At 34.1% G+C, this 71,107-nt stretch overlaps 7 protein-coding genes and 1 pseudogene across 10 annotated transcripts; 5 read left to right on the forward strand and 3 right to left on the reverse strand.

The window, feature by feature from the left end:
• The first annotated feature begins 3,925 nt into the window (after positions 1-3,925).
• LOC121244851 (mitochondrial carrier protein CoAc1-like) lies at positions 3,926-8,492 on the forward strand. The gene is made up of 7 exons (XM_041143074.1): positions 3,926-4,117; positions 4,547-4,632; positions 4,714-4,921; positions 6,032-6,164; positions 6,389-6,573; positions 7,814-7,942; positions 8,383-8,492. The coding sequence occupies exons 1-7, from the start codon at positions 3,926-3,928 to the stop codon at positions 8,482-8,484; spliced, it is 1,035 nt and encodes a 344-aa protein (XP_040999008.1). The 3' UTR covers positions 8,485-8,492.
• Positions 8,493-11,325: 2,833 nt separating this feature from the next.
• Positions 11,326-15,223, forward strand: LOC121244705 (IQ domain-containing protein IQM1-like). Its single transcript, XM_041142882.1, has 9 exons — positions 11,326-11,491; positions 11,877-12,407; positions 12,501-12,615; positions 12,701-12,766; positions 13,613-13,701; positions 13,800-13,887; positions 14,022-14,252; positions 14,341-14,442; positions 14,636-15,223. The coding sequence occupies exons 2-9, from the start codon at positions 11,929-11,931 to the stop codon at positions 15,044-15,046; spliced, it is 1,581 nt and encodes a 526-aa protein (XP_040998816.1). The 5' UTR covers positions 11,326-11,491; positions 11,877-11,928; the 3' UTR covers positions 15,047-15,223.
• A 1,911-nt stretch (positions 15,224-17,134) lies between these two features.
• On the forward strand, positions 17,135-19,944 carry LOC121243836 (annotated as a pseudogene).
• A 632-nt stretch (positions 19,945-20,576) lies between these two features.
• On the reverse strand, positions 20,577-24,020 carry LOC121244876 (cytochrome P450 711A1-like). Of its 2 annotated transcripts, none has more exons than XM_041143105.1 (5): positions 23,642-24,020; positions 22,565-22,717; positions 21,445-22,228; positions 21,150-21,245; positions 20,577-21,025 (listed from the first exon to the last, which is right to left on the reverse strand). In XM_041143105.1, the coding sequence occupies exons 1-5, from the start codon at positions 23,896-23,898 to the stop codon at positions 20,696-20,698; spliced, it is 1,620 nt and encodes a 539-aa protein (XP_040999039.1). In that variant the 5' UTR covers positions 23,899-24,020; the 3' UTR covers positions 20,577-20,695. The 2 variants fall into 2 exon arrangements, with proteins under 2 accessions (XP_040999039.1, XP_040999040.1); XM_041143106.1 differs by having other exon boundaries at positions 22,565-22,722; positions 23,642-23,779.
• An 8,978-nt stretch (positions 24,021-32,998) lies between these two features.
• Positions 32,999-33,780, forward strand: LOC121245129 (glutaredoxin-C6-like). The gene has a single exon (XM_041143445.1). The coding sequence runs from the start codon at positions 33,093-33,095 to the stop codon at positions 33,507-33,509; it is 417 nt and encodes a 138-aa protein (XP_040999379.1). The 5' UTR covers positions 32,999-33,092; the 3' UTR covers positions 33,510-33,780.
• Positions 33,781-47,434: 13,654 nt separating this feature from the next.
• On the reverse strand, positions 47,435-50,735 carry LOC121244729 (probable ADP,ATP carrier protein At5g56450). The gene is made up of 2 exons (XM_041142927.1): positions 50,035-50,735; positions 47,435-48,281 (listed from the first exon to the last, which is right to left on the reverse strand). Exons 1-2 carry the CDS (start codon positions 50,383-50,385, stop codon positions 47,649-47,651), a joined length of 984 nt encoding a protein of 327 aa, XP_040998861.1. The 5' UTR covers positions 50,386-50,735; the 3' UTR covers positions 47,435-47,648.
• A 3,997-nt stretch (positions 50,736-54,732) lies between these two features.
• LOC121245005 (probable carboxylesterase 15) lies at positions 54,733-56,233 on the reverse strand. The gene has a single exon (XM_041143272.1). The coding sequence runs from the start codon at positions 56,096-56,098 to the stop codon at positions 55,076-55,078; it is 1,023 nt and encodes a 340-aa protein (XP_040999206.1). The 5' UTR covers positions 56,099-56,233; the 3' UTR covers positions 54,733-55,075.
• A 3,235-nt stretch (positions 56,234-59,468) lies between these two features.
• LOC121244361 (ATP-dependent zinc metalloprotease FTSH 4, mitochondrial-like) lies at positions 59,469-67,034 on the forward strand. 3 transcript variants are annotated; one of them, XM_041142407.1, is made up of 8 exons: positions 59,556-59,701; positions 60,984-61,071; positions 61,634-61,897; positions 62,886-63,119; positions 63,206-63,330; positions 64,027-64,503; positions 65,790-66,624; positions 66,661-67,034. In XM_041142407.1, exons 1-8 carry the CDS (start codon positions 59,675-59,677, stop codon positions 66,726-66,728), a joined length of 2,118 nt encoding a protein of 705 aa, XP_040998341.1. In that variant the 5' UTR covers positions 59,556-59,674; the 3' UTR covers positions 66,729-67,034. The 3 variants fall into 3 exon arrangements, with proteins under 3 accessions (XP_040998340.1, XP_040998341.1, XP_040998342.1); XM_041142408.1 differs by having other exon boundaries at positions 66,664-67,034; XM_041142406.1 differs by having other exon boundaries at positions 59,469-59,701; positions 65,790-67,034.
• Positions 67,035-71,107: the final 4,073 nt, after the last annotated feature.

The raw sequence follows: 71,107 nt of genomic DNA on the forward strand, positions 1-71,107 counted from the left end.
ACTAGAGCAATCTCCGAATCACTATCATCATCATCACTTTTAAATTTGGTTAGATCAATATCAGAAAATTCACTAACAACAACAGAAAATGCTATAAATGAAGTTTCCTCCTCGGATGATGAACTAAAATTTTCAGAATCAGAATAGTCACTAAGTGTGACGTTAAGAGCTTTTCCATTGTTTCTTTTAAAGTTTGGACATTCAATATGTGACCATAACCTGAGCATTCATAGCACTTTACTTTGTCATTTTTCTCATTTTTTCTTTATTCTATTTTTTTTTTTATCAATTTTCTTTGCAGAAAATTCTTTACCTCGTTTTTGTTTTCCACTAGCTTTCTTGTTAAACAAGAATTTTCTGAATTTCCTTGCAACGAGATCTATATCCTCATTGTACAAATTTTCTTCATCAGAAAAATCATCTCGATCTTCTTTCACAGTTTTTAAAGCAATAGACTTACCTTTCCTTGTTTGAGAAAGTGATGACTTATATATTTGCAAAGAACCGACCATTTCTTCAACCTTGATAGCATCTGAATCATTGCTTTCCTCAATCGTTGTCACTTTTGGGCGAAATCTTTCAGGTAGAGATATTAGGATCTTCCTCACAATTTTTGAATTTTTCACCTTCTCGCCTAGATTGAATTTGGAATTCATAATATCGTTAAGTTTTGCATAAAAATCATTAAAGTTTTTATCTTCCAGCATTCTAATTTTCTCAAACTTTGAGGTTAGTAATTGCAATCTAGAATTTTTTACGATTTTGGTTCCCTCATGTGTGACTTCCAAGATATCCCAACCTTCTTTGGCCACCTCACACATGGAAATTCTCTTAAATTTTTCAGGAGAAACTATCATAAAGATAACATTAAGTCTCTTGCTTTTCCAATTACACTTGTTAATCTCATCTCTTGTCCATGCATCAATAACGGTATCAAGCTTAGTCCATCCTTGTTCTACTGCTTGCCAAATTCGTTCATCCAATGATTTGAGGAAAGCTCTCATATGAACTTTTTAATAAGCATAGTTTTTCCAATCAAAGTGTGGCGGGACATATAACGACGACATGATTTACAGGGAGACAAGGATCACACTCGAATGCGTGAACCACTCTCTAATGCCAATTGAAATTACCCAAGTACCCCTATATCGTAACGTAGCGAAAATATCTACCAATTCACTCATCAAATCAGTTAGTCGTTAATCGTACAATTATTTAATAATTAAGCAATAATGGAAAGTAAATAAATTGCATAACACTAAGATTGGTCTTGAAGAAAAACCCTTTAAAGAACTCTTTAAAAGTAAAACCCTAAGGGGCAACCAAATTCAGAAAAATCAATTTTATTATTTGAAAATCAATTACAAGTAAAGTTCAATTACAAAACCTTTGTCAATTGACACTCTTACTTGAGCAGACCCATTTGTTCTAGCAGCCAGAACCTCTGATGATCTTCAAACATTGGCTTTTCTCATAGAACTAGTGGCTGAATCACAATCACTCTATCTCAAACTTAGATCAATGATCACACTCTTTGAGAGAAACAATATGAGAATTTTTCAAGAAATTTTCTCACCAAAATATGCACTAGAAAGTGCTTTAGAAAATATTCATAACTGAATCTCTACCGATCCTAACCGATAGGATCATTTAAATAAACAATCTAAAAGAAGTTTTAGTTTCAATAGGAGTTTACTGATGGAGCGATTCTGTCATGAAGAATTCTCCTGACGGAATGCTGACACCCGCGACAAATTCTCTCTACAGAAACTGAACCCAGTTCAACTTCTTTTCTGGATAAGAGTTGATTCCTTGGGACTATATTTTTACATTTATGACTTATCTAAACAATCTCTAATACTACCTAGATAAACTCAATATTGTTATAGATAAAATCAATATAATTTACATTCATCCAAAATACAAAATCAATGATAGGATAAAACTTTATCATCTTAGTTACCTAGTTCTATCCAAACTTATCAACTTAGTCACCTAGTCCTAGCCAAACTCTTGCATCTACAAAAAGGATGAAGCAAATGGATCTGACGTTAGACAATATCTATTCTAACATTGAGACATGAGGCAAAGAGGACTACTCTACTTTTTCCACTACTGATATTGATTGTCACTAACCTGTTTAGAGGATAGGAGCAGGAGAAAAAAAAAATAGAGTTAGTTCTATTCGTTTGTGTATGCATCTCCTTCGGATCCTCGGTCGATTCGTCTACTCATTCAGCGAGATAGATACAACTTTGTTTTTTATTTTAGTTTCAGGAAAAAAAAAGGGTAGTATTGTTATTGCTCAGGGAAGCACGCGTATAGGCATGAGGCCTGAAAGGGAGTCCCCATTTGGGACTGTACATAGCGGATCTCTTTTAATAATATAGTTTTGTTAAACAGAAAACTCTACAAATTACACATCCATCCCGCTATGATGGAGCAATATTGCTCAACTTTTAAATTTATTTAAAAAAAGAAAAGATAATTCAAAAGTGATAAAAATATTATATTTTACATAATAGGATGAGAGTATAATTTATAACATTATTCTTTTTAAAATGTTCTATTTTTAAAAAATTATTTATTATTTGATAAACATAATTTCAAAAACTTTTAAAACTATTATAGTAGTTTTCAACAAAAACTTCGATTTAATATTAAAAGAACTAATTTTTTTATTTTTTTAACTATTTAAAACACGTTTTATAATTTTATGAAAGATATAATTTTTTAAGAAAGATTAAACGGATAAAAGTAAAAGTAATATTAGATATAGTTATATATTATGCAAGCATCGCATATTTATTTTGAAAGAATAGTGAGATTCATTATGAAAAAAATAATTTTTTTATATATGTCTCATATATATTTATTTTTTAAAGCAAGAATATGCGATATTTGTATATTTTACAACTGTAAATATTATTTTTTAAAAGTAATTTCTCAAACTCAAAATCAAATGGCACCTTAAATCCTACGTGGATGCTGACACGAACAGGGGGGTCCATTGTCCTTCGATCGCTCCTTATTTATGGGTGACTTCGTAACATTTCTTGTACTCGGTCAATTCTTCTCCGTAATAGGACACCAAAGTCGGCAAAGAGTGATGGTCCACCAAACTCGGGTGCACTAGAGTCGTATCATATCACGTTTCATATTCACAAGCGCCTTCAAATTCGAAGAAACCGAAAGCTCAACACAAAGAGACAGAGAGAGACAGAGCTCAAGGAAACCTCCTTCGGTCGGCGAAGGAGAACAGGTTCATTTTTTCTTTCCAAATTGCTATATATTATGTAAGGTATATACAGGCCTGTTCTCCTCCTACGCAAACGTTTACTGATCGCTCACGTCCTTTACCTATCCCATTCGGCGATATTGGGGATTGATCACTCGGTCTTTGATTCATTCAAGTGGGTTTCTTGAGATTGAAGGGTTATGCAGTATTTGATCAGACTCGTGGCATTTTAGATCGAAATTCGCAAATCAATCTTGTCTTTCTCAAATGATGAATTTGCTTTATGCTAACGGGACTGAAATGGGTTGCTAATATTTAGTCGAAGTTTTGTTTTTTCTTGTTGAAATTTTCGGTTTAATTGGTAAACTTTAAGTGGGCAGTGGTGTTTTTGGAGCGTTGTTACAATTAAAGGCAGGATTTTGGATATTTGATCTGCTTACGCCAGCTGCTCTGTGCAGCGTTGATGTATCTTGTTGTCATTGACGAGGAGGATCGGCTTGCGAACCTACCCACTAGGTTTCTGGGAGTTCTCAGGCCATTTTGCCTGACATTTGAACAAAAAGTCTTTTCGTTTCGTATTCCAAGAGATAGATGGGATAAGGAGTTGTTTAAGCTGCAGGGTGGCTAATTAAAAAATTCTTGAATTTAAAAGGTTGTGGTAGTGAACTTAGTTTTAAGGGATTGGAGATGGGTTCTTCAGAAGGATCTGTGTTGTCATCAAATGTTGCAAGGCTTATAGATGGTTCAGCAGCTCGCAAAGAGGTGTCATACCTTGATGCTATGCCTGTTTATGTTAAGGAGCTGATTGCTGGAGGTGCAGCTGGAGCATTCGCTAAAACTGCTGTTGCACCCCTGGAACGGATCAAAATACTCTTGCAGGTGGAGCATAAAAAAAAACCCTTTCTTATTAACTCTTTATTTTTTTTCATTATTTGTAATCTATATGGATATAATGAGTGCGAGATCCATTTCTTTACCTCAAAGATATGCTCACTTTGTGACAGCAGGCTGATATAATCTGATGGAATCAGGTTCTGTAGGACCATTGTGGAGAGATGGTGAAGAATGAAATTTTAATGGAAAGGAAAAAGATAAACTTGAGAGAACTAGAACAAATGGAAGTTATGCCATTAGTTGGGATCCCAAATGGATATATTTTTAAAATGGCTATGGAGGGGACTGAAGTATAGAGATCAATACAAATTTCTGAAGTTATTGAGATGTGGAATGATGTGTAAAAAATGAAGCATAGAGATCAATATAAAGTTCTTACTCTTTTGAATTGTGTCTGTGTATGGATTTTTACAGACAAGAACAAAAGGGTTTCATTCTCTTGGGGTGTTCCAATCTTTGAAGAAGTTACTGAAGCATGAGGGAGTCCAAGGATTCTACAAGTATGTTTACACGTTAAAATTCGAACATTTTTTATGTCTTTGCTCTACAATTTATTTTAACTTATGCTTTTTGTGATCTAGAGGAAATGGAGCTAGTGTTATTCGGATTGTTCCATATGCTGCCTTACATTTCATGGCGTATGAGCAGTATCGCTGTTTGATCTTGGACAACTATTCTGCCTTAGGATCAGGGCCCCTTATTGATCTTTTAGCTGGTGCAGCAGCTGGAGGAACAGCGGTTTTATGCACATATCCTTTAGATCTGGCTCGTACTAAACTTGCTTATCAGGTATGTATCTTGCATATATAATGAATCATTTGGTCTTTTTTGGGCAGGGAGGGGAGTTTTTATGGTGGCGGGTGACTTTGAAGTTATTGAATACTGGTACTTTTACGACTGAGGTTCGTTTGGGTAGTGAGGTGATCTCAGATATTCTGTGAATAGTAGTGAAAAAGTAATGATAGAATATTGAATAGTAGTGAAAAGTAGATAAAAAGTAATAATAAAATAATGAATAGTAGTGGAGTATTCTCACCCAATCTAGCCCTAAGGCCCCATTTGGTTGTTAAACTCATTTGAGTTCAACTCAGTTCAATATAACTTTAAGCTAAGTCTAACATTCAAACATCCAACTCGTAAATTATTAAACTCATCTCAACTCAAAACCTCTTTATACGTGGGGCCCACAACCTTTCTCAATTCAACACTTTTTTACACGTGAGACCCACAATCTTTTTCAATTTTCCATAAATACATCTAAACTCATCTTAATATGCAAACACATTTAAACTGATCTTAGGTGGATCCCACAAAACTCATTTTACCATCTCAACTCAGTACTATTCATAAAGAACTCAATTTAGCTCAACTCAACTCAACATCCAAACGCAACCTAAATCTTTCATGTTGCAGGATTTTTGTTAATTGGGAGGGAGCTACATATATGAAGCCCACCCCCCTTGGAACCTCATAATAATTTTTAGTTTTACCCTTAGTTTTGAGTGTAATTTCTAAGGAAGGATAAAGGTTCTTATTCGACACATGTTTCTCAATGCTTGAAATAAGTCGGTTCAAAGCTTTATTCATGATCCATTCACCAAATTTCCTCCCTTCTCCCTGCAAGGGAATGCTACAGTCACAAAGGGCCTTTTTTTGGAACAGGGGGTTGGGGAGGGGGGGGGGGGGGTGGGGTGGGTTAGGGACTTAAATTTCTAAGAAATTATCTTTTGTCTTCTAGTTATTCAGTACTTAGCAATGATTATTTAATTGTGTTAAGCTATCAATAACTTCATGGGGTGTTTACTGCTCCTTTTTCCCCTTTTGGCTGATTGTTCCCTATTTAACATTTTCATTAAATGGTACCTATTTACTTCTCTGTTGATGTTCAATGGTCTGTAGGTTGTTGAGTCTGGAGGAAGTATCAATTATTGTATGAAGAATAATCATGCTCAACCTGCATATAACGGCATAAGAGATGTACTTAGAAGTGTGTACAAGCAAGGAGGAATGCGTTCGCTTTATCGAGGTGTAGGTATGTTTGTTGTCATTGTTATGTTATTTACCTTGGTGTGTATAAATGGTTTCATGAGTATCAAAAGGATCTTATAATGAAGACTCATCTCTTTATTTTGTGGGTGGGGGGGCGGGGGGTGAGCAATTGTCCTGTCAAACTTGTTTCTCATTCTAAGTTTATTTTTTCTTATATGAAACCATATGGTGGGTGCATTTCATGACAAACTTTCTTTGTTTGAGCAGGGCCAACACTCATTGGTATCCTTCCTTATGCTGGGCTAAAGTTCTACATATATGAGGAACTCAAGAGGCATGTTCCTGAAGAGCATCAAAAGTCCATTGTGATGCGTCTTTCCTGTGGAGCTCTAGCTGGTTTATTTGGGCAGACCTTCACATACCCACTAGATGTTGTTAGGAGACAGATGCAGGTATGTGCCCCATTACACTCATTATACAACACACTTAGCAAAATGGAGCTATTTTTTTTTACAGTACATATACCAAGTATATTTTCTGGGGCAATCAAAAGTTGACACTGGAGGAATCAATAAGGATCATATGACTCTTTATGTCGCTATGAGTCCATGTGCATGGTAGCCTTAGGCCAGTGGGAAAGTTTAGGTTATCTGTCAGAGGGCTCAACTTTTTTTCAGCAAGCTAGACAGTGAAATCACCAAGGGTGCTGGTCTGGATTTGTATGATGGGATTGGCCACATTTAGGCCCTGTTTGGATACAAGAAGTGTTTCATCTCATCTCATCTTATCTCATCATTACAACTTTTCCAAATTCCCATACAAAATATAATAAACAACTATATTAAAAAATAATATTCTATCAATATTTTATTTAACTTTCATCTCAACTTATTATCTAAACGGCACCTTAGATAGATTGGGAGCAACTTATCAAAGCTGGGGTAAAACTTGGGATTGACCTGTTAAATTGACTGCTCTGAGTCATATTATGCAGCATACAGATTGTTTTTGTTGTGATTGACTACAGAGGATGATGTGCCAGATCTCTTAAAAGTTCACTGACGGAGAAGTAGTAAACCAATTAGTTTTCCAAATCATGTTATTGGTAGTGAACGTTGATATGAGGATTGAGAATTAAAGAGGTTAACTTCATGCCTCAAATATCAGAATTTTGAATTTTTTGTTATCAGTAGGTTTTGAAATTCTTTTTGGTAGATGAAGAAACTGAAATGCCGGACTAGGACTTTGTCACTTATATTAATTTAAGCCATAAGGTTGAGTGATGGTGAGATGAGCCCAAGCTTGTTTCAGCTTAAAAGAATGACATTAGTAAAAGAGTTTAGCATCATTTGCTTTAGAAGATACAATGCATGGGTAAATTGACCTGTAGTTGATCATCATTTGCTTAAAAGAGTTTCATCATTTGCTTTACATTTGTCAGTAAATTGATCTATCAGGATGTAGGATATATTGGATTAATAGTCATGCAGCTTAAGATTACTTACCATGCATGGGTAGGCTTGAACTCAAGAGAAGCAAGCAAAGAAGTAACTTGCATTAAAGCTGTTGTTGCCCATGGACTCGGAATTCACACAAACAACATTGATGTAGTTGTATTGCTAGATAAAGTTGAGACTCTTATACAAATTACTTGAATTGGCGTTTTACAATACCTGTGGGATGCTGTTGCAGGTCGAAAGCTTGCAACCTTCGGTACAAGGAAATGCCAGATACAGAAACACATTGGAAGGTCTCACTGTTATTGTTCGGAATCAAGGATGGAGACAGTTGTTTGCTGGTCTAAGCATTAACTATATGAAGGTAATTGTTCATAATTATTGAATCGGTTTACACTTGATGGGGCTGGTGCTTCTCAAGACATTTATGACTGAAGCATTTTCATATTTTCATTAATCCCCTAGAAGCAGTACAACACTGAGACCTTGGACACTTTAGTAAATACCAAAGCAGCACACGCACGCATGCAGACACATGTAGCTGTTTTCTTAAAGATCAATTTAACTAGTTTTCTTTGTCCTATCAATGATGACTATCCATCATCTTGAATGCTTCAAAGAAGCAGTTTAGACTTCGTTTGCTTATACTTTTTCTGGTGCAGGTTACTTGCACTAAAATACCACTTAGGCTGTTCTAAAAAGGATTTGAAGTTTATTTGGAGTTTAGGGTCACCTTTGTCTGTGTAATTAATCTCTTACATGAATCATAAGGTCTTGCTAACACAGATTATACGATGTTCCTAGATTGTTCCTTCCGTTGCGATTGGTTTCACTGCATACGACATGATGAAGTTTTGGCTCCAAATTCCACCTCGACAGAAGACTCGATCAATATCTGCTGCCTAAAAAATGGATCAGTCCCATGGCTACTTGTGGGTCAAATCTCAAGCAACTAAAGTGGGTGAGGGTCCAGATTAATAGCTTGGAGTCCAAGTCTGTTGAGATTCTAGTACTTTGCACTTACTTTCATCAAAGCTGTTTGCTTGATATATTGGATAAATGCAATTTGTGATTTGGATACCTTCAGTGTTTTCATATATTCTGTCTTGATTTTCATTCTTGAATCTTGAGACTTATTCTTACTCAAAATCTATACTGTTTTCGAGTAAAGTTAGGCATAATATATAATATTTGAACCTAGTCAATTTTGAGATGTACAATGCTACTGTTTATCCTAAATCTTATAATTCTCAATCACACTTATCCATGTGGCACATTTTAAATGGTTTGTCAACTATTTAAATGAAAACGGAAAACCATTTAAAATATGCCATATAACAAATGTGATCGATAATGACAAAATTTAAGATAAAGAATCGCATTTATTTATTTATTTAATTCAATGATCTTTTCTTGAAGATTACTATAGCAAAAAAGAGAAGAAACCAATCACCAAAGTTTAAGTGGGGTTGGTTCAAGCCAATGCATTTAATATTAATTTAAGAAAAGTAATATTTGCAGATGTGCATGTACCACGTAATTATTTTGAAAAAGTAAATAAATATCTGATTTGTATAATAAAAGATTAATATTTTGATAGTAAGATTAAGGTTGCGTTTGAATGTTGAGTTCAGTTCAGTTCTTTATGAATAGTTATGAGTTAAATACTGGAGAGAGTTATATGGAACCATCTAAATTGAATTTAAAATGTGTTTAAATGTTAAGATGAGTTTAATAATTTTTATTATAAATTGAAAAAAGTTATAGATTTCACCTAAAAAGATGTGTTAAGTTAAAAACAGTTGTGAGTCTCACGTATAAGAAGATTTTGAGTTAAGATGAATTTAATAATTTAAAAATTAAATATTTAAATATTAAATTCAATTTAAAATTAGACTAAACTTAACTTAATTTTATAACTAAACGTAATCTTACTTTTTTAAAACAAATTATATGACGATTATATATTTCAGTATTATATATAATATTGCCCTTAATTATCCTTAATTTGAGGATTTAGCACTCATTTCAGGACCACCACCATTCATAAATGCCGTGGAATCGTACAATTATTGACAAGACATGTATCCACAAAGTTAATAGCTTCAACTGCCGCTGTCCATTGCAATTGGGCTAAAATTAATGGTGGCCCATGTTTTTAGTTGTATGTCCTGGATTTGTGGTTCGGTCACCCGTCACGACTCGATAAAATGAGTCCTCTCATTGGTTTTATTTTAGTGGTTAATTTTAAGGCCTTAGAAATTGATAGAGTTTTTATTTTTGTTTATTTTTTACAATTATATCTTAAAATATAAATATTTTTAAAATGATAATGCTTTTATAAATCTTCATATATTTAAATTGTGGTTATAAAAATAATTTTTTTTATAATTTTTCTAAATTTAATGATTTCTTAATTTTGCTGCAAAGTCTTCTAATTTGACCTTTTTTTTTTCAAATTAAATCTATTGTACAATATTTTACATTCAAATAATTGAAATCAAACACAAGATATCATGTGACAACTTGTTTGCTAGTAAATTCAATGGTTTGGTTTTTCAAGTTTGTTTATACTTTGTATCTCCTTTTAATATCTAAGGGCCACACTCATTATTTTTAATCTCGTACAGTACCGGCCACTAGGTCGGTACATGTATTATATATATTTCGTATCGGCTCAAATACCAGTCGTACCAGCCTATATTTCGATATGTACTACTTGTATTTCAGCTTGTACCGATCGATATTACGACCTTTAATATTTTTTTTTCAAACTACAAGTTTATTTTTTAACTCTCAATTCAGACTAGGCTATTTATAATTTATATTTATATATATATATTTATATATAATTTATTCATATATAGACTATTATTTTAGAATCTAATTTATATATATAATTTATTTATATATCGACTATCCCGAAACGGTACCGGTATCGAAATATTTCGTTCTAGTGCCTTGACATGTACGACATACGGTACGGTATTCAAAACATTAGTCACACTTTCTCTATGTGGATAAGTGGGTCCCACTCTAATTTAAATTCTATTTTCATATCTCCAATATAATTCTCATTGATTCCTTATAAATCCCCTAATCATGTAAGATATCAATGAATTAAATTTTCTATGAAAATAAATTAATGAATAAATAATTGGGTATTCAAATGAAATAAATCCCATCCATTTTTTAAAACATTTACAGTCAAAGAGCTAACTCTTGAAAATATTTACTCTTATATTATTTGAATAAACAATAAATTATGTTTGATTCACTAAATTACATATATTCTTGGAAAGAAAATAATTTGTAAAAGATTGGTAAAATCCCGTATAAAAACTTTAAGAAAAAATGGCATCTACCAAAAAAAAAAAAGTTTTTGAAAATTTGTTGTATAGAACTTTCAAATTTATATTTAAAATTATTATTTTCTGTGGAAATAATATGAAAAGTGATATATATATATATAACTATTTTTACAATCTTTTAAATAAAATTAGTTTTAATAAAAAAATATTTTATAAAATATTTTATAAAAATAACGATATTTTATAAAAATATCTTTGATTATTTAAAACACAATTGTATAAAAAATCATAAAAAAAAAATGGTAAATGCATTTTTACACAAATAATATTTACTCTGTTCAAAACATTCGGCATCACGGATTCACGAGTCTTTCCCGTCAACTTCCTTGAACGTCCAATGAAACCCGCCTTTTTCTGTTGGTGACTTGACTACTGCTTAGTTTCGGACACGCCAACTTTGAATTTTCAAACTGCTACTTGTATAAATAAGTAAGGAGCTAGTCCGGGTGGGTAGGTGTGTTTAGTGGTTTCGGACTTCTAACATTTAGTTTTGAGAGAGACGGGGAAGGAAAGCTGCCGAACGCCTGATTTTGGATTTGCAGGTAATTAGCATTTCATTTAGCTAATTTCACTCTCTAATCAATTTGTGCTGCTTATTGATCCATTATCTTTCTTGGGCTCCATTTTTCTGGGTGTCTTGTTGATATGTTCTGTCTCAGTCTCGAGTCTTGTATGAAATGAACTGAGAGTTTGCTATGCCCTAATGCATTTTTTTCCCCTTTCCGGGTCTCATTTTGTGCTTGCCTGATTTCCGAAGTAAAAGTGTTGTTTTTTTTTTTTGTCTAATTATCTTGAATTTATTCAAAAAGTTAACTTTTGGGTTTTGGGTTTTGAGTTCTGAATTTGATAGAGAGAGAGACAGAGAGAAGGGTTACAAAGTTGAAGGCTCAATAAATAATAACATTGGTGCTTTACTTTGATGAGCAGGTTTGGTCATTGTTTAACTCACAATTTGAAATTTGCTACGGTTTGTTGGGCAATGGGTCTCTCTCTTTCTCTACTCTTATCTGCGTGGAATGAAATCCTGAGGCACAAGTTTTTTGGTTTAAACAAACAAACGGACGCAATTCAGACAGTCATTGTGAGGGCCCCAAGCTTTGATGGATATGACAGAGATAAGGCGTTGAGAACAAGTTCCTTCCATAAAGAAGATTCAGAAATCCTTAACAACTCTAATGAGTCTGATAAAATAGTTGTAGAAAGGTCAATGAGCTTTAGAAATGAGGAGTCCCAGGGGGCAGACCTTAACAACAACAGTTCTCATTCAATCTCTTCAATGGGTAAAAAACCGCACATACAGAAGCCAACGCTTTTGCTCCCAGAACCAGCTATGATATTTTTCTCTCCAAAGCCGACTAGCGAGCTTGATGCTGCTGCAACTACGCTTCAGAAAGTCTACAAGAGTTATCGGATCAGACGTAACCTTGCAGATTGTGCAGTTGTAGTTGAGGAACTCTGGTATGTTTCTCTTTTTATCTCAATTTCTTGTTGCAATTTTCTCTTCAGGTGTTCTAAACCTTTGCGTTTCTGACATGAACTCAATTTTTGTAGGTGGAAGGCCTTAGACTCTGCGGCTCTTAAGCGGAGCTCTGTATCTTTCTTCAACACTGAGAAACCAGAAACTGCTTCATCACGATGGGCACGGGCTAGGACAAGGGCTGCCAAGGTACGAGGTTACAAATATAGTGGGAAAGTAGTTTTGTTATTGGAGAACCATTACACTAACAGCATTTAACTCTATGTATTTGTAGGTTGGGAAGGGGTTATCAAAGGATGAGAAGGCTCAAAAATTGGCCCTACAACACTGGCTTGAAGCTGTAAGTCCACATGCTTCTGCTAGACATTCTTCTTACTTGATCTGTTAATTTCACCCACCCAATAATGTTCAAACCAAAAGTCCTAATACAGTTTTGTTTGGTTTGTTCGTTGAGCTTTTTCTGTATTTCCATCCAGCAGTGGATAACATTGCTGGATGGAAAAAGTTCAATTTGCACTCTCAAAGGAAGTCTTGTACTTTGTATCCCAAGCTACTAGAATTGACATATTACACTCTCCAACTACTGAAAATTAGCAGTGAGGAGCACCCTCTATTAAGATCTAACTGTCAAGATTATGTCACGTCACGTTTTTTTCATCTACCTTGATGGCTAGAATTGAACAAGGGTGCAAAGTGGAGTGCAAATCTCAAAACCTCTGGTAGGTTGAGGGTGCAAAGTATATTTATCCCCAATTTTATTTTGAGATAAACACTTTGGGAGTATTGGTTGTTTTGCATAAATTTCAAAGATATGCTCGTATATCCTCTTAATTCCTTTTTATGGTTGGATCGACTTTTCTTTGATATTTGTTTTTTCTGTTGAATGATCAAGAGACGTTTTCAAAGATGACCACTGTACTAGATATTAGGGAACATATTTTCCAAGTCATTTTTCTCAGAAGACTAAAAAGAGGGTCAAGCTTGTTTGTGACGTTTTTTGTTTTTAAAGAAAGTTCAAATCGAGCTCTAGTTTGTCTTTTCAATAACAGTCCCGCTAAACGCGTGGTCTCTTTGCACTAATATTGTTGGATAGTAATAATAGAGTTTATTATTAGTTTTAGTATAATTGGAAAGGAAGTAAAATCACTGAACTTACTGTGCTGTGTTGACCTTTGTTATTTTGCAGATTGACCCACGCCATCGTTATGGACACAATTTACACTTCTACTATGATGTCTGGTCTGATAGCAAGAGTACCCAACCTTTCTTCTACTGGTAAAATTACCTTCCTAACAGGATACAATTGTATAAGTTCTTCTTATCCTTCATTACCACTCATTCCTAACTTCCTCTCTCTCCTCCTATAACTGAAGGTTGGATGTTGGGGATGGTAAAGATTTAACTCTTGAAAGGTGCCTAAGGACTGATCTACAACGCCAATGCATTAAATATCTTGGACCAGTAAGTATTACTTCCCTTACCATATGTAACCTCTGCCCAAATTCCTCACGTTAAATGTAATTCACATTTTCCCATAACCACATGCATTTATTTATGGGTTAAGATTGCTCATTCTCTGTTGTTTGCTATTGCAGAAAGAGCGAGAAGCATATGAAGTGATTGTAGAGGGAGGGAAGCTGGTATACAGGCTAACTGGGATGCTTGTTAACACAGATGAGGTTTCCAAGTGGATTTTTGTGCTCAGCACATGGAGGTCATTGTATGTGGGGCAGAAGAAGAAAGGTGTTTTTCAGCACTCAAGTTTTCTATCTGGAGGTGCTACAACAGCAGCGGGGAGATTAGTTGCCCACGATGGAGTTCTTGAGGTATATATAAAACATGGCACAGCACACAAATAAGGGTTATTCATTATGTTTCAGTTCAATTTTTAATCCGTGTCCCTATCTTCCTCAGGCTATATGGCCATACAGTGGTCACTATCTCCCAACCGAAGACAACTTCAAAGAATTCATTAGTTTCCTTGAGGAGCACCAAGTAGATCTCACTAATGTTAAGGTAATTACCCGAAGACGTTTGTATATGTGGTGTATGTATATATATTGTATTCATGGTACACGTACCCACTTGCATGCAAGATAAACGACACACAGGCAGTTTCAATCAATGCTAGTTAAAAGTAAAACCCACCATGACTATTTTAATTGATCACTTTGGTAGAAATAGCTAATGTATACCATTTCTTCTGCAGAGGTGCGCAATAGATGATGATAGCACCTCCTTCAAACATGTCGCTGAGGAGTCCAAACCAGAAGTGGTCGATGTTGTCTCAACAACTACAATGTCAACTGATATGAAGGCTGATCAAGATAAGAGCTTCAATGTAGCCAATGCAGAAGAACTATTCAACCCGGCTAAGCGAATGTCTTGCAAGTGGACTAGCCCTGTTGGTCCTCGTATTGGATGTGTGAGGGACTACCCGATTGAGCTTCAGTCCCAAGCACTTGAACAAGTCAAACTATCACCCAAGGTATCACCCGGCCGCTCGGGGAGCTGCGTCCCAATCCCTTCACCAAGGCCTAGCCCAAAGATCCGGGTCTCACCTAGGCTCGCATATATGGGTTTCCCCAGTCCAAGGGTACCTGTTAATGCTACAAAGTAAAACTCAGACAAGATTTTTTTTTTGTTTTTTAGTTTCTGTCACTTGAGCCTGAAAAGGATTGAAATTTCAAGATCTTAAGCAGGTTGTAAAGCACTTCTTGTGCTTTCACTATTCTTTCATTTGTTTTGCACCTCATTTTGTTCCTTGATATAAGAGAAGTAACTCCTCATGGTTCATTAATTTTCTCCTAATGGGAAATCATTGATCAGTTTTCTTCTGCAACTTTTAGATATGCTGTCTCCGATTAGTGCAAAGACTTTTCTTTCTTCTCCTTTTTGTGGATACTTTGCTTCTTTATTTTCTTTTCTCACTGGCAAATAGAGTAATAGACTAATGCAAGTTCAGATGCTCCCTCCATCTTTTTTTCCACCTTTTGTTTTGTTTGTTTTCCTTTCGGTCTTTTAAATACTGCTTCATTCAACTCATGGATCTGATCAAGTCAAGCTAATAAAAAAGGAGTGCATGAAGTCGTGTGAGTGGGTTTGGAAACGTGCACTTTCCACTCACATAGGCAAGTTGACGATGACTAATGACTCGTGGAAGTTGACCAGTGATGTTATCTATTTTTAATTTTTCACTTTTTTAAAATAATAAAGAAAATATAAGTAAATAAATAAATATATTTTCACATTAAAGTTTAAAAATATATATTCATTTTCAATTACTCCTGTAAATATATATATATATAGAAATGATAGTTGTAGTCATAAGTACACATACGCGATGCAATTATTTTGAAAAAAACAAATAAATACGGGATTTACGTAAAAAAATAATTTTTTAATTGTGAATTTTACTATTTTTTAAAGCGATTGCATGATTTTTATTCACTTCACGATTATATGTAGTCTTACTCACACGTGTGTGTATATATATATATATATAATATTACTCCTATTGTATAAAGATATCAGACAGATAAAACGCCAAAAACCAAAAGAAAAATAAATGGGCTGGCACTCTGGAATTTTGGGTACTAAAGCCGAAGCTAATTAATTAGTTAAGCTTGGGTTATATTCTTACCTAAGCTTGAGTTTCGAGGAGCCTTTTGAGGTAAAATGGAGTTCTCCAGACAAGAGTGTCTCCGATGTCTCAAGTCTCAAAGTCTCATTCTTGGTGTCTACGCCTATTAACAGAATGAAAATGTTAAATTACAGAAGCACTCCAGGATTTAAATATTTTGAGTACAGATCGTTTGATCGTTGAGATAAGTTGAGATGAATTTAGATTTTTATGAATAGTAATGAGTTGAGATGATGTAGTAAATTTTACCCACCTAAGATGAGTTTAAATATTAAAATAAGTTTAGATATATTTATAAAAAGTTGAAAAATATTGTGAATCTAATGTATAAAGAGGTGTTTAGTTAAAAAAAATTGTAAACTCCAAGTGTAAAGAAATTTTGAGTTGAGTAATGTTTGGTGATTTAGGAGTTATATGTGTGAATGTTAGAATAAGTCTAAAACAGAATCTAATTGAGATGTATTGAGCTCATAAGGTTGCGTTTGGATGTTGAACTGAGTTGAGTTAAATTGAGTTAAGATGATAAAATATTGTTAGAATATTATTTTTTAATATTATTATTATTTTGAGATTTGAAAAAGTTAAATTATTTATTATATTTTGTGTTAAAATTTAAAAAAATTGTAATAATGAATTTAGATGAGTTGAGTTGAGTTTAATTTTCAAACGTACCTGAGTACCTTTCAGTTAAATGCATGCACGCCAACCCAACCCATTGATTTAGACCTATCCAGCCAGTTCTCATCTGATGCATGCAAACTATTAATACTGATTACTTGTGATTCCCTGATCGAGCTGTAGATAATTTGAGAGATGCAGGGCAGATCCGACCGCTCAATCCTACCCAGAAGGGCAGATCTATCCAAGTCAAGTGTCTGATTTTGGGCTTTGTCCTGTGTCTTTCATTCATTCATCTACTCGCTCGCGCCCTAAACTGATAAGCAAGTTGTTGTGGAGTCTAGACTCTAATCCTTTAAAACCAGGGGCAGGATTGTCATATCATACTCCACCACGCAGATCTATTCGAGCGGGATCAGCCCCTGTTTGTCCGTTGGGTTCCGTTTGAAATTCAAACCTCAATGCCCACAACAAAACCCACGTACATGTCCACTACTCGCTCTCTCTCTCTCTCTCTCTCTCTCTGATTTCGGCATTTTTCTCTCCAAAGTAAGAAGCTTTTTTGTTCTTTGAGCTCTATTGTTTTTGCAGAACCCCGACTTTCTCCGTCTTCTCTTTCCGAACAAGCTTTGTTCTTTTGAGCTCTTGGGAGCTCTGTTTCATTAGGGATCACACGTAGTTTTCTAGCATCTTCTGCTTAGCAAGACTTTTTAGACTAATGGGTGCTTCAGGGAAATGGGTAAAGTCGCTCATAGGTCTCAGAAAGCCCGTGAAGGAAGACCATGTAAAATGTTCTTCTTATTTATTTTTATATGCTTCTGTTTCTCTGTTATGCACAAAGGCTAAAACTTTCTCTCTCTTTCTCTAGGAGAGGATGGGGGGTAAGAACAAGAAATGGAAGCTATGGAGGAGTTCTTCTGGGGACTTGGGGTCCTCGTGGAAGGGTTTCAAAGGGAACCACAGAGCAGCTTCTGAGGGGTCTGATTCTCCCCCAGTGGCTGATGCTTTTACGGCTGCAGTGGCTACAGTGGTTCGTGCTCCTCCTAAGGATTTTAGGGCTGTGAGGCAAGAATGGGCAGCTATCCGGATCCAGACTGCTTTTCGTGGCTTCTTGGTAAATGATTCGATCTGCTTTTCGCCACGTCCTCCTCTCTTTGGTTGCTGAGAGAATGACTGAATGGAAAAGCGAGTTAAACACTATGAGATGAGCTCTGCATTTTTTTTATAGACATTTTCATCTTATTCCGGTTCTAATTTTCTCCAGATAAGGATGCAGAATTCCTTTTTTTTTCCCCGAGAAGGGGGTTGCGGGGTTGGGTAATGGATCTGCACAGCTTTGATTGAAAGGGAATAATAGTTGACCTGAAGATGAGCACCATTAGTCCAAAATATTTAAATAACAGTTGTTGCAAATCTAAAAGTTTAGTCCGTGATGTTTTTTAAAGTTTATAGTTTAGTTAGATTACTGCGAAGTAATGAGATCAAATCACAGTAGGGAAATGGACAGCAAGTTTCAAGCTTTAATGTAAAGATCAAAGATTACACCACTGTATTGTTAGATCAGTATAGTATATGTTCAGCAATACAATCACAATCAGTCAATAAGAATCCAAGCCGAAGTTTAAAAGAGAATTGAGAGTTAGCATTATTTCGTCAATCTAAGCAAATGTTTGATAAGTAATTGTTTGCCTGTTGAGCTTAATGTTAATATAATTTGCTGTATAGTATTACGTTATACCCTTTCCTATGATGTTAAAGACTCGGCTGAATGTCTTGCGTTTTAATATTTTTCTAAGAAGATGATTTTCATTTTGTGGGCGTGGCGTAAAAATTGTAGGCAAGAAGGGCTCTGAGGGCTTTGAAAGCTGTGGTGAGGATTCAAGCTCTAGTTCGGGTAGACAGGTGAGGAAGCAAGCCGCTGTGACACTGAGGTGCATGCAGGCACTTGTTCGAGTTCAGGCTCGAGTTAGGGCTCATCGTGTCCGAATGTCCATAGAGGGGCAGGCTGTACAGGAGATGCTCAAGGAGCGCCGCACCAAGGCTGATCTCCTCAAACAAGCTGAGGTACCATAAACCATTATGTATCCTGGCTCACTTCCTGTTGGTTTCATATTAAATTATTTGTGCAAATTAGTCATTCTGCTAGTTCTCAATTTTGAACTCATGAATTTCAGGAAGGGTGGTGTGATAGCAAAGGAACATTGGAAGGTGTTAAGTCAAAGTTACAATTGAGGCAAAAAGGTGCAATCAGGAGGGAGAGAGCACTTGCATACTCTCTTGGTCAGAAGGTATGAAGATGACCAGGTATATAAATTAGTATCTTTCACTACCTGAGCAAGGCAATTCAAAATGTTCATTGTTTTTCAGGAATGGAGATCATTCCCCAATTCAAATACCCGTACAAATTCTTCCTCCCGCTTTCTAAAGGATAATGAGATTGACAAGAACAGCTCGGGATGGAGTTGGTTAGAACGTTGGATGTCAGCCAAGCCATGGGAAACCAGATTGATGGAACAATCGCAAACTGACCCCTCCGTGACAACTCCACCTCCAAAGGGTTGTGTAGATTCCCTCTCGGGCACGCATTCGAAATCTTCCGAACCATGTGCTGTGAAAGTCAGAAAGAATAATGTCACCACCAGGATTTCCACAAAACCTCCTCATATTGGGCAAGTTACTCGTTCATCTTCAAGCCCGAGTTCTGAATTTCGTTACGATGAGAGCTCTGCGTCATCTTCAATCTGCACATCAACAACACCAGTTTCTGGCAACACTGGATTGGCTTCGGACAGAACTGAAGATGGTAGTTACAGTAAACCTAATTACATGACCCTGACTGAGTCAACCAAGGCAAAGAGGAAAACAAGTAGTCATTTATCTGAAAGAGTTCAAAGGCAGCCCATGGATGAGTTCCAATTTGTCAAAAGGGCAGCACCTTTCCCTAATGTGGATTCCAAAAGCACATCTGGTTCTGATCTTTCTTCAGTCAACTTTTCCAAGCCACTTTACCTTCCAACTCGATTGGATAAGCACTCATTGAGATTAAGGTGACATACTTACATGGATAGAGGGATTATCTCTGTTTCCTCAACAGCTTGTTGTTCCCTATCCCCTTTATTTGAGAACGTGTATTCATGTAAGTGGTTCCTGCTGATTAGAAAAAAAAAAAAAGTGGTTCCTGCTGTAACTGAGCTGTACTAAAACACCCCCAACGAGTCATTGAGGTTTGATTTTAAAGGTGCTTGATTTGTAAAATAGTTCTTTTATTGCTTCATTATGACATTAGTTATTTGGACGAGATTCATTGATCAAGGCGATAAAGCTAGAGGCATCAATAAATTCAAAGAACCCAACACTGCATCCGGTTTGGATTGAGAGATCATCATCTCACTAAAATTCATGAGAATTGACAGCTTCGTTTAGTTTTTAAATTCATCTCAACTCATTTCAATTCATCATTATAACTTTTTTAAATTTCAATACAAAATATAATAAACAATTCAACTTTTTCAAATTTTAAAATAATAATAATATTAAAAAATAATATTCTGACAATATTTTATCATCTCAATTCAACTTAACTTAATTCAGTTCAACATCCAAAAGCAATTTATTTACAAATTTCAACTCACAAATCTCACTATTATTTACAACTATCTTAATTCATCTCATTTCATCTTTCAAACCAAATGGGAATGACAGATCTCAACACCTTGAGGTCAGTTAAAATACTAAAAGTATTAAGAGTCTAGACTTGTCCTTGAAGAATTGGCTATCGTGGTCATCAACAAGACCTCTTGAATTATATACCCTGGCTTTGAGTTTAAGAGAAAACAAGTAATAGAGGCAATTAGTTTGTCTTCTTAGAAGATCTTCTGGTAATAATTAGTTTGAACAAAAATCGTGACGATTTATTGCAATTTTTTGAAACCGAGACAATCTCAAGTGCCTCATCGAGTGCACCGCAAGGATGACAGAGAAGTTTACCTAGCCATTTCTATACAAATTTCATTTTCGCATGATGACTCTAAGCTTTACACCGTGCTTGTAGTTGAGAACGATACCATATTCAAGATCCAGGGGTTTTTCCATGTTGGGTGAATGTCGAAATACATATTTCCGGTATAAATGAATCAGTGAGAGCTTTATTTCCTGCAGGGAGAATTTCTGACCAATGCATGATCGAGGCCCAATTCCGAAGGGTATAAAAGCGTAGGGATGCCTTCGTTTTTCTTCTTCACAATTTGGGTCAAACCTCTCTGGTCTAAACTTCTCTGGCTCTGGGAAGTTCTTTGGATCTTTTGCGAGAACTCCGAGTGCTAGCCAGACCCATGTCCCCTGTCATCAGAGTAAGAAATTCAAGATATATGGCAGATGTACAAGTTCTAGTCTACATACGAATAGTACTCAGACATGCATAAAGGCCATGTGTTTTGTACCATTCAAGCATACAAAATTATACCTTTGGAAGAAGATACCCTCCTATCTGTACTTCTTTTGATGTTTCTCTCGCAACTAGTGGAGAAACAATGTAATACCTCATTGCCTCTTTAATGACCTGCATTCAATCAAGAGAAAAATAAATTTCAATTGTTGCATTGGTCTCACATGGGAGATCAGATCAAACGTCAGCCTAAATGACTAATCAGGATCATTGATCTATGCTTCTTCATTACTAATGAAGCACTTTGCTTAGCATGAACAAATTCGAGTTTGACTCAAATGTCAAAAAGGTAAGTTTAATATAATATCCTTGCCTGTTCAAGGTAAGGGAATTTGTTCTGAAGATCGTGACTGCTTGGTATCTGATCAGGTGGACTAAATGCATCAATCTCCGCAAGCATCTTCTTCTCGACTTCTGGATGTCCAGCAACCAAATACACAACTGAAGACAGCGTGAATGATGTGGTGGCCGATCCAGCGAGTAGGTGCTCATAAGTAACCGCACTAATGTAGTCTGAGGTGAAGATATTCTTCGATGCTGTTTGTGACTCCCTTGCATTCAATATGAGTGACAAGAAGTCCTTTGAATTTCTATCCCTATCTTTCATTCTCTTTGCCACAATCTCATTCAGCCGGCCACTCAGTTTCTGATTAGTGCGCTCAACTTTCCAGTCCATTGTGCCAGGTAGTCTCTTCAAGATCTGCCTAAATGGTTCCTGAAGTATGGGGACAAGTAGACCCAATATGATTGAAAAGGAGCCCGATAAGTCCATTTTAAGTTGTGTTGTAGAGTAGACGTGTTGGTTAATGAAGTCGTGAACTTCCTTATCATCAATTTGGTTGTCCAAAATTTTAACTGAATCACTGATTGACTGCGGTTTAGAGAGGCCAAAGTTAACGCCAAAGGCTGCTTGTCCGATTACATCAGTTGCCAATTTGAGGGAAAGGTTTGAGAAAGTGATGTCTTCATCTTTAAATGAGTGAAGATTTTGAGTTGCAGATTCAATAAATGATTGCATTATGGGTATCAAGCTGGAAAGGTGTGATGGCTGGTAGACTGATAATATTGTGTTTCGCATGGTTGACCATCTTGCATCCCTGCAAGTTCAAGTTCCATCAGTATCATAAATGATACATTATTTCTGTAGTAAATAAATACATCAAGATATTCTTCATTTCGCCAATTTGGCTAACTAGAGGCAGCTCAGATTTGGATCCTCTAGAGTTCCTATCCGAACTCTAGGGCCTAGAATGAGAGATACATACATGAAGTGGGTTCTACAGCATTCATTGAGTATCTAATTGTGCCCGAGAAATTCCCAACTTTTACAACACCTTCTTAAGTTCCCATGTTTTGGTGCACCATGAGCAGTTCCAATGATCAAGGTATATCTACGAAGTAGGAGTATGCCATTATCATATTTCAACAAATACCTGGTGAAGAACAGTCCCTTTTGATGAAGAGGAGAGGCTGAGATAGGAGAGGGTATACTTCTGTTCGGGAAATCCTTGAATTTCTTTATCCCTACCACTCTACAAAGCTCCGGATCTGCTACAATTATCAGTGGCTGTCTACCCATGTGAAACCTGCTCTAAACATCACATTTAATTGAGGAAAAAAGAAACAGAACGTTATTGAAAAGATTGTCTTCTTCTATGAGATCATGTTTCATTTTTTTTTTTTTTTAAATTGCTGCTGCTAATTGATAAAATGTCCTATTTCTCTCCGTTTTCTTCTTGGCAACCTCCTGTCCTTGGAACCAGGCAAAAAAGATAAGGGATTGATATCGGCTGTGTAGCTAACATGGCAAGGAAAAGTGGTGAGGCAAAATTATTCGATATGCTATAAAGTCGGCCAGCCAGCCCTTGAATGTGGTCATAAAGTGTATAGACTAATGTGCATTCCACCAAACTGTAGCAGATAGGAATGGAAGAAGCTCATCCACAATAGTTTTGGGTCCCTTTATTCCCTTGAAATGACTTCTGATCTTGAAAGTTCAATCTCGAAGTATTATGGTAAGGATAAGAAAAGGAAAGACCCAATATTCGCAGGTCCCATTTGACCAAAGCATACAACCTCTGGTCCCATATTTTTGTTTCCCTTATCACAAAAGGATATGCATCCTCTTTGAAGGTGGCAAAGATATGACTGATTTTCTTTATTTTTAGAGTTTTCAATCAAAGATGCAAGAGTGGATGTCTATCATTAAGCTTAATAGCAATCCCATCTAAAGATAAACACTTCGAAAGATAACTAAATCAACTAAAAAGATTGGTGGCACTTATAGACCAGCACCAGCACCAGCACCACCTTTTTACAGATATCCAAGATAATGATATTTTCAAAGATGTTCAACCAAAAAAAGGAAGGAAGGAATTAATTTAGGAAGTTTAAGCAGCAAAGATCACATTTTTTTCTTCTTTTCTACCCATGTAAGCTTTATAATAATTGCAGAATGGAAAGGGACAAGGTTTTGTCTGAAACAAGAAGACTGTACAGACTGCACTGACCTGAAAATAGGACCATATCGTTTTGCAAGAACTGAGAAGACGTCAGGGCCATACTTAGCCAGCATGGGAAGGTGCCCTACAAATGGCATGGTCGGTGGGCCAGGTACCCTTCTCACCCCCCAGTATGGCCCATACAAGTAACCAATCATTCCTCCTACTACGGCCAACACTGTGAAGATGGCTGATGCCATAGGAGCACTTGTGAAGAACCATCCCAAACCCACCAATCTTTGAAGGGCCTCTTCCAAAAACACCATTTTTCAAACAGAGAGAGAGAGAGAGAGAGAGAGAGAGAGGTGCTTGTTGGTTCTTGCTGGAGCCCGTTTTGAGTCAAGCTCAGTTTTATAGGGAAGTGGGGACCGGAAAGGGTGTCACCATGGACCTATTGATGAGTACTAGGTCCTGTCCTGAGTATGATAGCAATGAGGATATTATTCAAATGTTGAAAGCATATATTTTTTTTTTTTTTTGGTGATGAGTATATTGTGCATATAATAACCTGAGGAAAATATTTTTTTGGTGAAATGAATACTCCAACCTTCCCATGTTTTAGACCTAATCATACCACAGACATTAGTAATGAGTTTTTAATTTTATGACATAAGAGTGGAAAGAAGACAAGATTTAAAAATAAATTCTCAGTGATAAAAGGTTGTAATTGAATGCATTTGGCAATTGGCACACAAGATGCCAATTTAACAACTCCAACAACACTTGACTTTTAGCTAACAGTATTCCTAAAAGATTCTAGTTGATATAGTCCACAAAAAAAAAAAAAAAAAAAAAAAAAGAAAAAAAAAAGAAAAAAGAAATGAAACTTAATTTGACTAGAAAATGCTTAAAGGTACTCAAAAAAAAAAAAAAAATAAATAAATAAATAAAGAAAGAGGAAGAAATTCAACTCTAATATAAAAGTGATAGAAGTTAATAATAAAAGGCTTTTGATTCCATTTCTAGCTCTACATTCCACACACTCCAGAAAAGGCCAATCAATCAACATGAAGTAGCAAAGAGTAGCTGATTATATATGTGTGTATATATATAAATGCTTTACGCATGAATGATTTTTATAAAAATAAATTTATAAACTGACGTAATTTGATTAAATCTAACATATTACATGAAATTACGTCAGTTTAAATTTATTTTTACAAAATTTTTGTGTGGTAATAGCACCTACAATATAAATATATATATATATTATGATAGATGATACATTCATATAGATATAATTAAGCATATATAAATTATTGGTTTTTGCTTTTTAAAAATTAGCTGCTCTGCCACTTATGTGTGGCAGCATTGGTGCTGGTGTCTTTATTTCCCACATAGAGAGATAAGGTTGAAATTTCTTCTACTTCTTTCTCTTTTTTTTTTTTTTTTTTTTGGGTATGATGAACCATGGGGAATAGATCACAAACTCCCTCTCTTTGGAACCCTTTTCACATAGAAACATGTTCAAATTTGCAAGTAACAATGAAAATGACTCTTGGTGGATCAGGCCTGCTCCCATTCAACTTCAAGAAACCATAATCATTTTAGTAATCATTTAAATGAAAACCAATTTAAAGTGTAATTTTATGTACTAAACTCTTACTTGTTTTTTTAAAAAAAAAAGTAATATTAGATACAATTTTATGTTAAAAAGTAGATTTTTTTATGTAAATTTTAAATTTGTCTACTTTTTTAAAGGAAGTGTACGACGCATGCATACTCTAGAACTGAACAAATATATTCTTAAAAAAAATTAAAAATGTGATATATCAGGGTTAAAAATAATAAAATTAAAATGAGAAAATCATTTCCCAACAATTTATTTTCCAATACCCCCATCTTCGAGAATGATTAGGCTTAAAAGGAGCAAGCTCAATTATTATGGTCCACTCGGATCCAAAAGCTAAAAGTAAAATTATATATATATATATATATATATATATATATATATATATTTATCTTGTCAGATGATGTCCAATGGCAATGATCTGCCGATCGAAGGTTTGTTTCAATGTATTTGTCTTGGGTAAGAGGAGAATATCCTTCTTTCAATGACAATGGCATTGCTTTGGATTCCTCTTCATTTTTTTTTTTTTTGTCTCAACCTTCAAACACTTTTGTTACATTATTATCATCATTATCATCATCATAACACGTGTAGAACCCACAAGAGTAACACGTGTCCTATGAAATCTTGCATCTCTCTTTCCTTATCGTTTCTCTATTGTTCAATATGGAGACTCTGATTCGTGAATCGTTAGCACTCATTATTTGTATTAAATTTTTAATATTTTATAAAAAAATATTTTTCATTTGTAAGTTGGTATAGATGATGCACCCTCTTTATTTTTTTTATTTGGAAGGACTCATTTCTCCCTTGACGGGCTAGGCCCGAGCCGATTGTCAGAGTTAAGGGCCCAGTGCTCCTTGTATAATGAAGAGAAGGCGCAGGCCAACATGGGAAAGGACGGGACAGCCCCTGCGGGGGCATGTTCCCAGTCACACCACATTGATGATTAGATACGAGTCGAGATCTCGTCTTTAGGGTGACGGATACTTTTTTGAATTTAAAAATATGTTGAGATAATTTTAAATGAATTAAATAAAATATTATTTTTATAGCACATAGTGTTAGAGACAATTGTGATAGATTTTAAAGGTGTATAAGCTCTCGATAAAAATAGATCTCAAATGATTAAACTGTCGTTTAGATAGTGAGTTGAGATGAAATAAAAATAAAATAAAATATTATTAAGATATTATTTTTTAATATTCTTATTTTTTTAAGATTTAAAAAAAATTAAATTATTTATTATATTTTATATAAAAATTTAAAAAAATTACAACAATAAAATCAGATAAAATGATATAAAATATTTCTAATATCTAAGTGCGCCTTAAAAAAAAAATACTGAAGAATTTAATAAAATTTTCCCTCATTTTCTTGGTAGAAGATATGACTTAAAAAACTGTTTTTTTTTTTTTTTTTTGGTCCCAGGAGTTGTCTATTTCGAATCTCGATACAATTCGGCACGTGAGGTGTTACTGGCTAATAATGGACCAACATTTCATATGCTAATAACTGATAACCGGACCAACATTTCTGCATCCATTTATAGACCAAATTTAATGAATGGGTCTTAACTTCCTCGTCTGTCAACACTTTTGCAGGTTAGTGACCAAACATTTACATCAATTTTCTGGAAAATTGGGCTGCAAAGCCTGCAATTTGGTTAAAGACTCTATTTTTTTAATATTAAATATATTTAACAAAAATTTATAAAAAATTTCAATATAAGATGATATATTGAAAATTATGAATTATGAATTTTAAATTTTAAAAAAAAATTAACAAAATAAATTTTTTAAGTAAAATTGTAAATAAAAGTATAAATACATGTAACACTGCCATTTTATTTTTTTACAAATCTTTAGAGTTGGTTTGATTATACAAAATCATTTTATCTTTATCTCATATAATCATTATAATTTTTTTAAACTTTCATACAAAATATAATAAATAAATTAATTTTTTTTAATTTTAAAATAAAAATAATATTATAGTAATATTTTATTTAATTTTTAATAAAATATCTCATATTACCTCAGTTGAACTGTACAACTATACGAGGCTTTATATTTATTGCAGGAATTCAAACGCGTGCAACAAGAAAGAGATTGAGTTTGAATGTGAATAATTATTTGATGCATCATTGTCTATAAATTATTTGATTATTTTCTCTAGGTGTCACATCAGTATAGCATTTTTTATGAAAATTTGTTGAAATTTCAGATAGTTCAAGATCCATCCTTACGTCACATTACATTTGACATAAAATTACCATACTTGTAATCTACAAATTGACGAGGATTAAAGTAGTACATTAATTTTTAAAATTATTTTTACTATAAAATAGATCTAATATATAATATCAAATCACATTATTTTATAACCTATAAATTTACTTTTATAGATTTTTTTTTTTTATAGTTATAAAATTTCTCAATGTTTTTTTTTTTCTCGACAAGTTTACTTCATTAATAAAGATAAAGGTTCATACAATATTAAAGTACAACAAACCAAATTAAGGAGAATCCTTGTCATTATGAAAATTAAGAAAACTAGGGGGGATTGAGGAGAGGGATATGCTTCCATAGAGGTTGATGGAGGCTGCCCATTGCGCTATATCATGCGCGCATCGATTTTGAGATCGATAAATTTTCTTTACTGTCCAAGATTCCATAGATTTCAGTAGGTGTAGAATATCTGTAGCAATGTTTTCAATTTCCCAATCCGAGTTTAGGGCTTCTAGCAAGAGAGCATCTACTACTACTGTGGGGAATCACGTTCAATGTGAATTTTTTTCAAGTTCCTACAAAGAGCTTCCTGAATGCCTTCTAGAGCTGCTGAGGCTTCACCCACATTTGGGTTTGTGCTACATATGAAATTAGTGATCATAAAAATGGGCTTCTTATCAGCAACTCTACAAATTGTTGCAATGATGCTTCCATGTATTCTAACAGCAATATCAAACTGTATTAGATGAAAACCTTCCATTCCTTTTTGAGTGTTGTTAGATGGGAACCATTATCTTGCAACCCATGCTGATTTGTGTTCCAAGAATTAGTGGTTGACTGATTCAATGAGGCTGCTGGGCAAGGGAGTAATGGCATCATGGATGACCTTATTTCAATGTGTTATATATTCTCTTTCACAATTATCATTCCACCATTCTCTTATTGATTTTATATTTTTGATCGTTTCGATTGATGTGATTGATTGTTAAATAGCGGCATGGTTTGTGTCATGCCATTTTCTTCTTGATAAGATGCAGTCAATTCAATCATAATAATTTAAATTTCAACTGAAGACGTGATAAACGTGTTAATCATCAATTGGCACGGTCAATTATGATATAGTTGTTATTATATCATTTTTTAACGTTCATGTGCAATCATCACTTATTTTAAACATTTAAGTTTAAGTTAATAAAAAGATGTAAATTTTATTATTTATTTTATATTTTAACACTCATCTCACGTGTGAGCTAAACTTCTCTCAATTGGTAGCCTAACACGTAAAATATTTAATTAAATGAGGTATAGTGTATAGTTAGAATTCGAACTTATGACCTTTGCTTTGATAGTATGTGAAATCATCACTTGTCCTAAAAATTTAAACATAAGTTAATGAGAATAGGTAAATTTTATTATTTATTTTATATTTTAACAATTTATATAGGAGAAACACATGTTGTAGTCTCTTTGTTTTGAAAGTGACATCTAAAACTTAGACACATTTTGATACATTACACTCTCGAATTATAAAAAACTTACAACATAAGATATCAAATTATGGAAGTGGCCATGCATCCCACATATTTAAAATATCTACTCATCCGACATATTTAAAATTATTGTCTATTTAAATGATATATATATATATATATATAAGATTTTAAAATATATCATATTAACATATATTACTTATAGTAAAGATGATGATAAAATATAAAATAAAGAAGAGAACTACTACAGATACAAAGAGATTATATAAAAAGAAATTTATAAACTGACGTGATTTTATGTGATCTGTTACATCTACTTTACACTAAAAATAATTTTACAATCTAATATATTGCATCAAATCATGTCAATTTATAAATTTATTTATAGTTAAAGTATTTCTCAATAAAGAATAACGTTGCACATTTGAATTGTGACAAAGACTTAGTGTGAATAGCACCGACACCCCAAAAATCCGAAACACTTGCAAATTAGAAAGATGTGTAATTTAAATGGTTCACGCTTCCAAAACAAACATCATCGTAAACGTCACAGCTCCTCGTGCAAATCAGATAAAATGCAGGGCAGCAAGCAAAAGCATGGGGTTTACAACTTTAAAATGTCTTTGACCATGTGTGCGTGTATACACATCACGCTTCATCAGCACCGAAAGCGTACGGGAAAAGCTATTTCAGGATCGGATCGATCTTTTGCCTCGCGGGTTCCTGCTTTATAAAATGATAAACGCTGTATATAATTTTAGGATGAATTATTGTTTATTTTTGGAGATGAGGGAAGAAAAAAAGTTAAAAATTAAATAAAATATTGTTAAAAAATATATTTTTAATATTATTTTTATTTTGATATTTGAAAATATTGAAATTGTTTATTTTAATTTATGTAAGAATTTGAAAAAGTTATAATAATTAGATAAGATGAGTTGAAAAGTTTTGTGAAATCAAATGAGGCCATGTGTAAATCTCGTGTTTTTTTTTTTAAAAAAAAAAAATAGGATCTACTGAAATCAATTTTTTAAAAAAGAATGCGTGAAACTAGCACATTCATTTGTAAAATATTATTTATCTTCTAAATTATCTTGCAATAGTTAGACATATCTGGCAAAAGATAGAGAGAAAAAGGGGATAATCCTTGCTATTGATAATTTGATATAACTAAATTCTATCATTAGACATTGAAAATCTTTATCTGAAAATTGTCAAAGTAAAATGTAGAGACATGTCTTCACATGATTTAATTTGTAAAATAAATTTAAAAATATGAATCTTATCGTGTAAATGATATGAATTATGCATTTTTGATACTGCCTTGCAAATAAAAGACTCAAATAATATCTCTATTATCTTGAAGAATTATGCTATTTATCAGTATATTTTGATATAAATTGTAGAGTAATGCTATACAATATCCTCAATCTCAACCTCCACATATCACATCTTTTTTTAATTTTTTAATATTGTTTTAATTTTTTTTTGAGTTTATTCTTTTTAAATTAATTCAATTCTTCTATTTATTATTTATATATTAAATATTTAATAAAAGAAAAAATTAAAAAAAAGTGGTGTGGAGAGGTTGTATGAAGTAAGAGGATGTGTAGTTTTTTTCTAAATTGTGTGTTTGAAATGTCAATTAATAGGCTTATTATATTTATATAAATTTTATATTTATTAACCTTTTTTTTTAAAAGTTTCATGTAAATATATTTGTCGTTAAAAATAGAAGATAAATTTTGAGAATCTGAGAGTTCGTGCCAACGTAGCAAATAAGGGTTGGGCGTTAGTGGGTACCAACCAAGTTGGTGGTGCCCCATCAATGGTGCAACTTCGAGTACTCTCCCAAAGAGTTAAATGATGCACGGTAGGGTCCACATCCCCGCACGTCACAGCTCAGTTACATAACAGCCCACGTGTACGTCGCTCAAGATCTCTTCACACTATCTCTTCCCCCGTACCGAAGGTAAAGTTGAAAAAAAACAAAGAGAAAGGCATCGCCACGTGTCCGCAGGGAAAAGTCACAATCACCGGAAAAGCTTTTTTATCTTCGATTTTGGGAGGTCCTACCCATTAACCAATACTTTGTCCACGTCAGCCGTCTTTCTTACTTTGTCCACGACACTGACACTAGATCCTTTTGCTTTTTAGATTTTGTTTGGTATTTATTTTAATTTATTATTTTAATTTTTTTAAATTTTAACATAAAATATAATAAATAATTTAAATTTTAAAAATTTTAAAATAATAATAATATTAAAAAATAATATTTTAATAATATTTTATCATCTCATCTCAACTCAACTCAACTCAAATCAGTTCACCATCTAAACGTAACATTAATATCGTCGAGATTATGTTTTACAAATAACACTAATAAAATTAAGATAATATTAAAGTTAAAAATTAAATAAAATATTATTAAAATATAATTTAAAAATATGAATTTCACTATTATATTTTATGTAAGTGTTTGAAAAAATCGTAATGATTAGATAAAATGAAATGAGATAAATTAAGATGATTTATGTAACCAAATAGGACGTTAAGATATTACTAAATGAGAAATGATACTTGCAGTCGTGAGTGTGCAAGCGTCGTGCAGTCGCTTTGAAAAAAGTGAATAAATACGGGATCCACATGAAAAGAAATTAATTTTTTAATAGTAGACCCTACTCTTTTTCAAAACGACTGCACGGCATTTGCGCACTCTACAACTATATGTAGTATTACTCATTTTATATTTCTATGCTTTTTTTTAATATTTTTAAAAAATATATTAAAAAAACACAAAAATAAAAAATTTATACAAAAATAAAGAAATATAAAAAAATCATCAATCAAAAGCATCCGTTCAAAAAGCATTTTCCATATATTTAGCATTATCCATATGTCGGATTAATATATCTATTCTCAGTCATTCTATTCAAGTATTTGTAAAATTTAAATTTATATATATTTTTTAATAAATGAAATCTAGCTACATCGCCAATATATAATTTCGCACCTAAGTTATTTAGAGTGTTTACTCGAATTTTATGATTTACTCTATAAAATAAGAGCAAAATAAATACATATAATATCTATAACTACACTTAAGTAAATTTTTTTTACAAAATAGTATTCACTATTAGGAGGTTTCACTTTCATTATTGTTGGTTATAACTCCAGCTATCCGACTATATTCGCGTTTTCCCCGAACGAGAACATGAAGGTTCTCGAAGTGATACTTTCCTGTGACATTACCCAAACAGACGGCTGTCGTGTCTTCCTGTTAGGTATGGTTTCAAGTTAGTTATAACCAATTGATTAACTTGTTAGATTAAAGTAAACCCTTTTTGTTGGTCCCCTTCTTAAATCAACCAAGAAATATAAGCTCGAAACTATGAGTTTTTTTGTCATTTCTTTTTATTTTATCCTACTGCAATCATAAAAATATAAGCTATGCTCGATATAGTTATAGAATGTATAAATCTTATATATTCTCTTGAAAAAAAGTTAAGATTCACAATAAAAAAAAATAAAATTTTTCATGTATACACTCTTCTAGATGAGTACATGAGATTTACAAAATTCTAATGTTATAAAAATTAATTCTCTGAAAACTATTTCGTTTTAAATGAAATTTAGACAGTGAGTTAAGATAAAAATTAAAAGTTAAATAAAATATTATTAAAATATTATTTTTTTAATAATATTATTGTTTTAAAATTTAAAAAAATTAAAATTATTTATTATATTTTATATATAAATTTAAAAAAATTATAATAATAAAATAAAATAAAATACTTTAATTATCTAACGCATAAAGTGAAAATACGTCTCCCATTTCCATTTTATGTCGATAAAATCGGAACAAAAATTAAGGAAAAAAAAAAAAAAAAAGTAGATACGTGTCAAACCATCAAATACCTTAGATTCAGAACTGCTGACGCAAGAAACATGTTGCGTGGGGTTGGGATTCTCTCCGCGTACTTTTTTATTTGCCAACGGAGGAAACACAAGTACACAGAATTGTGACGTAAGCAATAAGCAACCGCACCCCATCCTCTCATTTATTAAACTCCCAGAAAACCCCATCCTCCCTCCCTCGCTCCATACACGCACTCTCACACCCCACTTCCCTCTGTTGACCTCTGCACCGTCTCTATCGCTCTCCGGCGATGCAGGACCTACGACGTTGCTCAGACGACGTCTTCCGCCTCGACCTGACCTCTCCAGCCACCGCATCCTCCTCGCCCCTATCCATCGACGTGGCCGAGTCGGTTGAGGCCCGAATCCGGCGCCTCATATCCGAGCACCCGGTGATTATCTTCAGTCGATCCTCCTGCTGCATGTGCCACGTCATGAAGAAGCTCCTCTCCACCATCGGCGTCCACCCCACCGTCATCGAATTGGACGACCGCGAGATCGCCTTCCTCCCGCCCTCTTCCGATACAGACACCGACTCCCCCCCCACACCCAACCCTGCCGTATTCATTGGCGGCACCTCCGTCGGAGGCTTGGAGTCTCTCGTTTCCCTCCACCTCAGTGGCCACCTCGTCCCCAAGCTCGTCGAAGTCGGTGCTCTCTGGGTATGACATCTTTAGATTCTCTTCGTTAGCTTAATTTCCGTTGGACGGTCAATACTCTGATAAGAGGAAGAAGAGCAGGAATAACTGCGAGTTCGCGTCTGAAGTATTATTTGCGTGAGGGGTACTCGCTTTGTATATGCAACACGTGCACTAAAACTCCAAATACGTCGACGTTTCGTTTTGTTTCAATCACTTTTCTGTCTTAATCTAGTTCAGAAATTAAAGTCTGTAGATTATAGGGTCCCAATATGTGGGGGCCACTTGTCAGTTGTCATTCGTAAGCATCAGTGCCCTTTTTTTTTTTTTAGGCGAAAGCCGTCTCTCTTAAATAGCCGTGTAGTGTTTATTAATCTTAAGAATATTACTACTCTTACCGATGGTTTGTACCGCTTATTTTTATCGTCGTGATTTTTTTATTTAATAATTAAGTAAATACTTTTTCTAATAATATTATAAATTTTTTTTTATTTTTTTAAAAAATATTTAAAAATGTAAAAAAATATAAAAGAAAAAAAAATTTCCAAAACCACTAACCGTAACTCCCACGGCTGGGAGCGATGGTTGTAATGCCACTCTAATCTTAATTTACTGTTATTTTAATTATTGTTGCTCTGGATTGTGAATTAAAAACTAATTACAAAATTAGTAATTAAATTAGAAATATCATTTTTATTTTAAAATTTAAAAAGAATTATCCTCGTCAGTTACTATTTGTGACTTCATATCTCATATTTTATAAAAAATATATTCATACCTTATAAAAAAATTATAAATATAAGATATGAAATTGAATATATGAAGTATAAAATTTTTTTAAAAAAATTATATTATTTATAATAATAAAATAATAATAAAATAAAATAAAATGATTTAAATAACGAAGTATAACTTGATAAAAGTTGTAAGCATAGCAATAAACCATATTTTTGGAAAAGGAATTTTTCCAGTTAAGGAAAAGATCAAGAGATGTTTAATAGGTTGATAATTATGGGTTAAAGTCAGACCTCACTTTAGACTTCACATAAAAAATAATTTACGCATAATATTTTTTATAATATTTTACATAATCTTTTTATAAAATATTTTATAAAAATAATATTATTTTATAAAAATATCTTTATTTTATAATATTATTATGAAACGTGTCGTGAAACTGGATATATATCATTACTCAATCTTTATATATAGAAAAGACTGCTCGGTGACGTCAGAGACAACGTCAACTACCATAACCGCAGTCTAAAGATGCTTCTCCACCTTTTTTAATTAAAAGAAAAGAACTTTTTAATTCTGATCACACGTGGCACACATGCAATGATTTCCATTTTCACCGTTTTAAATGAATAAAATTCATTTGTAAATTTTTTTTATCGACTTATTAATTAAACATTAAAGGTTTTCTTTTAATTTTGATTAGCAAAAACATGAAATGAAGATATTCAAATATAACTTATATTTCAAGTATGGTGAGGCTTATTGCAGAGTAATTATAGAAATAAAATTGTGTGGTAAAAGGAAATATATGGAAATTGGAAAATTTTAAATTTGATCTTGCTTGAGCTCAAGGGGAGTTTTATACCATTTATTATTATAAATGTTTTAATCATAAATAGATCTTATAAATTGGCATGGATTGAAGTTGTACGTTAGATCATAAAATTACTTTTATTATAAAATATATCTATTATATCATATAAAATTATGTCAATTTTTAAATTTATTTTTATAAAATTTCTTTATAATTATAATAATTCTCTATTTTTTAATAAGGAATCATAAAATCTCTTTTTCTTTTTTTAATGGGAGGAGTGAAGTTATGGCCGCTACCTTCGCTTGTTTTTCGTGTATCCCGTCTCGTGTTCTTATCCATGGCCGAAATAATTTCCATTTTAAAAAGAAGAAATTTAGTTTGTATTAAAGCCTTTTTTACCAATTAGTTAAGACCTCCTCCACATAGCATCTCTCTCAACTGAATAATGCATTTGTCAACGCATAGCAGTAATATTACTATGGAATATTTAAATGTCGTTTGGATAATAAGTTGAGATGAGATAAAAGTTAAATAAGATATTATTAGAATATTATTTTTTAATATTATTATTGTTTTGAGAATTAAAAAAATTAAATTATTTATTATATTTTATGTGAAAATTAAAAAAAAACGTAATGATGAGATGAAACATTGTGAACAGGGCCTTAAGCTTGTATTACTATCTCAACCTATCTTAACTCATTTCAACTCATCATGATAACTTTTTTAAATTCTAATATAAAATATAATAAACAATTCAATTTTTTCAAATCTCAAAATAATAATAATATTTAAAAAATAATATTCTAACAATATTTTATCATCTCAACTCAACTCAACTCAATTTAACATCCAAACGCAGCTTTAAGATATACGAAAAAGCTACTTCTTTCTTCAATTTCTAATCTCTTTATATATCCTTATGTTTCTTTTCCATGTTCTTTCTCTTGTCCATCAATGTCTTTAATGGGGGAGATGGTGGACAATGTTGGGCTCCATGATGTCTCTTATAAAGAGAGGGAAAAAACAAAAAAAACAAAGGAATGGCTGACGTGAAAATTTGACAGAAGATGCATATATGTCTTAATAACCTTGAATAAGAGGGAAATGGTTATAAAGGAGGGGTTAAGAAAAGAGGATCCACTTTAGTAGGTATGTTCACTTTGTGACATTAATAAAGGGAAATTAACCAGTATTATTTCGATCAATAACATTAATTTAACCTCGTGGAAATCTGACTTTAGCGTCAAAGTGATCATCCATTAAGTGATCACCTCCAACATTATTTTCCACATGACGACCCAAAAAATGTCTAAACAACATCCTAACATATATTTTAAAGAAAAATTATATTCATCATCCTTGCACTACGCACCACACATAATTTTTTAATTTTTCTCTCTTTCCAAATGTACTGTAGTGTATAGATAATTGTTAAAAGAATTCAATTAATTTAAGAAAAATAAAGAAATAAAATAAAATATAAGTGTGGTGTGTGGTGTTTGAGGATGATAAGAAGTAAAACTATATTTTAAAAGGACTGCCCAATCTTTATAATCACCTTACCTCCATAGTGTTTTGCATGTAAGGATCACCCAAGCGCAAAGTCTAAGTCACACTTGAACTTGTACTCCAAACTGACTTGTCAATATTACAATTAGAATCCATCTATTTAGTTATATAAAAGCCAAGTTCTAATTGATGACTTAGCATTCAGCCTGCACTATTCGGCTTCACTGCAAAATGCAAAGTCAAGCGGTGGTTTGCAAAGTTGCAAACCGTGGAATGGTCTGTCCCTCAGAAGCCACAAAATCAAAAAAAAGTTAAAAATGTGAAGTGGTGCAACAGGAAATTGAAGAACCCAACCCAAGCGGTGCTATGAAAATTCACTTCAATTCTCAGTTTTCCCGTATTTTCACTTCTCTGACCGCATTGTTCATTGCAGGATGATTCTAGAAGGGAAAGAACAGTGAAGAAAGGGGTGTGTAGATAACTGAAATAAACCAGCGAGTAATTTCCCATACTTAAAAAAGAAACTGAAGAAGCCTTCTTCTTCCACTCTTTCTTTTTTTCTTCTTACACTTTTTTCTTCGCTCTCTTTCTCAAATAAAGTGAGTCCAAAATGACCCTTCGACTTCCCCCACGATCTGCAACATGTTGGAAGACCAACCGTCTCCTCCACCAACAGTGCGAAGTGGCCAAGAATCACCAGGTTTGCTATGCTTGCCATTTATTCCTTTCAGCATCAGTCCATTACCCCTGACGACTCCATCCCTGACACCCAGTGTCGAAGCAAACGAGGCTACCATCGACTTCAACAAAGCAGACATGTATGATCCTACGAGAGAAGAGGAAGACCTTTGACAAGAAGAATCCTACTGTCTTCATCCCCTTCACCACCAGAGTCGCGCCCCTATGATTTTCCACACCAATGTTTTTATTAAAGGAAATAGAGGACTGAATTTTGGCCATAAGTCGTATTTCTTCCATGAAGCAAGCCCAATGACTCCCACTGAGAATATTTAAGGAAATAGAGGACCGACCCCAGTGTAACGTCCCTTGGCGCCCACCAAACCAGACCACCACTGGTAGCCCACGCTGCCGTAGGAGCCGCCCAACAAACCACCACCACCACCACCGTTGCCCCTTCACAACACCCTACACGTCTGAAAACAACACCCTCAACCTCACGAAAGGCCCATGTTTCCTGCATAAAGAACAGAGCAAGTTATGTGCTCTCAGCCACGATTCTTCCCCGCACTTCACCACCCTCATGCACTTCACCGGCAACAGAGGACGTAGGAAAGCAAGACTCCACAGTTGGAGTGCAACTCCCACCGCTCAGTCGTCGTTCTCCTCTCGGTAAGTCCACGCCGAACCTTCTCTCACAGGGCTCTCCATTCTCTCTCTCTCTCTCTCTCTCATCCCTTTCTCTCTCTCTCTCAGCGCCTGCTCTTTCGCCGCACTCACCACCGTCGACCTCAACCCATCTCCCTGCGCCGTCGCACGTTCACTTCTCTCTCAGTATGGAGCTCAAATTATAATAATTTGAGTTTGAATAACACTTGGCGTTTGAAAATAGTTGTATTGATCTCTTATGTTTTGGTCATAAGCACTTCTTTAAAAAACGGTAGGACCAAAACAAGACATGTTCTCTTCATATAGATCCTCTCATCATAACAATATTCAAGCATACATGAAACATATTATTTTCATTTTATCTTTCTGGTATGCACGAGAATCTGATATTTAATTAGAAATTCATGCATCAAACAAGAACGTACTAAACATATCAAATTATCCATTGAAAATTCTAATTAATCATATGCATCAAACGTTAATACATATATAAATTCCAATCTTACTCATTTTTCTTAGCAACGTTTTTACTTCTTCTGAATTGATCTCCTTTTTTCCAATGTTTTCTTGCATGTTTAGTATTGTTTATTATTATTATTTTTGTTGAAAATAAGTAAAAGTAGGTTTCTATATGGAATGAATATTATGAACAGCAAGAGCGTATATTTATAGAAAAATAAAATAAAATAAGAAAATAAATAAATACAAGATCTTCTAATAAAGGTAGTATTTTAATAAAATACTAATTTTATAAAAAATAAATGTTATAACACCTTTTTATTTTATATATTCATCTATGTCCAATCTAAATTTTGAAGTTTAGAAATAAAAAAATAATAAATAATAAATAGCAAGTAATGCTTTGTTTTCAAATTTTTTATTTTTATTGTGTAAAAGAAATTTATCTTGTTAAAACTATATCTGTATATTTAGATATAAGTCTAAAATCCGCGCAATGCGCGGATTGTTGTGTATATTTATATTTTAATATGAACTGTTAGTAATTTTTAAGTTTCATTTCATTTCTTACATATAAATATATAAACCGATTCAAGTTTACACTCAAATGCATTATTTCAACTTTTATATTGTTTTGTCAAATAAATCGCCGTATAAATCGTTTCGAATTTCTTCACTATAAAACCCGGTCTCTCTCTAAATCTCTCTTCCTCATACACAACATACATAACAATCCGCACATTGCGCAGGTTATAGGCTTGTTGAAATAATTATAATGTGCAAGAAGTACTTCTCTCTAAATTAACGTGAGATCTTATTCACTATGAGAGATATTGCAATCCTTGGTGAAATTTCTATCAGGTCATTTGATCATAGGTGGTGGGAGTCAAGTCTTATACTTCTAGTTTGGATTACCATTGATACTTTTGTAACAACTTATGTGCAAAGCTAACCACATTAGGGCTTATACTCCTAAAGACAAGTTAATATTATAATTATAGTCCGTTCAAATCATTATTAAGGGTAATAACTTATCTGCAAAATACTGTGAGATCTTATTCACCACCTTGTAATTATTCTCATAAAGAGGTATTGCTATATCTCCTCTTAACTCTCTAACATCCTCGTCAAACTATTATATTATAAGTGGCACAACTCAAATTCCATACTTCTAGTTGGGATTGACTTTGTTTCCCCGTTTGTAACAAGTTAAGAACAATGCAAACCATGATGAAGCTCACTCTCTAAAAAGATCGATAAATATTATATTAATTGAAACTCCTTAGAATTATCATAAAAGAGTCCCAAAGAGATATAGGTACAAATTATATGTTTTTGACATTGATCCTTTAATTGAGCTTCACACTAGTTTTACTGAAAATATAGTATATGACAAAGATCACATTAGATACGTGTGCACACATGCACGTGCTTTCCTACGTACGGATATATTTATCTAATTCTTTATAGGATAATGATACACTTTCACCTCTTTTACTACTGCTATACTACTATTTTTTTTTTTATCTTTTTGTTAATTGAATATGGATTAAAAATCCTAAAATATGACCTTGCATAATCTATATGAAAATAAATTCAATTTTATAAATATTGAATCAAAGAGCAAAAGTTTAATTTTTATAAAATTGAATTTATTTTTAATTAAATTGCATGATTACGTTAGTTGATTGAATTTATTTATTTTTAGATTATGCCAGAATGTCATATTCTAAAATTTTTAATCTAGATTCAAAGGTGAAAAGAAGAAAAATTGAGTAGTAAAGTATTAGTAAATGAGGTGTAAAAGTATCATTACTCTTTTTTTTGTATGTATGTGCGCACATATGCCCATACTCATGTGCACAAGTCCGCGTATATGTGAAATTGATGATAAATATAGCATATTGACATAGATGACAAATTGAATAGGAAATGACCGTCAACTTCTAATAAACTGAAACTTTCACAAGTATTTCATTAACAAGTTATTACAAACTCTAGTCTCAATCTCTATAAGGGAAATTCTATAAACAATACTCTCATTTTACTTTCATCCTATTATGATGATCAAGTGTTATTGCCTATCAACCTTTATATCTTCTTTTTAAAAAAATAAAGAATCATCCAAGAATGATAAAAGTGTTACATTTTATATAATGAGATGAAAGTGAGATACGAGTGTCGTTTGTATCCTTACTCTTAGTTTAATTGGTATGTCAAAGAGAATGGCGAAATTGTGTATGCTACAATAAGATTATAAATGCAATATGGCAAATCCTTTTTTTTTTCTCAAGTAATAAGTTGATAAGATAGTTATAAGTGTGTTAGTTATGAAAGCTTTCTTGAAATTATTTGAGTGCAAGGTTTCCAAATGAGTAATGTTACGTATATTTCCAATTTTACTTATAATTTTACTTACACTTTTAGAGCCGGTGTGGACACATATGAGATACAAATAATCTCATCTAGGCTATACGGCTTATTTGATCTGGCTATCCAAACGGCAACAAGTGAGTTTGGATTTCATCTCTATGTTTTCAAAGTTTTCAAATTATAACTTAAATAAACAGTAAAAAGTAAAGAGAACAGTGTAAAGTCACTATATATCTGCATTTAGTGATTCCCGCAGTCCTTTTTTCTCCCTTCCCATTTCGTCCATTCTTCCTCTCTGTCTTCTAGTGTAAGGTCTTTGTTTATAGACTTTTTAACAATAATTACTTATTGCTTTTCAAAGCTAAGTGCACTATCTTCTAGTGTACGGTCTTTGTTTATATATTTTTTAACTAATAATAAATATTACTTTCAATTAATATATTCATAACTATTACTTAATAATTTTAAATAATTTTTAATTATTGGTAGAACCCATCCCTTTATCAAATTTTAAAAAGTCAAAATTATCTCATCTCATTTCACTATCCAAATGGATTTTTTCACAAATCATCTCATCTTATCTTAACTCAAAAATCTCACTACTATTTAAAATATCTCATCTCATTTCATTTGAATTTTATAACCAAATGAGACCTATTTACAAGGCTCATTTTATCAATTTTATTTTAAAATTCAAATTTTAAAATTTTTAACATAGACAATAAATTAAATTAAATTTTTCGTAAGTTCTTCTTAATTACATTTGGCATTTCTCTTTCCAAAATATTGATTGTCGTTTCGGGTCTCATAAAATTAATGTTGAACACTTCATCAAGTCATGACAAATGAAATAACGACTATTTGAGTTCTTAACATTCACTACTGTCCTCCTCTCTCGTCTCTCACGAGTAGAGGTTTGTTCTCCTGTCTAGTGCAGGTTCGGAGTTAACCATGGCAGATGATTTGGAAGCGTTGTATAGGATGCTGTCCTTAATGGAGCATGAGCAAGAAGTTGTTTCGGTTGATGATGCCATAGTGCAGGAAAATTTAGTGTGTGGCAAGAAATGCTTGATAGTGCAGTTGCTTACTACTAAACACTACAACAAAGAGGCTTTTAAGCAAGTCCTGAGGAAGATTTGGCATCCCCTTAGATTTATGCGACTGCAGGATTTGGGGTCTAAATTTCTTATCGTTGAGTTTGAGGATGTCAAATATCAGGAGAGAATCCTACGTGATGGGCCATGGTATTTTGATAAGCAATTAGTCCTCCTAAAGCCATTTGATGGCTTCCTTCAATCTCACCAGATAACTTTGACGGAAGCCATTTCTAGGTGCGTATTCATGATCTCCCACTTATGCGCCGTAGTAAGAGGATTGGTCATAAAATTAGTAAATCACTGGATAAAGTGTTGGAGGTGGATCTGCTTGATAAGGAGTGCGAATGGGGGGAGTTCATGAGGGTGCGAATTTGTCTTGATGTCTCTAAACCTTTTCTACGGGGGAAGCGAGTTAGCCTGGGAGGGAATGAGCCTTATTGGGTAAGGTTTTCATATGAACATTTGCTGGAGTTATGTTATATGTGTGGTCGGCTCGGGCATTTGCAAAGGGATTCTGAGTAGGTTGGCCAGAGGGAAGCTTCGAGTGGGAAATTGCCTTACGGAAAATGGTTGCAGCATCTTGGTCGTGCCAGTCCTACGCCTTATCATACTACTCGCCGACAGCCGTCTAAGGTGGTCAATCTTGGCGGTGAGGGTCAAAGCAGCGGATCAAAGTTGGTCCCAACCGTGGATGCAACATCTCCAGAAGCAGTTACAACGATTATTAAAAAACCTTTAAATGTGGAGGATCCGTTATCTGAGAAGATAGTGCAACAGTTAAACCGGGGAGGGGGGGGGATAATAGCATTAAACAGGCCATAATGGTGGAGGTTGCGTCAGTTGAGGATGTGGTTGACGAAAGGAGTGAATCTCGGATTTAGATGGAAGAAGTAATGCAGAAGGCTGATGTAGCTGAAGGAGATACGAAGTTGATGGACCCGATTTATTCTTCTGAGATGGGTTGTTGCAATATGGGTCCATCCCATAACAACCCAGGAAATAACACGGCTTTGCAATCTAAACAAGGCCCATCTAAAGCTTTTTGGAAACAGATAAGGAAAGTTGGTTAGGCAAGTGAAAGCTGAGGATGTTTGCTCTTCACATTTGAAGCCGAGTAACTGGAGTTCGACTACGAAATTGAAGGAGGCTCAAGCAAAGAAGGGAAAGAGCATTTCTGAGGATGTTCAGATTTGTGTTCTTCATGAGGTACCAATTGTATTATCGGTAAGGGCTAAAGTTCAGCCCTGCCGACAATCATGAAAACCATATGCTGGAATTCTCGTGGGCTTGAGAACCCACTGAGAATTCGAGCACTTCGTGATTTAATCACGAGAGAAGGGCTTGATCTATTGTTTTTGCAAGAGACGAAGCTTACAACATGAGGTATGGATGTTTGTAAACATAAATTAGGTTTTACGAACTGTTTTTCTATTGATTCTGTGGGGCAAAGTGGGGGGTTGGGTTTGTTATAGAATTCTGAACTGAGAGTTGAAATTAGATATTACTCACGATATCATATTGATGCTCATATTAAAATGGGGGATTTAATGGAGTGGCGGTTTATAGGTTTATATGGTCACCCAAAAGCATCAAGTAGATCTTCCACCTCGAATCTCATCAGAACTCTTAATTTGTTGGAGCAAATTCCTTGGTTGTTAGGGGCTAATTTTAATGAAGTGTTGCATTCACGTGAAAAATGAGGTGGAAGACCAATACCTGTATCTCAGCTTGAGGCTTTTAGAGGGGTGTTAACAGATTGTGAGTTGAGGGATTTGGGTTTCAAAGGACCTAGGTTTACTTGGTGGAATGGGAGGGAAGGCGATGCTCATATTTATGAGCGTCTTGATAGGTTCTTGGGAAATAATTTGTTGTCTCAATTGTTTCCACAATTTGTGATTTTACATGGGACTATAGCACATTCGGATCATTTGCCAATTTTGTTTGAATCCTTTTGTTATAAGGATGTGTAGCAAAACTAGAAGCAATTTCGCTTTGAGGCTATGTGGGTGGGAGAGGTGCAGTGCGAGAAAATTATTGAACAAGTTTGGAGTAACATGGGGAGTAATCAGGATATGGAAGGGATTATTAATCTCATTCAAGGATGTGGGGAAGAATTGAAATCATGGAATAGTCTCTTTTAGGCATGTACAAAAAAATCTTAATGAGGTTAGGTCTAAGCTTTAGAAAATGCAGTTTGCTCATTCTTATAATCCAGATCCTGGTGGCCTTAATCAAGCTCGAAAGGAAGTTCAGTTGTGGCTTGAAAGGGAAGAGGTGATGTGGAGACAACAATCTCGGGTGCAGTGGTTAAAAGAGGGGGGCCAAAACACACGATTCTTCCATTCTAAGGCATCTAGTAGAAGGAAAAGGAATTTAATAAGGGCCTTAAGGATGATAGGGGAATTTGGCATGAGGGGGTATGAAGGGATGAGTTGGTTGTTGATTTTTTTCAAGGACCTTTCACCTCCTCTGTGCAGGGTGGTCAGGAGGCTGTTTTGAGCTTTGTTGACAAGAGAGTAATTGCATATATGAATTTTGCACTTTCCAAGCCCTTTGTTGCAGAAGAAGTAAAGCAAGCCTTGAATTAAATGCAGCCAATCAAGGTGCCGGGACTTGATGGCATGTCCACTCTGTTCTTCCAATCATACTGGCACATTGTGGGAGGTTCTGTTACAAATGCAGTGTTGGATTCCCTCAACATAGGTAAATTGCCTTCTAAACTAAATCATACACTTATAAGTTTGATTCCTAAGAAGAAAACTTGTGAGTTGGTTTTTGTCCAATCGTCTTGTGTAATATGGTTTATAAGCTTGTTTCTAAGGTCATTGTTAATAGACTGAAGACTGTTTTACCTGCCATCATTTTTGAATCTCAGTGTGCTTTTGTGGGGAGAAGGTTAATTAGTGACAATGTCTTGGCAACTTATGAATTAGTCAATTACCTGAGAAATAAAAGGCATGGGAGGAAAGGGTATACGTCACTTAAATTGGACATGAGTAAGGCATACGATAGAGTTAAGGGGGTTTCTTAGAGAAAATTATGCTTAAATTGGGGTTTGCACCCAGTTTTGTTGCTCTCGTTATGGAATGTATTAAAATTGTTACCTTTTCAGTTTTAATAAATGGGAATGCTCATGAATCCATTTCACCTACAAGAGGTATTAGGCAAGGGGATCTACTTTCCCCTTACATTTTTCTCTTTTGCACTGAAGGTTTAATAGCCTTATTGAAAGATGCTGAGGTAAAGAGGAGTTTGACAGGTGTAAAAGACTGTAGAGGGGCTCCAGTGATAACACACCTCCTCTTTGCTGATGATAGCATACTTTTCTGTCGAGCTGATGTTGAAACAATCAGATTTATTCAAGGTTTATTAACTATATATGAGATGGCTTCTGGGCAAAAGGTTAACAAAGGGAAAACAACTTTGGTTTTTTCTAAAAATGTAGATGCTATTAAACAAAGAGAGCTGTTGAACTTATGGGGTGTTAGAACTTTCCAACAGTATGATAAATATTTAGGGCTGCCAAATTTTGTGGGAAGATCTAAATCCATATCATTTGAAGGTACTAAGACAAGGGTATGGTCATATTTGCATAGTTGGAAAGAGAGACTACTTTCTCAAGGGGGTAGGAAAATTCTTACTAAAGCAGTAAGCAGTAGCCTTATCTATACAAACTTACTCAATGAGCTGCATTAAATTACCTTTGACTTTGTGCTGAGAACTAGAGAGGATGATGGTCAGGTTTTGGTGGGGTCAAAGAAGTAATGAGAGGAAAATCCATTGGATAAGTTGAAAGAAATTATGTGTGTCCAAATTTAGAGATGGGAAGGGGTTCCGAGATCTACATATGTTTAATATGGCTTTATTGGCCAAGTAGAGCTGGAGGCTTTTGCAAAATGAGAATTCCTTGCTATAGAGAATTTTCAAGGCTAAGTACTATCACAATTGTTCATTTTTCCAAACTTCTTTAGGCACTAACCCTTCCCATGCTTGGAGGGGAATTTTTGAAGTTAGGCAATGGCTGTTGAAAGGGTGTAGGTGGCGTGTTGGGAATGGGGAATGGGTGAAGATTGGAAGGACCCTTGGTTACCTAACCCTAGACTTTTACATTTTGATCTAGATAGCAGAAATGGCCCAACACTTGATGAAGAAACTATAGTGGACATGTTAATTGATGATAATTACTAGGACATGGAATGAACAGTTGATTAGAGCTCTCTTCAATCCAAGTGTAGCTGAGGAGATCCTAAAGGTTCAATAGTCGACAAGTCAAAGTATGGATAGGTGGATTGGGACAAGGAAGTAAATGGCAAGTTCATTGTCAAGAGTGCTTACAAGCTGATTCAGGACTTTGAGGCTAGTGGTGATAGGGAAACATCCCTGCAGATACAAGACATGAATCTTTGGAGGAAAATATGGCACATGAAAGTTCCCAAGAAGATTAAAATGTTTGCTTAGAAGGCTTGTAAGAATATTTTACCAACTCTTATTAATCTTAGGAGAAAAAAGGTGGAGGTTGAGCCTCAGAGCTGTTTTTGTCTGAATCATGAGGAATATATTACTCATGTTATGCTAAGTTGTCCTGCTAGTTATATTGTATGGCAGAGATTCTTCCCATTGTTCAAGCTTTTTCACACTTCTTTCAGTTTTATTCAAACTGTGCTAAGGTCCTGATGCAAGTCAGTGAAGTTGAGTTAACTTTGTTTTTTGTCCTCTGTTGGAGTTTTTGGTACAGAAGAAACCAAATGCAGATGGAGTAGAATTTGATACAACCTGTCCAAGCGGTTGAACAAGCTTTATCAATATGCAAAATCTTCAATGATGTGCGAGCTATACATCAAGGGAGCAATTACAAAAGCTAATTAAGTGGCAAGCTCTCGCAGATGGTGTTCCCAAATTAAATGTTGATGGGGCAGTCTTTACTGACCTGAGGAAAAATGGAGTTGGGGTTGTTTTGCAAGATAAAAATAGAGCAATTGTGATGGCAACAAGCAAGACTGAGCTAGAGGCGGATGAGACAGCCACAATTGAAGCCATTGCTGTGTTGAGAGGGATACAGCTTTGCCTTCCACTTGGCATTCCAAAATTGATCATTGAAACTGATTGTCTCAATGTGGTTCAGGAGCTGCAATCCACAGAAGCCTCATATGCTAGTGCTGGTAATTTGCTCAATGAGATTAATAACCTGCTGCTGCGTTTCGAGGAAGTACAAGTACTGCATGTCAACAGGATGGGGAATGGGGTAGCTCATGCCTTAGCTAGATATGCTGGGAACGTTGTTGATATTAATGTTTGGTGGGAGCAGATCCCTTCTTTTGTTCACCATGCTTTATGGTTTGATAACAATTGATGTATTGATGTTATTTTCAGTTGAATGAAGTTCTGTATAAAAAAAACGAAAAACAAAAAACAAAAAAGTAATGACAAATGAAATTGGTAGCATTTGTGTGTAATGGACATAGCAGCCTGACCTAGGTTCAATTCTAAACGTCATAAGACGTAGAAAGCTCCAGGTCAGTGAGCATATAAAGCAACAAGCAAATCATCACAAATCCCCGATACCTAAATCCATAAAGTAGACAATATTAATCGAGAGAAGCTTCCACTTAAGATTGCCAAAATTCTGCTCCTTTATTTCTTTTTATCACTAACAAAAAATCAAGGTGTAAATTGCCAAGCAGAGCCTCAGAAAGCAAAGTGGCAAATGAATGTCATTAGTCAAGGTGATACAGTAACTGTATTGCCCAAGGTTTTCTGATCGCATTGCGTCATTGTAATCTAATTTGAACTTGTCAAGATCAAATGAGCAACCGAAAGGGTTCCCGGCTACAGTCGACCCCAATTCATGAACTTCTTCACCTCGTCATACAGGACCAAGATGGCGGCTGCGCCAGTACTCCTAAAAATATTTGAAACAGCCCCACGATAAAATGAAATCATCCCTTCTGTCCTATAAATCTTCCTCCAGCAGTCTAGGGTGCCTTGATACACAGGATTTTCCGAGCCAGATTGCATCATCATCCGCCTCCGCACTGTATCCAATGGATATGACAACAACCCAGCAGATGTCGTGACTGCCTGAGCCACCACCCATCGCTTCCACAATGGCAACTCAGGCTTAGATTCTTCTGACATCATCTCTTTTATCGTATCAAAGCCTCCAAAATAAAGGCCACGGTGAACAACCATCCCATGTAGAGAGGCAGTAAGCCCCCTATACATCCCTTGAATCCCATCTCTTTTGCATATGGTAGTCAAGAAATGGTAGATGCCTCGAAATTGACGAACTTCAGTCTTCCCAATATCGGCAGCTAGACGTGTGTGTGCAATATCAAGAGGATATACCAAGACCAGTGTTGTACAACCAGCTGCAGCCCCTGCAATGAAATTGGCAGATGCACCAGACAGAAAATGACCCTCTTCAATCTTTCCACTTCTTAGCATGCTTCTATAGAGATCCTGTGGAATTGAGAGTTTCAAATAAGACCCCAGTAGTCATCAAAACTTAAAAACTAAATGACCATTCAGAAATTTGTACTCCTAGGATTCTCCGACAACCCACAGATGTAAAACAACAAAATCTCTTATCCTGATGGCAAACTGGTTCTGAAGTTCAATATAAAGTCTGAGATTTGTGTTTCACAAGTTTGCCCGAATCGCGAATAGAAATACTTTGTTTCAACTCTCCTTTTGGGTTGCAGGTGAAGAGTTACTGGATAATAGAAAAGAGAGAGTACTGATACACATATCTCAACAAACTAGGAAAAACCAATCAAATCATATCTTTTTGATAAGCCAATTAAATCAATATCTAGCAATAGTATTGAAATCATACGTGGGGTTAGACGATCTTTTGTCCGTTTCCTCATAACAAAAATTAATCCCCCTCATTCTTTTCAAGACTACCATCCATAACCTCTCTAAGAAAATGTGACAATACAAAGGTACTTTTTTGTACGCTTGACCCAGAAAATAAACACTAGCTTAATTGACGCATATAATACAACTCACTAGGTCTCAATGGAGAATAAAACACAAAGCTGATGCCCACTCAAGAACAAGAGAGGAAGAGTCTAAAATCTATAAGAAGCAGAACAGGCATGAAAGATGATAGATGTGCAGACCAGAGAGAAGGAAATGGAGAGAGAGAGGACCAAAAATCAGAAAGGAAATAACTCAAGAAGGGACAAAGCGGATAGAGTGCGTGATTCTGTTGAATAAAGTTATTTAACGCAGTTTATTTGACCTGCAAGGCCACTTTTAGAAGAACAACTCTTGATTTTCTATAACTAAATCATTCGAAAAGCAAATGAACTAAGGTGTAATAAAGTTGTCCCTTGACCAAAAAAAAAAGTTTTAACGGTATGAAGGCCAATATGGAGAACGAATCTTATATAGCAATAAAAACCCTTGAGAAAATGGAATAATGCAGGAGAGTCGGTCACCATGTTGCATGTTATTTGGCAGAACCTATCAAAAGCTCTTATAAACTATTCATCCTCTATATCGGATATATATATATATATATATATATATGTAATCCCCCCACGTTAATTTATCAAATTAGAAGTAGTACCTTACTCTACCAACAACTCCATTTAGTTGAATCTAGTGTCTGCACTTGGAGCAATACCAAAGCCCATTTAAATCCCATCTCATACGAGTAGACTGGGCTAAAAAAACAAATATGAGAACTTATTAGTAACCAAACAAGTTTTGGCAATTCCATTTTATTATTATTTTGTTAGGACAAATTGCTATCTTTCACTAAAAACTCAAACAACATTCAACTGGAAAGACACTTTTTTCCCGGCATTTTTGTATATATGGTAGAAAACAGGCTAAACTGCGCACATATAATACTACCAGACCTGAAAGGCAATTAAACACCATAATATCTGTAATTCTAACATGGGGCCAATTCAAGCCGCACACAATAGCCAAACCAAGTAACCAGTTCTACATTGAAGCATTTTAGCAGTCATGTTATATGCAGAAACCAGAAGAATTTTTTTTTACTAGCACCAAAAGAAAATTGTTGCTACAAACATTGCGGGAAATTCTGACGCATATGAGCTGGAAAACACATTAAAACCTAAGAATTGAACTTCCACCCATTATTTTCATACACACACACACACGAACGCCAAAAACAAAAGATCAACGAAAAAGACCAATATGAAAAATGAGTTTTTTTTAAGCAATAAATTACCTTGAGCGAGAAATTGAGAGCGACCGAAGGGTAATAACGAATAACGCTGCTTCCATTGCCTCTCCAAAGAGAGAGAATGCCTTCCTCTCGGACCGTACGTACGATGACATCGCACATACCACTGAATCTCCTACGGCCACCGCCTCCGACAATGGCAAGGTTGCTCTCTTGGGTTTGCAAGAGAAGCTTCGCTCGCTCTATCGGGGCCACAATCGTGTGAACCATCCCTCCCATCACCGCTCCGGCCATCAGATCACGGTGAAAGTTCGTCAACCATGCGTACTGCCCAGATGATCTTGGCCCTGATTTCGACTCCCTCTTTTCTGGGTCATCATCATCTTCTTTGTTCATTCTTCTATATCCCCTCACTCGCTCTGAAACACTCGTGCCTCTCTCTCTCTCTCTCTCTTCCCCGCAAGAAATGGTAAGAAAACAGTCGATGGGCCAAGATTGATGAGAACACCGTAGGAGTTTTATAGAATGGGAATAATGATAAGCCAAATCAATGACTGGAGTTACAGAGACAAATTCCTCTCTGTACTCTATAGCTCTAGTCTCTAGAGTCTGCAAGAAATCTTTTGAAATATATATTCTGTCTCAGTCGCTTTCACGGTGGAAAGGAGATTAATGGAATACGCGCTTCATTGCCGACTATAGAAGTTACAGGGAGGAATTTATACCCAAGGATTTTTTATCTGTCTAATTTCTTTTGCCGAGGGTTGACGTACTTTTTTTTTTTTTTTTTTTTTCATTTATTTATATTTTTTTAAAAGAAAATACTCTAATCATAAATTAATTATATAAAAATAATTTTACAAATTGATGTAATTTAATGTGATTTATTAGCCAAAACAAAGCCTAAGGTACGCAAGGCTCTTAAAATAAAAAAGTGAAACCCATTTGAAAATTCTTTTTATTTATTTATTTATTGTATGGTTAGTATCCATTGTTTTTTATAGCATATGTCACACTTTAAACTTATATTTAGCGTTATTTTTTTATAATTTGAAGATGAATAAAAAGTGATAATTAGAGATAATAAAATAATCCTCTTTGAAGTCCTTTATTCTTTGAGAAAAGCTTGTATAACGTCTGACCGCTCTGTTTTTTTTTTTTAATGATTAAGAAAGTGATTTTAAGAATTTTGATATATTTTTTATTTTTTAAAAATATTTAAATATATAAAAAAAATAAAAATACAAAAAATTACTAACAATATAAACAAGCGGCGCTACTCAAACATTAATAAAATAAAAATATAAAAAATTATTAGTAGTATAAACGAGTGGTGCTGCTTAAACGATATAATAGTACAGCTCTTATTATTTTAATTGGATTTGACTTGTAGATTATTGAAAAGGGGAGTGGATTTTGTTTTTTGGACATAGCCGCATGTGTATCCACTATCTCCATCCAAATCCAGGCCACATCCAAAGTCACACCACCAAACCTAAACTTAAAAAGAAAAAAACGATATTCATCATTCATATATTACATATTAATATATAATTTATTATTTTTATTTCTTTATATAAATATATGCAATATATATATTTAAATAGAATGATAAAAATAAAAAATTATATATTAATATGTAATATAAGAGATGATAAGTAAAAATTTTTCAAACCTAAACGTCCCTCTCCAACAAATACCACCCCCATATTATATATTGACATTCAAATACCTGTTACGTCTCTGTTACGTGCCGTACCAAGATGATTGAATACTTACGTGTATGATGAACTTTCGTTTTGAACATGTGACTTACAAGTATGTTCTTATCACTTAGTCTCGTTTGTATTTAAAATCTATTTCAATTCATTTAATCTTATTATTATAATTTTTTTTAAATTTTAATATAAAATATAATAAATAATTCAACTTTTTCAAATTCTAAAATAATTTTTTCAAATTATCACACAAAATATAATAAATAATTTAACTTTTATTCTATTATTTATAAATCATCTCAATCCATCTCAACTCATCTCTAAATCTAAACCACTGGTATAATTGATTCAAAATAATAAAATTATGATGAAGATTAGCATTGCTCGGTATACAAAACTGTCAATAAGATTTAAGTCTCATTTGGATAGTGAGATAAGATTATTTTAGATAAAAGTTGAAAATTGAATAAAATATTATTATAATATTATTATTATTTTGAGTTTAAAAAAGTTGAATTTTTTATTATATTTTGTATAAAAATTTTAGAAAGTTGTAATGATGAAATGATATAAGATGAGATGAGATCAAATCGTTTCTATTTCCAAATGGGACCTTAAGATGCCTATAAATCAACATATTCGTAAATTGGCAGTAGAAGGGAATATGAATTGGATCTATCCCTATTATTTGCCAAATATCGGCTGAAGTTGTGTTGATCACTGGAATGCTCCATATTCCATGATCTTATCTTTATGTATTGCATTTACTATGAAACAAAAGGTTGCATTTAGCTGATCAGGTTGATTTTTCTATTTTAGCTAAATTTTTTGAAAATGCAGTTTCTTTGAGAGAGAGAGAGAATTTCCCAATATATATATAGATTCAGAGATGAGTTGAGATTAAAATTAAAAATCGAATAAAATAATGTTAGAATATAATTTTTTAATATAATTTTTATTTTGAGATTTGAAAAAGCTGAATTATTTATTTTATTTTATATGAAAATTTAAGAAAGTTGTAATGATTAGATGTGATGAGTTGAGAAGAGTTCCGAAAACAAACGAGTTGCAGTGTCTCTTCAACAAAATTGCATTTTCAGATTTGGAGACACTTTCTAGCTCATTGTTTTTTCAGATTGGGGATGGCTGACTGATGTGGGAAATTCTGAACATTCTATCAAATTATATGTAATAATCCATTTTGGTCTATCAACCTTCGGTATAGGGATGAGAAAGTTTTTCAAAGTTGGACTCGCCACTAGTTTTGCAGCCAAGCCAAACAGTCTGTGGTAGTGTTTTCACAGCTCTTCTGCATTCCTTTTTCTTTCTTTCTGGTTCACAGATAGACTGAAGTAACTGTTCGAGCTTTCTTCTTAACACAAACGTTAATGTTTGAGTTTGTTGTTAAATATTTTAATATAAATATTAATAATTAGATCTTCAGTTTTCTATGATTCATGATAATAACACAATAACAGTTAAAAAACGTACCTTTGTCCATCACAGATCGATGAAGAATTTGACCTGATTACGAGAGAATGATCACACTAACAATTTTACCTCCGAGTGTCTCCCGATGGCTAGAGGCACAATGATGTTGTAGGTGAGAACCCTGAACTCCTTAGTACTATTTATAGACTTCTAACCATCAAGAAATTTAAAAACTTTATGTCCCACTGTGATTAAATATAGAGTTAATCTTATCTTATTAGAATTAATCTTATCTTATTGTGACTCATCAATTAAATGATAAGTATTGAACTATTCTAAACCCATCAAGATATGGGTGTGTGGAGCATAAAGTTTAAATAAAACTCTCACCTTTGTAACCTGGATATCCAATGTTGAATGCACACAGGAAAGCCATGGATAAACTTAAAAGAACAAAAAATGCATAGGGAGCAAACAGAGATGAAGTATGAAACAAAAGTGTGGTCAAAGGCTCTGATCGAACTTGCAGTGGGGGCTGAAGTTTTAAGAGTTTGGTTTCAAGTTGGTTTCTTTCTATGTAATGTTCTATTTGCTTATTTATTTGTTCTGGTCGTGTTGGTTTGGAAATCGAATAAGTTGTTAGCAATCTTTGTTCTCTTGTAGGATATAATATTTGGTCCTTTACAGGGTGAATTGATCAATAAAGAAATCAGCAATCAGCCTCTATTTGTGTACTCAAATACTTATATTTGTTAGAGGTCTAGGACCGTGCCCTACAATGAAAATCTAAGGATTTCTCGGTCGCGTCGCGGGCTAGTTTAGATAGTGAGAATATTCTATTACTATTTATTATTTTATTATTATTTTTTATATATTATTCATTACTATTCAATATTCTATCGTTACTTTTTCATAACTTTTTCAATATTATTCACAGTATATTTGAGATCACCTTATTACCAAAACGCAACAGCTTCCCTTAATCAAGGCGGCAGGAAAAATAGAGGCATACAGTTCATCCAGTTTTTAGGAGGTTGGAAGTGGTAGGCAGTCCTGTAATGCCTGCTCTGCTGGAAATGGTTGAAGGTTTATAAAAGGGTGGCGAGAGGCCTTAATTTCAGCTCCATGATCAGCCAGCAGAGGTATAGACCAATTTCCCAAAGATGAAAGAACACATCTCCATCAGGTCTAGAGTTCAGTGATGGCACAGGATGAATGCAGTTTTCTCAGAAGAAAAATTGAATTTTTTTTACCATTGACTTGAGATTGAATACTGTGTCTCCAACTTGCATTTAGACAATAAAATATTCCATTATTATTAGTGTTTCAATCATAAGAAATAGTTATGTATTATTATATATATACATATTCTTGGTTTTTGTTAAGACTTGCTGAAACCATAAGAGATAAACCAGCAGCAACACAAGCGAATAAGCCATTCCATGGCGCTTCAGATTGCATCTGAATGCAAGGGTGGGATCACTAAAAACTAAGGATCATATGACAACATGATATAGAAAGTCCATTCAGCAAAATTCTTGGATGTTTCGATGTCCTAAAATGGTCATAATGCTGACAAGTACAACCAGTGTATTCAGCAAAATGCTGATTTAACACACTCAAGTTACTCATTCAAACTAATACCCAAATGGGGAGAACAACTAAATTTGATTTCCAGATCCATATGATTTATGAACATCAGAAAGTAAAACCCTGCAACGTTTTGTACACCAAACTTTTAAGGATTGCTTAAACTTATTCTAACATGGGTGCATTTAGTCCCACTTCTTAGTACACTACATTTCTCAATTTAAAAAGGACTTCACACAAATGGAGGAAAGAACTTCTAAAGAAGTAAAAACACCAGCCCAAAACACAAAATCCCTGCAGAACTGGAGGTTTCAAGTACATGCCCCCATGAAAGCAGTCTGTCTGAATTAAATGGAATTCTCGGCCACAAACTGTTTAATGATCTGCATCAACTCATTTGCTGCTTCAGAGTTAGGATCAATGGTGAAGAAACCGTGTTGTTTTCCTTCAAACTCGATGTATTTAATCTTCTTTCCCCAGAATTTTAGTTTTCTTGCATAATCTTCTGCTCTGTCTTTCAGTAAATCACTTCCACCAACTACCACCAGGATGGGATCAAAATCCACTGTTTCAAGATTGCAGCTTGATGGCCCAAATGGGTTTACAAGTGGGTGATCTGTAGTATCTCCAATTGGTAGAGATAATCTCCAAAACCTGTCGATGAGCTCCCAATTCAGAAAGGCTTCCTTTGGTCCTTCTGCCTCGGACTTTGTCCTGAGTGTTCCTCCAAAAAATGGTGCTAGCAGTACATAACCCCTCACCTGAACCGGCTCCAACTCCGGCGATCCCGCTCCCAGCCGAACTGCCAAATTATGAGCGATGTTCCCACCGGCCGAGTCACCGGAAATGAACACCCGACTGAAATCCGCCACGTCTGTCAGCCATGTGTCCGGCTCCTCTGACACGGCTTGTGCTTGAAGCCACTTCACAGCCATGAAACCGTCTTCAATGGTGTCGGGGAGCCTGCTCTCCGGAGCCAGGCGATAGTCCGGAGAGACGACTACCGCCCGGAGCTCCGAAGCCAGGCGTAAACAATAGTTCTGACAATTGGGCCATGCGCGGGACCCAATACAAAAACCGCCACCATGGATGTAGTAAAATAGAGGGAGCTTGGAACCGGAGGTGGAAGAGGGTGAGCTAGCCACCACCGCCGGCTTGTAGAGCCGAAGCTGAAGGTTGTTAATGGCGTCGAAAACAACGTCTTTCCATAAAACGGAGCCGTCGTCATGGACGGGAACATCGAAACTCGGTTTGGAAGAGCGGACGATGGAACCGTCGCTATATACATGAAGGACGCCTCGGCATTCATCGACTACATAGGGAGGAGTGGTGGTGGCAGAAGCTGAGGCAGAGGCAATGATGTCGGACATGGTTTCTTACCTTTAATTCTCAGGACCTCTGTGGAAGGAGTCAAAAGGGTTTGCTGGTATTTGGTTTAAAGTGAACATCAATGGAAGAGTTTATAGAAGGCTGAAGGTGGCATTTGGATTGGTGTGTGGCATCTTGTTTTTGTTCTTACGTGTTTAGGTTATATGGGACAAAAGTTTGGGTAGGAGAAAGACATGCATGTTGCTGCTGCTCAGTACCTCTCAAAGTTATCTTTAGTGTAATTATACTTTTTATTTTTTATTTTTTAAACATTTTAAAAAAAATATATATGAACTTATTAGTAGTCACTTAACTATTAAAAAAAATAATAATATACACGAGCGATCAAAATGAGAATGAAAATGATATTCAAATCTCAAAGGGATAAACTCATATATTGGATGGCCAAGTCTGAGGCCTCAAGAGTCGAACTTATCTCTTTAAAATGAGGACTACAAGTCCAGAGATTCAATCGACATATGTGTGAAGGATAATACGGTGAATAGATAACACCTCCATCTTATCAGGAAGGGTATCTTACTAGTTTATTCGAAATAATGAAAGATAGACTAAGAGGATAGTACTTATCATCACCTTCATGATTCTATAAATAACACCCAAGGTAACGCATAATCAATTCATTGGTATACACATATTGAGACCATTTCTTTCCAAGTTAGGCATCGAAATCCCACTGGGCACCCCGTGTCGTCGTCTTATTTGTTGTAGATCATCCGTGTAATTGATGGTGTGAAATACGTCCTTAACAGAGGGCACAAAATCAAAGAGCTAAATAGTGTTATCCATTTAATATTATAGACATGAACTCTTATAAATGTTTAATAATTATTGTAGAACTTACTTCTCTAATTATATGAAAATATTTGGTACAAATAACTACATAAATCTGGTACTAAAAAATTTGACATATGGGCCACCGTGCCGGTTCTATTATATATTGAGTAGAGTGGATTTAGGGTTAGTTTGGTTATACAGAATCAAACTATTTTATCTCATATAATTATTATAATTTTTTTAAACTCTCACACAAAATATAATAAATAATTCAACTTTTTTTAATTCCAAAACTTAAGTTATATTAAAATTTTATATTATAATAATATTTTATTCAACTTTCAACAAAGCATCTAATCTCATCTCATCTGAACTATGTAACTAAATGAAACCTTAGTCTCATAGCATATTAAGATAACAAAATCTTTGCTTCAATGAATAATTGTTCTTTCCTTTATAAATTATGAGAAATAGAATGTGTTGTGAGTATTGAAAAATCATATTTGTAGTTTTAAGATCCGTAAATTTCGTGTATTTATTTTTTTAAAATATAGATAAATCTAAGACCTGTATGATGAAATCATTTTCTCAATGGTGAACCTCATTTATTTTGAAAGAAAGTGCGCAAAGTTTACATATCTAAGACCGTATCTGTCTTTACTCTTGAGTAATAAACACAAGGATTTCTTTATCTTTATCATTCATAATTGAATAAATAACTCTGTGCTCTCAATATGCCTCTTGTTGGCTATTGCTATGTGTATTGTATGTGGGTTGGGTTTAGAAGAACAAGAATCTGGAATTGGTAGCATAAATCAAAATTTGTTTTTATTCTATATTTAGCATCTCGGGATGAATAAATAATACACATAAAATTATTATTATAATTATATTTTCATATTAGGGCGATTAGTCAAATTTAAATTTCAAATATTTTTTTCAATATTTTTGGTGAAATGATACTATCACATTAATTAATCTCTTATAAATAAATTATAAACATCATCACTTTTCCGACATTCACCAAAGTTTAAATAAATTTAGTCCATTTCATCATGAAAATAGAATAAAATAGATCTCATCTCATTATTACAATTATTTTAAATTCTCATACAAAATACAATAAATAATTAAATTTTTTCAAATTTTAAAACAAAAATTATATTAAAAAATTATATTATAATAACATTTTATTCAACTTTCAACTTTTATTTTATCTCATTTGTGTAAATAAACGTCATGATACTCCGTAATGGGAATTTTGGTGGGATTTAGATAAAATGACCTCAACGAAGTCATGCATTTGATGCTGTTGTTTTTATAATTAATTTTTTTTATTGTAATTCATTACTATTTTTTCTTTATAAATTGAGAAATATGATAAGTGCAAACGAAGTTAATTCATTCAGAGAAAATATGGAAGGAAAGTTATATTTTTTTATTTATTTTCTTAAGGAAGTCAAGATCCACCTTGGAAAGTGCCTGTTAAGTGTAAATCATTACTCTACTCCCAACTTTTCTTTTTCTTATCGACAGATGTATGTGCTCTTAAGTCCTGTTTGTTTTTGAAGAAAAGAAAATTCTTTGTGCTGTAAATTGAACTCTGTAATGAACCTTCATTGATGTGGACCGTTTCTAGAATAAATGATGGAAATTATAAAAAAAAAAAAAAAGTGAAAAATATATATAAAAGGCTCAATTAGAGGCAGGTCAGATTCAATCCCTCTGTGCTCATGTAATGACTCAATCAGAATTTGGCACGTCAGCACGTATAATTACCTAAATGGTATTATGATGTTGATGAGATTATGAACTTTAATTTCAAGCCTAGTTATTGAGTGGACTTGGTTTTAATCCCAAAGAGATGAATCATAAAAACAAATAAAATAAATTAAGGTTAATTGTACAAATAGCACTTAAATTTTCTGTCTCGTTTGTTTTCATAACTTTTTATAAATCATCTCATCTAATTATTATAATTTTTTCAGAGTTTCTTATAAAATAAAATAAATAAATCTTAAAATAAAAATAATATTAAAAAAATATATTCTCATAATATTTTATTCAATTTTTAACTATAATATCAACTCATCTCATCTGTGAAAACAAATGAGTCAAAAATTATCCCATACTTATTTTTTTTATTCCATATAACATAACATTTTTTTTTATTTTTTCTGGATAAAAATATCAAGCAAGTTTTTTCCTTTTTGTTAAATAAATATAAAGTCCGATTTAGCAACATTTTGGCCTCTTGAGGCCGTAAATTGTGAACCATTGTCTTTAAAATTTTGTTCAAATTGGATTCATAATAAATGAATTAAAATTGAGTCAAACTTAATATTTTGATTGATAAAATAGTGTCAAAATTTAAATACAAGACCTTTTTATTATCAATCATCAATTTTCATGAAAAACAAAACAAACTGAAAAAACAAGTTCTACATAAATGTTTTACTCAAACGATGAAACAGGCAAATTATGTTTCGACGAATGATCTTTGGTATCGTAATTCTCAAAAAAGGAAAAGGAAAAACAAAAGAAAAATCCAAAAGAACTCTCAAAAAAATAGTTTTTTCTTACTTGGATGGATGTCATTTGATTTCACCACCTGCCCAACTACGAAGTCAAATCCTACAACGTTGCCTGAAGCCAAAACTTCTTCTTTAAGGCTGCAACTTAGAACGCGGCAATACGACGCAGAAAAACCTCGGAGGGGGGGTAGACAGGAGGTCCCATAGAGGGAAAGTTAAGTTGCACTTTGTTAGTTCTCTAAATAAGAGATGGCTTTGAGGCGCCTCATCACTCAGGTTTCTTGAATTTTTGCCCTGGCTCGAAATTTGTATTTGTTTTTGTTTTTGTTTTAATTATGATTCTGGTACTATTCTTTTGATATGATTATCAATGATATCATTTTCTTTTGGGCGAATTTCGGAAACCCAATTTCGATATTTTTTTGGGTTTCCAGAACTAGTCCTAATAATTTCTGGTTTCTTCTTGTAGATGTTCTTTTTTTTTTTTTCCCCGTCTGTGATTGCACCATGGGAACATGATATTGTTTTGGTGATTGGGTCTGTTTGAAATCAAGTCCTGATGTGTTTTATTTGTTTAGGAATCGAATGAGAGTCCTGGTGTATTTGATTCAGGAGCTCTATGGTCTGTTTAGGAAATACAAACCTCTGATTGTTTAAATTCCCAAATTGTTTTTTTTTTTTTTTTTCCTTTATTTAACAGGAATCGAACAGAGGGTCATCTGAAACCTCGGGTTGCTTGAAGGCAAAGATGATTCCGTTCTTTTCCCGCCGGGGGGGGGGGGGGGGGGGGGGGGGTGTGGAAGCTTGCATCTTTCAATTTGAGCGTGTTTAATCACTTATCGTGTTCAGGATATTATTTATTTCGCTTCACAACTGAGGGTCGCACACTGTATTAGATGTATGAAAAGTTTAGCTTTCTCGCGTCAATTTGTTTGAAGCCTTTCAGTCATGCTGTTAGTTTGCTGATTAGGTGAATTTGTGAGTCTTTGATCTACAAGTAATTTCTGAGTTCACTTTTTGCTTGCTCATTTTTTACAAGGAAATATTGGCACTTTTGCCTCTTCTAGTCTTACTATAACAGGGTTCCCCCCTCCCCAAAAATTTTTATAACTTTTAAGGGCAAACCGTGCAGTGAACTGCAGCGGTCGATATGTCACATGTCTGCTTCTTAGAGTTTTGGATGCATATGAAAACAGAAGAATTTCTTTGCTCATGGTTGCTGGAATTAGAACTTGTATGCCAACATTACTAGCAATTGTTCTGTCAGTTGTATGCTTGTAGATCCCACTGTTTCTTATTTGGTAATCGCTTGCACAGTTTTCTATGATGTCTATTTTTATACATTTTGTGGACTTGGGCATGGGTTTCTTGATGTCAGTTCCAAAATCTAGACATTAGGACACATCTATATAGGTGTGTCTTTGTTAATATATACCCAAATATTTTCATTTGTATATTTTAGACACAAGTTCTTGTAAGATATTTCAAGTTCTCAACAGATGTTAGTATATATTTCTTTGTGTATAGTATGTGGTCTATTAAACAACTCTTTATGCAGGTTTCAAGGCATCGTTCTGAGTTGGGGGAATTTAAGAATCTGTATGTTAGAAGTTATATTCCTGTCAATAAGTGTGGAGGCCATGGAGGTTTGTGCACTTGATGCTATCATAAGCCCTATATCTAGTGTGTTTACTCATATCCGACTACATACAAAAAAATTTCTTATGAAGACTAACTTTTGTCTTTTTTGTTCTGTTTTTGGTTATGAAGAATGGCTTTGCTATGGTCAAATATGTTTCTGTGAGGTTCCAATCAGAAGAATATTTTATTTGTTGTAACCTAAACTATGACCCATGTATCCCATATTGCTGCTTTCTAAAAAAGAAATACAACTGCCTAAAAGGACGCCATTAAATGCATTGTCTATTGAAATGAATTTTTTTTCTTAGTCCGAAAATCACCATTTGAGAAAAGTCAATAACACAAGAAGGGATACATCTTTGAAAATGCAGTGAGCGTTACTTATGAAAGCTATTAAAATTGGGTCAATTGCATTTTTAAAGAGGATAATACTTTGGAACATCTCAAAATTGAAATAGGGAACCAACAATATTGGAATGATTATTTTTCCAGAGGATTCAAGCCTATTTTCTGATGTTATGTTGTGGATATGCAATGCAATCTTCTGATCCATTCCCTTATGTGCAGGGAATAGGTTTCTAAGAGCCCAAGAGAGGTATCAGTCTAGCTATGTTGGCAGTCTGGCTCGCAGAGTACGTGATGTCGATGAAGCTAGTGAAGTTTCCCATCTCAAAGAACTTTACCATCAAAATGATCCTGAAGCTGTAATAAGATTATTTGAAAGTCAACCATCCTTACATTCTCACCCTTCAGCACTTTCTGAATATGTTAAAGCATTAGTTAAGGCTGATCGGTTGAATGATAGTGAGTTACTCAAGACATTGCAGAGAGGTAGGTATAGGATGAGTTGCTTGTTTTCTTGTAATTGCTTCTGCTCTCATTTTGTACAGTACCTTATGATTGCTTGTCCTTTCTACAAGAGGACATATTTTCATGCATAATTTGTGGATATTTTGAATATATGTTAGTTTTTGAAAAATAAGGATGATGTTGTCACTTGCTCTTGTTAATATAAGAAAATGCAATAGAAATTATGTATAGCTGATTCTTTCCTTTTTTATGTGGACGGGATTGTAGGGAAGTTTCAAATTGACTAGTCTTTTTGGGACAATAGGCACTGATGTGGCTAGTGTTTATTCTGAGTTGCCACACATCGTATCAAAGTTATGTTGTAGGTTAACCATGTGATACTGGAGCACTGAATGACATGGCTCCTGATGAGGGTGTCAGGAATTTAAGAGGGGCGATTTGTAACATCCCTGGTCCCTCATTAAAAAAAGGAATCACTCACATATAATGGTCAGTTATAAAGATTTTCATGGGTGCAAAGTTCCACATTGGTAGTTACTAGATGAAACTAAGCTTTACAAGTACTTCTAGTGAAGCTTCGAATTGACTAGTTTTTTTTCTTTTTCTTTTTTTATAGCATTGATGTGGCTAGCGCTTCCCCTGGATTGTTACAAGTAGGATGTTTTGTTTTGAAACAAAACAATATTACTGATCAACTTGGAGACATGATGCTAATTTTTTGACTAAATTAAATGCTACAAAATTATAGGAGTCATTGCAGATACCTGCAGACTGCATTTTAGATACTCATATTTCCATCTTGTAAGCACTTGGGGTACATGGTACTGCTTGGACCCATATATGTGGTGCTTAAATATGCGTGGCTTTCCAATCTAAAACTAGTTTCTGAGTTGATAACCCTATATATCTCAAAGAAATCTATAGGGGTCTGTTTGCTTAACATTCTTACTAGCCTTTTTCCGTGTTACGATTTTGAAATGATGTGGAAAATGTGTCTTTTAACCTGCAGGTATTGCAAACAAAGTGGAGGAAGAGAGTATTGGTAGTCTTTCAGCCTTTAGGAATGTGGGAAAAACTACAAAAGATGGTATTCTTGGAACTGCCAGTGCTCCTATTCATATGTTAGCTACCGAAGGAGGGCATTTCAAGGAACAGTTGTGGCGTACAATCCGCACTATTGCACTTGCCTTTCTCTTGATATCTGGTGCAGGAGCACTGATTGAGGATAGGGGAATCGGTAAAGGTATTACTATGTCTTGATACTTCAGGCGCTCCTTTATGTTAAAAATCTGTTGAAGAGTTTTTGCTTTACTTGTTTCCACTTTTCAGGGCTTAATCTACATGAAGAAGTGCAACCTACCATGGAATCTAGCACACAATTCAATGATGTGAAAGGTGTTGATGAGGCGAAGGCAGAGCTTGAAGAAATTGTTCACTATCTCCGAGACCCTAAGGTTGAATGCATATTTTTCAGCGTTTTCATTAATTGACTCTCTCTCTCTCTCTCTCTCTCTCTGCACTTTTTTTGGGTAACACTAATGCTTCGTGTGTGCATTCATGGTGGAGACAAACTTCATGCAAGGATAGTATGAAATGTATATTCGAAACTAAATTGCTAGTTGTATACCTGTCAGAGTTTTCCAATTTACTAAGAGACAAAATAATCTCTTGTTTTAGTCTTTATACGTTGTAGCTTAATTGATTTTTTCATGGCATGATTTTTTTGGTATGAGTGTAACAGCTTTGCTATACCCCCTTTACATTGGCATCTAGTTGTGTATGACATCTCAATACTTGATACTTAGACTTGATACTTCAGCCTTTGATCCTAGTGCCCAGTTTTATTATGTTTTTTAGTTGAGACACGCAAGTTGAATATTCTCCATAGTCAAGCATTAGGACGCCAGAAAGTAGTTTGTTTCTTCCTTTTCAGTTCATTTTCTGAATAGGTGATTTGTTTACTTCAATATCTTTTGTCTTGAATGACATTTGCATCAGAGTTTTTTAGCCCAAATTTTCAGTTTTTTTCCCAAAATGACTACTGTATTACAATTTAGTTGTCATGGTTATTTTGTGGCCCTTCTTTCTATCTGCAATGTATTTACTTGTTTTCCTTTTTTCGTCTTTTAAATTGCTGTCTCTTGTGATAGCGCTTCACTCGTTTGGGTGGAAAACTCCCAAAAGGGGTTTTGCTTGTTGGCCCACCTGGCACTGGCAAAACAATGTTAGCTAGAGCTATTGCTGGAGAAGCTGGGGTACCTTTCTTCTCATGCAGCGGCAGTGAGTTTGAAGAGATGTTTGTTGGTGTTGGAGCCCGGAGGGTAAGGGATCTTTTTTCAGCTGCAAAGAAGCAGTCACCTTGTATAATATTCATTGATGAGATAGATGCCATAGGAGGGAGTCGCAACCCGAAGGACCAGCAGTACATGAAAATGACTTTGAATCAGTTGCTTGTTGAACTGGATGGCTTCAAACAAAATGAAGGAATTATTGTGATTGCTGCTACTAATTTTCCAGAGTCGTTAGATAAGGCATTGGTCAGACCTGGACGGTTTGATCGTCACATTGTTGTCCCTAATCCAGATGTTGAAGGGCGAAGGCAGATTATGGATTCCCACATGTCAAAGGTACTCTTTTTAACTCTTGAAGGTATTCAGATTTCAGGGTATCTTTTCTGGAAGACTACGCTTGGGGGTTGGCATTGACTAACTGTCCTGTTTTGGCAAAGTCTTTTGTCTTGACCTTGTGCCTGCAAGCCCATAATAGGAATGAGAAGGATAATGAATGAGGTTCTACTGGTTACAAGTTGGTATGTAAGTAAACACACTGCTATGGGACCCGTTATAGTTACAAAAAAAGGTCAAAATACTAATGAATAATGCTAGATACAGTTTTAAAGTGTGCAAGCCCCATCTCATAGTCCCTTTGAAAAACAGTGGGGCCCACCATTAAATATTGAGCTTTTTCATGTGGGTCTTAGGTGTGCCTCAATTTTTTTCAAAGGGGCTGCTCGGGGCTTACACACCCAAGGACAGTACAAATAATTTTTCAAACACGGGCCAGTTTGGATCCCAAACTCATCTTATTTAATCATTACTATTTTTTCAAATCCTAACACAAAATATAATAAACAATTCAACTTTTTCAAATACCAAAATAATAATAATATTAAAAAATAATATTTCAACAATATTTATTCAACTTTCAACTTTCATTTCAACTCAGTTCAATATCCAAATGCAGCCTAATACCTTCCATGCTGGCAGGCTTTTACATTAATAGTGTCCTCCTTGTGTCAATAGACCAGTTTGCAAAACGATTTTTTCTATTGGATTTCTTGCCCATCCTGTTTGATAATTATATAATCCCTTGTCACTTATTGTTTCCTTACCCTTCAGATCCACCCATATTGAAAGTCCAAGGGATAAAGGTTCTTGTTCTTCATTTCCTTTCCTCCCACTGCAAATATTTGTGATGAGATGCCTGTATTGGGTTTAGATGAACCCCAAATGCTATGGGCATGATCTACCCTGAAGCAAGTTACCAGACAGACGAGTCTGAAGATGGCTGTCTAAATTAAATCTTCATCAGTTCAGAGGCTGTATCACAATAATTGTTTGTCATGTGTCTGAAGATGCCTAACAAACTCTGACACAGTCACATTAGACCAACAATTGAAACATATATGTCCACGCTGACTTCAAATTCTGTGTTAACTAGGAAAAAGTGAACTGGCAGGTCTATTAGTACAATTCATCCACCACCAGAGGATAGAATTATGAATCTCCGTAGAGGAGCCACCATTCCATTGTTTGATAATAGTATTATATTATCAGATTCTTTACAACAAATATCCTAAACTAGTGGTAATTCGAAGTCTTAACTTTAAATATGAAAATTTTCTTTTTTGCAGGTTCTAAAGGCAGATGATGTTGATCTGATGATTATTGCAAGAGGAACTCCCGGGTTCTCAGGTGCTGATCTGGCAAACTTGGTCAACATTGCTGCTTTGAAGGCTGCTATGGATGGTGCTAAAGCAGTGAGCATGGCTGACCTAGAGTATGCAAAGGACAGGATTATGATGGGAAGTGAACGCAAGTCTGCTGTAATATCTGATGAATCACGAAGGCTGACGGCTTTCCATGAGGGTGGTCATGCCCTTGTTGCTATACATACTGATGGGGCTCTTGCAGTTCACAAGGCAACAATAGTTCCCCGTGGGACATCACTTGGCATGGTTGCCCAATTACCTGACAAGGATGAGACTAGTATCTCTTTCAAGCAGATGCTTGCTCGGCTTGATGTTTGCATGGGAGGGCGGGTTGCAGAAGAGCTCATCTTTGGAGAAAATGAAGTTACTTCTGGTGCTTCTTCGGACCTTCAGCAAGCTACTTCACTTGCAAGAGCAATGGTTACAAAGTATGGTATGAGCAAAGAAGTTGGACTTGTCTCTCACAACTATGATGACAATGGGAAGAGCATGAGCACGGAGACTAGGCTCCTTATTGAGAAAGAAGTGAGGTACTTCTTGGAAAGGGCTTACAATAATGCCAAAACCATTCTTACTAGCCATAGCAAGGAGCTTCATGCACTTGCTAATGCTTTGCTCGAGCATGAGACCCTCACAGGAGGTCAGATTAAGGCCTTGCTTTCCCAGATCAACTCTCAACAGCAGCAGCAGCAGCATCAAATGGTTACGACACAGAGTACCTCACAGTCCAATCCAGTGCAGCCTTCAACACCCAATCCAGCTGCATCTGCTGCTGCTGCTGCCGCTGCAGCAGCAGCAGCTGCAGCGGCTGCTGCAACTGCGGCAGCCACAGCTAAGGGCATTGCTTCTGTCGGATCATAGCATACCTAAAGTTGGTATGACTCCTTGCCATGCGCTAAATATCAGAGTCAATGTGAATATAATTATTGCCAGCCTTCCGTGTTGTAGTGTAGTCTGTTTGTTGCACCGTGAGGTTTTGTTAATTTTTCACTGTGACTCAAATTGACTTAATACTGTAGAGAAGGGCAGCTAGTCAAGCAATTATGATTGAGAAGATCACTGGAAGAGGTTTGTTGTGTTATTGTTTTAGTAATACTTTGTTCTTTGTTTCACTTTTTGTTTCTGTTGTCATTTGCTTATACGGTTGATAATGACATTTATTTTGAACGTGCCTTGTACATTACCTTATGCATAATCAAGTTCCTTTTCTGGTTGAGATTCTGTTATGATTTTGAAGGTTAAAAGTTTAATCAAATTAGTATTCAACAGTCGTAGGACTTTTGGATTAATAGTTAGGTCTTTAACAATTGGTATCAGAGTAGGAATTATGTCACGGGTTCAAGTATGGTGTATGGGCATAATTTCAAGTCATTGAATGCTTTGGTACTATGTATGGGCACGTGTCAAGTCATTGAATACTAATATATGAGTGAAACCGCTAAAAGGGAAAGGGCTACTGCCGAGTCAATGTCAATAGAGTGGGCAGTTGTGGACATCAGATTTAGAAACATGGTATGGTGGAATGTTATGATTCGAAATGTTTGTATCCAACAGTTTTTAACAGATTCAACCTTTAAAAGTAGGAATACATCTACATAAATTCAAACTCCATAAAAAAGAAAAAAGAAAAGTGGGGTCGTTTCTACCAAATCCTCCATGCACGAATAGTGAACTCGCCCGCAACTCAGCCATTGCTGTAGCTTTCGGATTCCATTTCTTTTTACTGCAACAACTCGCATAAAAAATTTATGTTGAGCTTAACGGTGGGGTCAGACATAGGTGGTGGCAATGGTGCAAGATCGACTCGATGCGGGCTGGGTTTGTCAAAGGGAATCTCATGTCAGCAAAATATGAATGAGCATAGAAAATTAGGATGAAGATGTTTTTATTTGGCCTTCTCTGAGTTTTCTCCTAAGATGTTTTTATTCACATGACAGTAGGCACCTACCTAACGCGCGCGGCTCCTCTCCCTTCTCTCTCGAAATTTATTTTTCTTGCTACAAATTCACTGCATTGAGCGACGGACAGCTCGATTGCTTGCTCTCTTTCGTGTCCAAACACTTTCCAGTTTCAATGAAAAGTGTGAAGATTTTATAACAGGAGATGTCCTGTTATTTTTCCAACAGGGAGGCAAGCTGGATCCGATAACCATAATATCTGGAAAGAAGTTCTTATCCTCAACCAGTACTCCTTAGAAACAATGACACTGAAGAAACGACTCAAAGTTGCTGTTTGCCAAACCTTATTAAAGGAATCTTTTTGCTCTACGTTCATCATGTTGCCAACAGTCATATGAATGACCCAACCTCTGCTTTCCTTAAAGTCATCGTTTAGATTCCTTTTAAAATTGGATGGGCATGGGCTAAACGCGGCAGAAGTCCAACACAATAATGTGTCATCCTCTTTCCGTTAAATCTACTTTATAATAAAAATAACTTTATAAGCTAACGTATCATATTAAATCACATCAGTTAGTAGATTTATTTTTATATAACCACTTTGTGTTTCTATTAAGTGATTTGCATTTGATCTCCTCTTAGAACACGTTCATTGGATTAGCTAAAAATTAAATCCATTGAGTATTTAGTTATTAGAGAGCAAAATATGCTCACAATGGATTAGAATATAGCTACAGTGACTTTTAAAAGTTTTTTCAAATTTGAAGGTGACTGTACATACATCAAATATATATTTTATTAATTATTTATCTCTCTCTTTCTTTCTATCACATATTTTATCACTATTGATATATTAATTTGAGTTAGTGATATATTAATTTAATAAGAATATGATTATTAATTAATATATAATAGGTAGAATAGTAAAATATGATAAAATAAAATAAATTAATAATTAAAAATAAAATATTTTTGAAATTATTAGTTATTCATTACTATATAATGAATAAATATATAATCTAATGTTGAGATTTGATGTGAATAACTAAAATTAAATTCATCTTATTTTATTTTATTATTATATAATGAAAAAATAACTATTTTAATGTAAAAATTTATGTGAATAGAATAGCTAAAAGTTAAATTTCTCTTATATTTATAAAAAATATCCTTTAACTTTGACTAATCTAACGAGAGTGCTCTAAGCTTCAAGTCTCTCTCTCTATCTGTGGTTTTGTTTGAAATTATGTTGTCTTTGAGACCAATGATGCAAACATTTGATGGTGTTGGTTTTCATTCAATGCCAAAGATAGTTTGAACTTCCAAGATTGGTCCTTGTTTTGATTTCAGATTTGCCCATCTTGGTATTGTATTTCTCATATCCAGCTTCATTATAAGATCAGTTTCAATTCGATGAACAGGCATAAATTTGATTCATTATAAGGGAACAAAGGGCACCATGAAAGAAGAGTAACTTGGATTTGCTTTCCCTGTAGGGATTGAGACAGCAAGAGGAGCCAATAAGGATGATTGCTGAGGATGATCATGACAGCAGGATTACTGCTCTGCAGAGACTGGATGCAGCTGTTATCCATCAGTTTTATAGAAGCAATTTACAAGCTAGTGTTGAATTTAATAATTTAATAATTTATACAAAATGTAATATTAGATATAGTATAAGTCTCGTAAAAATTTTTCAAAAAAATATAGGATCTACTATTTAAAAAATTATTTTTCTAAATAAGTCTCAGATTTATCTATTTTTTTTTAAAAAAATACGTAAGATTTGTACACTTTAAATATAAATATTATTTTTATATATGTAAGGACGTGTATGTGTATATCTATGGATAAAGCAAATAATATTATTTGGAAAAATATTAATTTTCATGCTATATTTATATCTCTACTCAAAATTGTTGATTTGACATATTTTAATTTTTCCTCATTTTAAATAATTGATATAAGAAATCATTTAAAAATATCTTTACGATGTGATGCATTTTAGTGGCTTTTTATTTTAATTCAACTGGTTAGGTTGCGTTTAGATATAGAATTGAATTGAATTGAGTTGAGATAATAAAATATTTTTAAAATATTATTTTTTAATATTATTATTATTTTAAAATTTAAAAAAATTGAATTATTTATTATATTTTATATTAAAATTTAAAAAAATTATAATAATGAGTTGAGATAGTAGTAAGCACAAGAGTTTTTTCATCCTTTCGCCAAATCTTTGTAATATTGAAATAAGCCTAAATTTTGTTAGTTTGGTACCGTGTGACATATCATTTAAGGCCATGTGTGGAAAATTAAGAATGAGAAATCAAGAATTTCTAAAATTATTTAATATTTCTCTACTATTCTAATAACTTCTTTAAACATTACTCAAGTACTATAGAAAGCTTTTCTATTTCAAAATTTTAAATTTTCATATAATTATTATTCAAATGTAAAAATTAATATAACTTTTATAAACTTCGAAACAAAACATAAAAATTAATATAATTTTTATAAATTTTAAAATAATAAATAATCTTAAAATTATATTCACACAAGTTTTCATATTTATCTATCTACTTTCACAAACTCTAATATAATATTTATTTTAAAAAAAAGGTTTTAATTCAAAATTTCATTTCTCCTTTTTCAATCTCAAACAAATTTTTAAGATTCTCAAATATTTCTAAATCTATTTTTATATCCAAACATGACGTTTCTTGATCTCATCCAACCTAATAGAGTTTAAACACAACTTTACCTCGGTTTCCGATCGATACACTGACTTGTCTCAACTTCTAAAATGAGCAGAGGTTGAAAATAATAAAATGATAAATGTTGGATCAGTCTGATACAATTTTAAATTTGATAAAATCATTTTTTTTATAATATATATATATATATATATATATATATATCTCGGATACAGTTTTATTATTCTGTTTTATAATCCAATATTACAATAAACATAATTTTTTTAATTTAATCTCATCTATATTATCATAAAAGGATTTTTATAATTTGACCTTAAGAGATATTCTAGTATCAAGCCGACATATAAAATATCGCATTACTTAAATGATAAGATTTGATTTATAAAATTTAAAATTTAAAATTTATCTTTTAAATTAAATTAAATTATATAAATACTAAATTTATAATCGTAATCACGTCAAGATATGTTATTAATCTAAATCATTTTAATCTCATTTTTCAGGTTTAACTTTATCAAAATTAAGAAAGAACATTGCCATTGTTTTCATCGAATACAATCTCTGCATGCTTGTTCCCTTCTAATTCAAAACTGTCATGAACACGTTTCCACCAGACACCCCGTCC

This window comes from Juglans microcarpa x Juglans regia, chromosome 8S (genome assembly GCF_004785595.1).
Source record: "Juglans microcarpa x Juglans regia isolate MS1-56 chromosome 8S, Jm3101_v1.0, whole genome shotgun sequence".
NCBI lineage: Eukaryota > Viridiplantae > Streptophyta > Magnoliopsida > Fagales > Juglandaceae > Juglans > Juglans microcarpa x Juglans regia.

Coding starts and splice junctions, on each gene's coding strand:
- LOC121244876 (XM_041143105.1), bottom strand. CDS start 23,898: ATGGTGTTTTTGGAAGAGGCCCTTCAAAGATTGGTGGGTTTGGGATGG. Junction 22,229..22,564: donor AAGGGACTGTTCTTCACCAG/GTATTTGTTGAA, acceptor TTGAACTTGCAG/GGATGCAAGATGGTCAACCA. Junction 21,026..21,149: donor GAGGGTATCTTCTTCCAAAG/GTATAATTTTGT, acceptor CTCTGATGACAG/GGGACATGGGTCTGGCTAGC.
- LOC121245129 (XM_041143445.1), top strand. CDS start 33,093: ATGCAGGACCTACGACGTTGCTCAGACGACGTCTTCCGCCTCGACCTG.
- LOC121244729 (XM_041142927.1), bottom strand. CDS start 50,385: ATGAACAAAGAAGATGATGATGACCCAGAAAAGAGGGAGTCGAAATCA. Junction 48,282..50,034: donor CTCTCAATTTCTCGCTCAAG/GTAATTTATTGC, acceptor TCAATTCCACAG/GATCTCTATAGAAGCATGCT.
- LOC121244361 (XM_041142406.1), top strand. CDS start 59,675: ATGGCTTTGAGGCGCCTCATCACTCAG. Junction 59,702..60,983: donor TGAGGCGCCTCATCACTCAG/GTTTCTTGAATT, acceptor CTCTTTATGCAG/GTTTCAAGGCATCGTTCTGA. Junction 63,120..63,205: donor GGATAGGGGAATCGGTAAAG/GTATTACTATGT, acceptor TCCACTTTTCAG/GGCTTAATCTACATGAAGAA.
- LOC121244851 (XM_041143074.1), top strand. CDS start 3,926: ATGGGTTCTTCAGAAGGATCTGTGTTGTCATCAAATGTTGCAAGGCTT. Junction 4,922..6,031: donor GTACTAAACTTGCTTATCAG/GTATGTATCTTG, acceptor AATGGTCTGTAG/GTTGTTGAGTCTGGAGGAAG. Junction 6,165..6,388: donor TTCGCTTTATCGAGGTGTAG/GTATGTTTGTTG, acceptor TTGTTTGAGCAG/GGCCAACACTCATTGGTATC.
- LOC121244705 (XM_041142882.1), top strand. CDS start 11,929: ATGGGTCTCTCTCTTTCTCTACTCTTATCTGCGTGGAATGAAATCCTG. Junction 12,616..12,700: donor CTAGGACAAGGGCTGCCAAG/GTACGAGGTTAC, acceptor ATGTATTTGTAG/GTTGGGAAGGGGTTATCAAA. Junction 13,888..14,021: donor GCATTAAATATCTTGGACCA/GTAAGTATTACT, acceptor TTGCTATTGCAG/AAAGAGCGAGAAGCATATGA.
- LOC121245005 (XM_041143272.1), bottom strand. CDS start 56,098: ATGTCCGACATCATTGCCTCTGCCTCAGCTTCTGCCACCACCACTCCT.